General features: G+C 41.0%; 1 protein-coding gene across 9 annotated transcripts; it reads left to right on the top strand.

Annotated features, from left to right (window-relative positions):
* The first annotated feature begins 23381 nt into the window (after positions 1-23381).
* Positions 23382-71386, top strand: ZFAND6 (zinc finger AN1-type containing 6). Of its 9 annotated transcripts, XM_043523545.1 has the most exons (8): positions 23464-23538; positions 25044-25142; positions 55607-55777; positions 58014-58125; positions 60993-61093; positions 67649-67708; positions 69655-69768; positions 70441-71386. In XM_043523545.1, exons 3-8 carry the CDS (start codon positions 55624-55626, stop codon positions 70587-70589), a joined length of 690 nt encoding a protein of 229 aa, XP_043379480.1. In that variant the 5' UTR covers positions 23464-23538; positions 25044-25142; positions 55607-55623; the 3' UTR covers positions 70590-71386. The 9 variants fall into 9 exon arrangements, with proteins under 9 accessions (XP_037766204.1, XP_043379481.1, XP_037766200.1 ...); XM_043523546.1 differs by lacking the exon at positions 25044-25142 and having other exon boundaries at positions 23391-23538; positions 69661-69768; XM_037910272.2 differs by lacking the exon at positions 25044-25142 and having other exon boundaries at positions 23391-23538.
* Positions 71387-72089: the final 703 nt, after the last annotated feature.

Below are 72089 nucleotides of genomic sequence, written 5' to 3'. Positions count from 1 at the left end.
ATCAACCTAGGAAGTGTTGATCAATAACAATTGATTCTGTCTATTATTATACTGGCAATTTGGTTCTATTGTCCCTTTGACATGAAGTCATGTTTTTTTTCTAACTTAATGAACTAGCACAATTTTCTTTAGTGCCAACAATGGGATATCGGGACCACCAGCTCCAAGGTGATAAGAAGACCAGGCAGCCTTACAGCCTGTTTTGTTATAACAATTCTGAAAAGATTAAAGAAACTATTGGAAGGGGGAAAATCTATTAAGGGATATAATTTCAGTGCAGGGGTTAGCCACACATCTCTTGGCAATGTTAATGGGGCTCTCACTACCAAATTCATGTGCACCATGCTAAACACGTTAGCCTAATGATCTTTGTTAAACACAAAGAAACAAACACAATTTAAACTTGAGTCCATACTTGACATTCCCTGATCCAATTATAAAACGAACCTAGGTTAATCATCCGGGGCCAGCTCCTTGGAACAGCCCAAGGGCACACAGCTCGGGTCCAGGTGTGGACCCGAGCTCTGTGAGTTGCACAGGTAGTATAAAATTCACCTTTGCTCTTTCCTATTCCTGGATCTGTGCAGGGCTGGTACCAAGGCAGAACTTAGAGCAGCTCTAAACTACTCAGTAAAATAGTAGCAATAGGCTAATGATGTATCTCAGTCATGACAGTATCACATATTCTACTGTATTTAGGAAACATTAGCTCTGTCTTAGATGTACAATATTTTCTCTACAACTTGAACATCAGCAAGGTGCCCACATTACACTGGCCAAGTACTGCTCTGTTGCTGACTGTCACGCTCATTACAGGTGAAGGTACACTTGGGATTCCCACAGTCTCTGCTTTGTAAAATTTTCTGCAGCCATATCTGATTAAGCTGTGAACTCTTTAGATCTCATAAGCTAATTGGACTTAATTGGGGCTTGGATGGGAGATTCCCAAAGGAAAATACAGGAAGTGGGGCATTTTATTCTGTGAGTGGCACTCCCTCCTCTGAGTCAGAATGGTGTGAAATCAATGCCCTGATCACTGTGCTGGTGAGGAGAATTAAGCTTGTGGAAGTCCCGTCTTTCACATGAGCTATGGAACTTGGTCCATGAATACTTTGTGGCATTTTTTTTTTCAAGAATAAACCTGATAACACTCATGTTCTGGCCAAATCCTAGCCAGGATAATTATACTATAGTCTGCCTATCTAAAATTCCCCATAGTTTCAAATAGCAACGTTGTTCTTTGCTTCCCTTCTTAACTATACTTTTGTAAGATTGCTAGTGCAGAACAGTCACCAGCTTTCCAAGCCACCATCAGTTACTTTTCAGTGGTGGGTAGCATGACCCCATTATCTATCTACACAGAACCTTGGGATCATTCAGGACAGATGGTACCATATAAATGTAAGGGATTATTTAAAAACCTATTGTAAACACTTTTAGTGTATTAGCCATAATAATAGTCTGATTGTTTTATCTGGCAATAATCCCATTCCTTTGTCCATGATACATCACTTGGCTTTTGTCCTCATAGACTAACCACTTGGGAGCTGGATTATTGGGTCATAAAATAGCACAATGGCAAAATTATGAAGGAAAACCATAATATGTTTTATGTCACTGTAATTTATAGATGTATAATAAAGGGGGGAAACGAAATTCCTGAGCCAGTAAGTGTAAAGGTGAGAGTTTTATTGTGGCTGTAAGTTCTGAAATGTGTATTTAATATAGAATGATCTTTAACCACCTGGCATGCTTTTTGTGTACTGGTGTAATGAAAATAAATGTGAACAAGATTTCAGTGGTACTAAGAAAGTATAGCAAGCCAATGTTTTTTAAAGGTCACCAGCCAGAGGAAAGTAATGCAAAACATCCTTAGTTGAAAGCAAAAATCTAAGGGCTGCAAAGAGTGATGTGGGTGCAAATAAAACACTGGCCCAAATTGTTCCCCATTCTAGTTTCTTTGAAGTCAAAGGAGTTGGCCTGGATATTGATTTGGCTCACTATATTTAAGGGGACCCTGCCAAGACAAGTACTTATATATATTGAAATAATAATGATGCCCAGCTCTTATATAGTACATTTCATTAGTAGATCTCAAAGTGTTTTACAACTAAGGTCAGCATCATTGTCTCCATTTTACAGAGTGGGAAACTGAGGCATGGAGCAGTAAAGTGCCTGGTCCAAAAAGTGTATTTATATGTAATACTAATTAAAGCTGGCCAAATTTTTAAAAAATTGATATTCACATGTATTTGTCAAATAATTCCCCTCAGCTGCCTACAGATCTGACTGAATTTAAAAAAATATATTTTGATAAATTGTTTGATTAAAATGGAGACATTTACACAGTAATGCCTTTGTTGAATGACATTCTATAGGCTGCAATAATTAATAATAATATAACACTTGGTGCCTGTGCGATGTGTAGTTCCATTCAAGGCACTCAGAAATCCTTACAAACACTGAGGGTCAGACTGAGGGCTTGGCTACACTTGCGAGTTAGTGCACAATAAAGGAGCCCCGGGCACACTAGTTCACTCCTCGTCCACACTGCCACGGCACGTAGAGTGCTCTGACTCCGCGGCTAGAGCGCTCCTGGTACTCCACCTAGGCGAGAGGAATAACCTTTGCTGCGCCCCTGCTGGAGAGTGAAACGAGGATCTGCCAGCAGAATAAGGAGCGCCGGCCCAAAAGCGCAGTGCTCTGGCAGCAAAGCATAGATCGGCTGATAAGCATAATGGAGTGCCAAGTGGATTCTATCCAGGTACTCATAGCCATGCAGGCGGAGCACTACCACCCCATCCCCCCTTGCAACCCTTGTCCCAAAACTCTTTCCCTTGTGCCCCCATGTCACCTCCAACCCACTTTCCTCAATATCTGGGTTCTTACTGCCACCAGGTGCCTCCAACACCTGTAGCTTCACCACCCAGCCATGAAAACTATGACCCTTACCCTCTGCACTCAACCCCCATCACCATGCAGTATAGCCATCCTGAAGTGCTGCACCCATTGCACAGCACTCCGGACAGGACATACGCAAACCTGTGATTGTACAGTTCCCCACCCCACCCCCTTGCCCTTTCTGATTCCCAAGCAGTTGTGTTTCTTTTCAATAAATGAATTTTCTTTTCAATAAGTGGATTTTTTGGCTTCAAAAACATTCTTTATTTTTGCATAAAGTAAAAGATACCTTAGCCCAGGAAAGAAACAGGCACTGCAAGTCAGCATAGCAAACACAGATTCCTACTAACTTTAGAACCACTGTACTTCACTCCCGTGCAGGGCACCAGACATTACTGGTGGCTTTCAGCCTCAAATTGCTCCCTCAAGGCATCCCTAATCCTTGCAGCTCCGCGCTGGGCCCCTTTAATAGCCCTGCTCTCTGGCTGTTCAAATTCAGCCTCCAGGTATTGAACCTCCGAGTTCCATGCCTGAGTGAATCATTCACCCTTCCCTTCACAAATGTTATGGAGGGTACAGCATGTGGATATAACCGTGGGGATGCTGTCATTGGCCAGGTCCAGCTTCCCATACAGAGAGCGCCAGCGGCCCTTTAAACGGCCAAGAGCACACTCCACAGTCATTCTGCACCGGCTTAGCCTGTTGTTGAATTGCTTCTTGCTGCTGTCAAGGCTCCCTGTGTAGGGTTTCATGAGCCACGGCATTAAAGGGGAAGCGGGGTCTCCAAGAATCACAATGGGCATTTCCACTTCCCCTACAGTGATCTACTTGTCTGGGAAAAAAGTCCCGGCTTGCAGCTTCCTGAACAGGCCAGTGTTCCGAAAGATGCGTGTGTCATGCACCTTTCCGGGCCAGCCTGCGTTAATGTCTGTGAAATGCCCACGGTGATCCACAAGCACCTGGAGAACCATCAATAAATACCCCTTCCGATTAACGTACTCGGAGGCTAGATGTGCTGGTGCCAGAATTGGAATACGTGTGCCATCTATTGCCCCTCCGCAGTTAGGGAAACCCATTTGTGCAAAGCCATCCACTATGTCCTGCACGTTACCCAGAGTCACAGTTCTTCTGAGCAGGATGCGATTAATGGCACTGCAAACCTCCATCAACATGATTCCACTCCAAACTGGTTAGCGACCAATCGGTAGCTGTCTGGAGTTGCCAGCTTCCAGACTGCAATAGCCATCCACTTCTCCACCATCAGGGCAGCTCTCCATCTCGTGTCCTTGCGCCGCAGGATGGGCTGAGCTCCTCGCACAGTCCCATGAAAGTGGCTTTTCTCATCCGAAAGTTCTGCAGCCACAGCTCGTCATCTCAGACTTGCATGACGATGTGATCCCACCACTCAGTGCTTGTTTCCTGAGCCCAAAAGCGGTGTTCCACGGTGCTGAGTATGTCCGTGAATGCCACAAGCAAACTCGTGTTGTATGCGTTACTCGAGTCGATAAAATCGTCGGAGCCCTCACTGTCACTTTGGATCCTAACTGCCAAACGTGACATGCTGGCGAGACTCGTCAGCATTCTCCTCAGCAGTTTGGGCTCCATTCCCGCAGACCAAAAGGGAAGACAGAGCGTGCAGTACAAAACATGTTGAAAGATGGTGCCAAACGTGGACAGAAGCACAGGGAATGCTGAGATGCGAACCGATGCATCACGGGGCATTGGGACAGGACGCACAAGCCACAGCACCAGAACGGGAAGAGGTGCTCTGTGGGATAGCTGCCCATAATGCACCGCTCCAAGTGCCGCAAATGTGGCCACGCCAGTGCGCTTGCAGCTGTCAGTGTGGACAGACTGCGGCGCTTTCCATACTGCGCTCTCCGAAGGCGGGTTTAACTCACAGCGCTCTACATCTGCAAGTGTAGCCATGCCCTGAGCTTTGAGGCTCAGCTCTAAGTCACTGCCCTGACCCAGGATTGCCCTCACAAAGGAATTCACAGTCATTCTCCCCGTTCTCCACTCTTGCTCCTGGGAAGTAAGTTAGGACAAAGGTGCTGCTTACTATGCCCTCCCCCTTGGCCAGCTACTGTGGAGAGCGCACCTCTGAGTGTGCATGTGGAATTAAAGCGCAATCCATTTTCCACCCCATCCCTCCCCAGTTGTTCATAGTGGGGCGCATCCAGAGGGCAAGGGCTGTGTTCTGTACCACACCCAGAGCCGATCCAGAAAGGACAGGGATGGGGGAAGTGAGGGGTTAATCCCTCTCATGCCCCTTCATGGGTTAGTAAAACTAGGACACAGTCTAGGCCTAGTTAATTAAGCCTCAGGACATTTCTGTGTTTATTGTCCTCATTCTATGGATGGGCAAACAGAGCACAAGATCAGCGTTTGGTCACCTTCTATGTACTGAGTAGTACCTTACTCCTCCAGTAGATAGATTGATTTCAGTGGGGCCGTTCATGGAGTAAAGTGCTACTCAACATGAGTAAAGCTGCCACAGAATCTGACCCTAAAAGTCCACTCTAATCTCTGCTGAAGTGAGAGTTGGATCAGGCTTAAGGGGTGAGCCAGTGGCAGGATCAAGACTATCCTGAGAATCCCCGATTACCTGTCCTGTGGTACAATCATTAGAGCACACTCCCTCCCGCTAGCCTAGAATCTCTCCCTCTGTACATTCCCAGTAAGATTTTATCAGCATGGAAGTAATGTTTGGAGAATCTAATTTACTTTTCATCATTCATGCTGCAGTCCTGCCAGCTCCCAGCATTGCAAATATGTCAGCACGCCCTCCCGCAAATCATGAGATTGTTTTAAAGTAATAAAATGTGGATACTTCATATTTGCCTTCTGGTTTCTGAGGCTTTAGAGTGCACTCGCTTCGTGTTTTCAAACTTTTCTCTGCAACCATGGGGCTAGAAGCTTAATAATATATCTAAATGAAAGCTGAAATTCTCAAATAAAAATCCCTTGGTTCCAGCAGTTGGGGCTTGAGGAAAAACACCAAATATTGGGAGATTCATAATAGAATCACAAGACTTGACAACACTGATGCTGTCACTGAATTTAGACGGGTAACTTCCCCTTCCCATTTAAAGTGAGTTTCACTTTCCAGATTTATACATCTGTGCCTCTGTGTTTGGGTTTCTAAAATCATCAAAGGAAGTTTTAATCCAAAAAGATAGACCATTTTCGCTGACGTTTTTTTCAGTTGTGTAAATATTTCTGTTCATGTTGGGTGAAATTCAGAACAATGCAGAGGCCAGCCATAGGCTGGAAGAACTGCCTCAAGGGGACAACACAACGGGTCTGCATCCTGGCCTTGGCTTGGGAGGTAGTGATTTCAACTTTCCAACTGCCCTGCACTCCACCTGCATGCAGCCTGGTTAATTGGGCCTTTTGCCATTAGTCAATTTCACCCATTAAATTTTGGAATTATTCCCTTTAAGTGAGCTGTAGCTCATGAAAGCTTATGCTCAAATAAATTTGTTAGTCTCTAAGGTGCCACAAGTACTCCTTTTCCTTTTCTTCTTTGAACCTCATTTTTGAACCGAACACTATTTACTGAGCAAGGCACTCAATGGCCTGGGCCTAAGATATTTGAATCCAGGATGAAGGCTCTGGTTGACAAGTCTGTTCCTCTGACACAATGGATCTCTTTACAATAAGGATAATGCTTGCCTGTGCAGGAGGCAGAGCTTTGTTGGGGGTCCCTGACTATGGAATGAGCTCTCCCAGGAACTGAGGACCATCACAAACGTCACCACGTTTCATGCCACCTGCAAGGTGCACTTCTTTGACCTGCCTTCCACAATATAAACACAGAGCAGCATATACATTTTAAAAAAAACCCACCAAAACAGTCCACTGCACACACAATTCTTCCCCAGGGGAGAGGATGAGAGAACAAACTACACGTGACAGCTATTAGTCATGCACTACTGGAAGACACCCAGATACTACAGTGATGAGCAACATATAAAAACCTATGCAGAAAAACAGTGTTGCCAACTCTCACCATTTTATTGCCAACTCCTGCTGTGATTTTTTGTTTGTTTGTTTGTTTTTCTTAAAGCTCCTAATTCTGGAATCATACTATCACTCAAGAATCTCAGCTTTAAAAAAAAAAAGTTTCTAGCTTTCATGCTTACAGAAAAAGGTTAGAAAATGTGACTCAAAAAACAGAAGCAAAATAAGGGTAAGGGTCATAGCAAAATAAAAAGACCATCAAACTGTACTATTTTTTAAATAATTTGTAAGCCAATCACATCGTTTTCGGGGCCTGACTCGTTATTTTTGAACCCTTGGTGCCAGCAATCACACAGTTTCCCTTTAATATCTGCATTTATGCTTGTGTAGCTTGGCTTACAACTCTTGCAATAAAACTACCATCATTATTCAGATACATATTAAACTTTGTTTATTTTTCTTTTAGTTCTCTAGTCACTAACTGGAGAGATAGTGCTCTGCAAGGCAATTTCTAAGACAGAGCAGGATTAAAGCCTGGAATATATTTCCTGGAGAAAAAATATTTACATACTATCTACTGCACAAATGAAAAAGGGATGAAAGCTTAAACACAACCTGTTCTGATTCCTTTCTACTCATAAAATAAACTATTTGTTTGGTTTTTCTTCCTTGAAAGCAGAAAAATTGTTGGAAGACAAGGATTCAAAACAGGGGTGGGGAACTCATTGAGTGAGTTGTGGGGAAAATGTTTGTCATCCCTCTACTGTACATAATGTCTCACTTCTATGAGGCTTTTGTACTGCAGGCAAAACATAATAACCTGACGATGAATAAAATATTAAATACTGCTGAGTCTTTTATAGGGACTTTTTTATAGTTCTGGTTGGTATAGCAGCATTCTTCTAAGTACCCTGACACTGAGACAGCTACATGGTAAAGCATTTTAAAGTATACATTTTTGCCATAAAAAAATACACAGTCACTTAGAGTAATTCAGCAGTAACTAAGGACTGTTAGAGCCTGGAGACTCTCTTCGCTCTATATAAATGTTCCTTTTGCTGTCCATCCAGATGTGTCCACAGCTACTACCCTGCCAACTTTCTGGAATACATTTTAAAAGTGGTAAAATCTGTGTGTACATCACATTCCATTCTTTTTTGGGAGATGAGGATGTTGTTGATCTGGTAAACTTGGAAACTGCTGATCAGACTGATGTGACATTCAGACCAGCTGTAGAAAGACACGAATGCCAGCGTGGAACCAGTAGCGCACAACAGGACACATCATCAGAACAACCCACTGACTGCTGAGGTTGTCCAACTAGGGAGAGAAGAGCCCCACAGATACTGACATATGAACAGTTAGGGACACCTATTAATCAGTATCTGAATTTAACTTTTGGACTGGTGGGTTGTCTTCATGTTTGTCCCTTGCTATGTCAAGTGCCTATTCCTGTACTTTACCCTGCATTGTGCCCAAGTCTAAAGTAATATTGGTAAATGAAGGGTTTTATACTTCTGGATAGTTTGTACTTATGTTAATTTAATACGTTTTCTAAATAGCTTTCCGTATGCCCAGTGACTTGGAGTTTCATAGTTATAACATTGATCATATAGGAAATTTTATTTCATAAGATATGAATGATTATCTTTGGGGATTTAAGGTGTTCAGACCTGACTCTTTAGCTGGATAGTGGAACTAAAACTGCCACAGAAACTTTCAGCTTAATATGAAATAAGCTGAAGAGAGACGTAGAAGCTTCCACCATCAGTAAATTCTGACAGAGGAGAGACCCAAAGACTTGAGGACCACTCTTATGAGCTGTGGAACTCATGGATGACTGCTAATAAGTCAAATAGATGAGCTGTGTGTTATATTTTGTTAATAGAAATTTCAGGATAACATTACATTTATGAGCAGGGAGCATACAACTCATAACGGAATGTCAGAGTTAGATTGACCTGTGCCCTGTCTCTTCAAGAATTGAAAGTCTGCTGAAAGGCTCAAAAGAGGTAGCTCTGGTTTCAGCAACAGACTTGTGTGTATTCTAAAAGGACTAAGCAGCATGGGGCTTGTGCAAGATGTAGTTGTTTGGGTTTTATGCTAATTTAATAACACTCCAGTTTTAAAACTGTCCTTGGTCTGGGAGGGAACGCTAATATAACTTATTTACTTTAATTTATTGGATTGTGTGTGCCACTCACCATCTCACAACACACCTGTGAGGTAGGGAAGTATTATTACCTCTGTGGCAAAGAGAAATTAAGTGATTTGCCCAAGTTCACAAGGAAAGTCTGCACCAGAGCTGGAGGGAAAAACTCAGGATATCTTAGGTTCCAGTCTTTTGCCTAAATTGCAAGACCATCCTTTCTCTATACCAGTGGGAAAGAGTTTATACAGGTTGTATTGTATGTGTATTTCAAGTGTTCTGGGGGAACATTAGTACATATTCTATATAGAGGGGACATAATTCTTCTTAGATCTAATTAAACTTAGACATGGACTAGTACAAGGACCATCAGTTTTTATGGTTCTCTCTGATATAACATGACTAAATATTGATTTTTTTTTACTACACAAAGCCGTACTCCTAATGCACAGCTTGCTATGTTATGGGTTTATATGACTCCCCACTCCTTTCTTCCAAGACCCAATATGTGCAACTGTATAATTAGGTACTTCAGCAAATTAACAGCAATGATATCAATCACTATAGATATACAGAATTTCTGGGTTTTTTACAGTCTCACAGTGTGTGTAGATATCTATCTAATCTGTCTATCTATCTACCTCTATATATACACATACACACACACACACGCTACTCTGCACAGGTAGTGAGTGAAAAATAGGGAAGATGAGCACTACTATGCAGTTCTGAGAGGAAAGTATTACAGAGGAGAGTGATGTATACTGCAAAGTGTATTTTATGAAATAATACTAGGGATCTAGAAGTTCCAAAAAACTGGATATACCTAGATATCCCAAAGTTCCTTCTGACTGAATGGGATAGATACACTGGAATCTATGATCTCTTCATTTAAGGTACACTGACTCCTAGTAGTAAAGAGATGTAGCTTTCAGAAAAATTGAAGTGACCATTGGCCAAGAAAATGACAACCACTGCGTGAAGGTGTGTGCATGAACTGTGTGCCTGATAACTACTCTCATGCTACAAAATTTGTCACTTACAATTGTCACTCTACTAATTGGCAGTTTCCCAAAGCAGGGAAACTTTAGTAAGCCCATAAAATGTGCTCAGGGTTAGATCAAATGGCTCCTACTATGCAAATCACAAACCCTTAGAACAGTACATTCATTTTGAAGATTGCCAGCCAAATGAAGGATTGGGAGGACATAATTATACATCCACAGTCTCCAAAGATTTTTAAATGAAGGGATAAAGATGTGACCCTATATTAGTAAAGATAAACCTAATAAATAAAGAAAAAAGGAAAGAAAGAGGAAAAAATGGTCAGTGCAAACTGTGGAGGAGCAAATATGCACTTGCAAAATGACTTCTGATTGAGCAAATCAGGACACAACGTATGCTGTTTAACACATGTGGGTTGTATTACGATTTTGTTTGTGTTCATATCCCTGTTTATATGGCACACATTTCAACAAATAGATCTGCAGAATGCAAATAACTGAAGGAGAATGAAGCAGAAGTAACAATAGGAGAGAAGTAAGGAAGATGTGGCTTATTGCTAATGTCACAGTCCCTCTCATCCTCTTGAGTAGAGGAGAAGATGAAAAGAGGTAGAGGGAGGAAAGTTGGGAGAGAGGATTGACTTGTCTCTCTGATGTCATAGTGCGATTGCTTATCGGTTATGTCACAATCCCGCTGCTCAACAGTGAGTAGTTCACAGGGCAGCAGAAGAAAGGAGAGGAATGTGAAAAGTGGAGAGGGAGGAACGATGAAGAGGGGGAGGGAAAGAGGGGAAGGAAGGAGGGGCCAAAAAGGTCTGGCGTTCTAAGATGACTGACACACCTTATGAATCACTAGCTGTGCTATTTAGTGGTGGAGTTAAAACGTTTCATTGAGTGTGATGTTACGGAGAAGCCTATCTTCTACCATACAGTCTTCAGTAATCATAATCCTCTTCCACAGACTTCCTCAACAGTTACTTATGAAGCCCAGCTTGGCATGTATTGTGGTGTAAGACTGGTAAGTGTTGCTGATATATATTATTATATTTTTGCATATTGGATGAAATTTTCAAAGGCACCTAGGAGAGTTAGGCAGTTAACTCAGTGCTGCATTAGGATGTAGCTAACACTCATGCGGGGCCTGATTCTCTGTTGGACCAAATTTCCACAAGGTGTAGCAGAGACAGGATGGGTACGAGTGTGCTCAGGGAGCCACTTATAGTTCCCTGATTCTCTGCCAGGTCATGGCCCTAGCACAGGTTAGAGTAGCTTGGGGGCTGTTCTCATGTGCACCAGCTGGCAATGGTCCTCAAGTGACTGGCCGCCGGCAGAGAATAAGCCATCCTCATCCCTATTGTCCCTCTGCTTTCCCCACCCTCTGCCTTCTGCACTGGAGACTGCAGGTAGGGTGGTGTAGGATCTATTATCCACCGACAGAGGTGACAGGGCCAGATTCTGTGCCTCTTGCATTATGGCTGGAGCACAGAGGTCCGTGTTGGTGGTAGAGTTAATGAATGGTTGTAAGCCTTTGCGATCGTTGGATGAAATGTGCTAGCCACATACACATACTGTTATTAATTTTAAAAATCCATGAATTTCTTTTCTGAGCCAGACAGTCAGTGCAGCATTCCCCTCTGTCAGATCAACTATACACTTAAGGTATGTATAAGAAAACCCAAAACAGAAGGGATGTGGCAAAATAGATGGCAATTGATGGGAAAAAATACACCATCATCAGGGTATATTATAAGGCTTTCCTCCAGACTTACTAATGAGCACTCAGAAGGTCTCAAAAGCATTATAAATATCCATGGACCCATAGATATGTTCTGTTTTATGATTTTTCTCTAGTAATTTACTTTAACTACCCCCCAGCCTTCCCCCATCCCTCTCCCCCCCCCCAAAAAAAACCGGATAAATTGTTCATAGTGAAGATTAATTGGATCACTTATGGAAACACTGATCAGATCTATTTTGCTGTAAAACTTTTTATTAATTGTTGTACATTTCAAGTCACTTCAACCCTTAATATTTTCTTATGGGGAGGAATTCAGGCAGTATAATTCACAAAAAGTAGATAACCGCTTGGAGATTTTGGAAGAACAAATAGTTTACTTTGTGAGCAATCAGAGGGACATTTTCGCCTGCCTAATGACCCAGTTCCATCATGAAGCTGGAGATTCTGACACAAGATATTCCCTCTGTAGCTGCAGCAGACTCTTCTGTCATTGACAAATAGCATTTTTGAAACAGCAAGCTTAGAGGGACAGTCACAGAACAAATGAGGGACACAGACTTCCTGTGTGCCCTTGGGCAAGTCATGTAGTCTCTTTGTGCTTCATTTCCCCATCTGTAAAATGGGCATAATAGCAGTGCCCTGGCTCACAGGGTTGAGGGAGGATAAATACATTAGAGATTGTGAGATGCTCAGATAGTACCATGATGGGGGCCAGATAAGTACCTAGATAAGTGAGTAAGCACTGACATTGCACACACAGAACCTTTCCCTTACATGTTTCAAGTGCATATGGTACTCACGGTAGATGCCAATTTGACAGTCCCAGAGACTGAAATCTTCCATGCACAAAGCAGGATTGATAACATGGGCAGCAGCAGTACAACCTCCCTGCATGCCCTGTTAATGTACTTCCAACCTAGCTTGAGGGCAGGGGCTAACTTTATATAGAATCTGAATCAGCTCCACTGAAGTCAGTAAGAGTCCTTCCATTGACTTTCAATGGGAGTTGGATCAGGCCTCTAATGAAAGGATAGTTCAGTATCGTTCCCCTTTAATCCTTGGACTCTCCGGCCCAGTTTGTTCCCTTCTATGTTCAAAGCTATGGGGAAAGAATTTTTGTGAGGAAAACTCAGCAAGGAATTCCTCACAGATATTCTCCCACCCCGTCCTGTTGGGGATGAGGTTTGCCTCTCTTGCTCTTGTGGAAAAGCTGCCTCCAAATCTGGCAGATCCCTCAGGATCCACAGGAGGCCAAAGCTATCCATGAGGAGGCCCTGCAGCTCCAAACCTGACAGCTTCCCCACCCTCAACTCTGTTGCCTGACTGTAAATGCTCCTGTGGACACTGGAGGGAGGTGGGGAATCCTCAAGATAATTCATACAGTCTAGGACTGTATTAAATGTTTCCAGAACATCTTTCCTGCCTTAAGTCCACCCTTTCCCCTTACACAGACACCATATTGTGTAGAGAGAGCTCAGTCACATATGGGAGTGCAGACAGTGTCATGGACCCCCAAGCCTCTTTTCAGGACAGAGAAAGGCAGATCTGAGTGAAGGACCCCACCACGTGCCAATCTATGGGGCACAATCCTGGCCTCTGTTGTGACTGCCAACAAGGGTGCCAATTAATGCCAATTATGGTGGTGGAGGTGGTTTTCCTGCTCTGAATATTGGTCCACTAATAAGTGATCAAAGATCACCAACTTGCTTCACACTGCAGATTAGTATGAGGATGGTGGCAATTGCCATTGACGGCTGCCAACTTGTGCTAAACATGAACTAGAGACTTAATGGGGAAAGGCTCCATATTACATGTCTAGAATCATCCAGTCCCCTAGAACATACAATGAACATTTATTAGTGGTCATAAAAGCATTCTTATTTTCTTTTCTGGATATCTTGAGGAAATATCACAAAATTACTCATGAAAAATTCTTCTCTTTTCCTTTAGCTTGCTATTGTAAGAGATTTCCAAAAGTATGACATATTGCCATTGCATTGGTGATGTCCAGCTTTAGATTTTATGTATGGTAGTAGATTGCTATGGTGGTTTGAGAATTAAAATATGGAAGGTGCGTTCTAGTCAGCTTCCTCTGACAGTAACAATAATATGATAAACCAGTGACACATTTCATCTGCTAATATGATTTTTTAAAATTATACCAGTAACTAATGAAAAGAAAGTTAAACAGTATGGGTCAAATCCTCAGCTGACTTCAGTGTAGCTATGCCAATATATGCCAGCTGAGGATCTGGACCATAAACTTGTACCTCCAATTCTCACTAGTAAGGGTTTCATGTCATTTTCTTTTACAACACTTTTTCATTTGGATGTACTATTCCTGAATGGCAGCAAATTGACAGCCCCTAGGACTGAAATCCTCTATTTAATCATCAAATAGCAGCATTGATGGCTTCCTGGCATTGACCTGCAAATGTGCCTGATTATAACATATCACTTTGTAATTTATTAAATAGTGTTTGATAGCTGCTGGTGCAATCTCATACCATAAGTAGTACAGTAAAACGGCATGTGAAATCAGCAATATAGTAACTTTCTATTACAAACAAAAAGTCCTATCTTATTTTAAAAAATCACAATGCATATGTGCATTTTAAATCTGTTAACAATTCTCACTCTTCAACCTCCCAGGATACACTTGGACCTGGGAGTGTGATTCCTGGCTCAAGGACACAAACCCATGCTAGATCTCATCTAGCTAGCGTGATAAAAATGGAACATAACCACAGCAGCATGAGAGGCTAGCCGTTCCAAGTATATAGGCATATGAGATGTTAGGCATGTCTCAGGGTGGCTAGCTGCTCGCGCTGCCATGGCTGCCCTCTAGTTTTAGCATGCTAGCTCTGATCAAGCTAGCACAGGAATGTCTCTTCAAGATGGGAATTACACTCCTAGTTCCAAGTGTAGACATACAGTCACACACAACATAAGCAGTTCTTTTGTGTTATATATTAGCCTCTCTCTCATCTTACATTAGCAACTATATCTAGCTCTTGAAGAGATTTCTCAAGTATTCTGTTGCACTGGAATAAATAAAATTGATTCTAGGCCATAGGATATGGTTAGGTGGCAGGATTGCTTCCGTGGACAGTCCATCCATTTCCTTACTTCTAACTCTGAAAGTGTAGATCCAGAACCTCAGCTATGCCAGAACTCTGCTCGTTGCTGCAGAGTTGGCCTTTAAGCCACCTGTGCTCCCCTGATTCCCAAGGGCCAACTTGGCCCTAAGCAACATATTGGCCCAGAGCAGCCTCAGGGCTGCTCTAAATTCTACTGGCTTAGAAAGGTACCTTGGGGACTAGTGAGCTGTCCCAGGATCACCAAAATGAGCTGTACTCTGGCCAGAACCCTTCCTGCCCCGTAAACTGAGGGGACTAGGAGGAGGTAGCATAGAGCTGGCTCTGCGACATCTGGGACTTCCCCCATGCCAGGGGAGTACTTAGCAGTCCTGTTAAGTCAGCTTTCCAGCCCCTTTGCACTGCCAGAGTATGGGGCCAGAGCAGGAGCCAGGATCTGAACTCTCTGTGTTTTGATCTCTTTGTGAATAAGGGTTTGCACAAGCATCATAGATTGGCATTTTAGTGTTCCAATATTAAGGGCTTCCAGATTTTAGTTTAAACTGATAGTTAATAGTAAAATCTGTTTCAACATGACGGTAAAATTAAAAACCAGTAGCAGCATTACAGTAGTACCCAGAGGCCCCCACTGAGATCAGGGATCCATTGTGCTAAATACTGTACATCATAAGAGAAAGTCCCTGCCCCAAAAGAGCTTACAGTCTATGTAGACAAGACAGACAAAGGGAATGGAAGCAAAGGAACAGAGGCCTTGTCTACACAGAGGTTTAATCCACAGCTTTTATACTAGTGTCAGGTAACACACACGATGCATGCTTCGCTATTACCCTGCACACAGCATGGTGTGCCCTCTTTCAGTGTGCATCATTGTGTACACGCAGTAGTGGCTTGTAATGTACTAAGGGCATGGTGTTCCTATGATGGTCCTTTGCTACAGAACAGTGTACATTCTGGGATTTTTCTCACTGTGGGATGTACAGAGAAAGCAAGGTGAGTTCAATTTTTTTTAAAATCCCATGATTCCTCTGTCTCCACCCCAGACTTCCTTTCTGTTTGGGCTAGCACCATTTTTTAATTGCTGTTGGCGAGCATGGACCTAACGATGCTCCACGATACTAAAGCTGGCCGCCTCAAACATGTAGAGGCTGCTTGGGCTCTATTTCAGCACTCAAAGTCAGATGTAAAGAGACTGACTTCCCCAACGTTGCTCAGCAGCCAGGAATAGAACTCGGGTCTCCAGAATGCCAGTGCCCTAAAACACTTAATCCACATATTAAGATCTTAAATAGGGATTCATTAGTGCTTAAAGATGCTCATACCAACATTTCCAAAAAGGGAGCCAAATGTTATGTACTCAAAATCCACATTAAAGCACATAAATAACTGGCTTGATTTTCAAAGGTGCTGAGCACCCATCAGCTCTGATTGAAGTCAGCGGTCTTAATGGGTGCTTGGATCTTTTGAAAAGCAAACTACTGTAATTATCTAGGTGCCTAAATAAGGATTTGGGTGCTTAAATTTATGGTTTAAAAAAGTTGGCCACTGATACTATGGCAATGAAGGCCATGACAGATGGACAGACAGATTTGTGTAGGTCCTCTTCACCCATGAAGAACAGGAAGATAGTAAAATATTTGTTTGTACCAAGGTTCCCTCCCCAGCTCAGAAAAAATACTAGTAAATTCCTGGTCCTTGCACCATGGTATTTAATCTTCACACATTTCTAGTCCTTTTAGTTCTGATCATTTTCACAATAGGAAACAGCATGGGACTGACCCCTATGAGTAGATGTGTAAATCTCCAGAATGGCATATATAAATGCAAAGAAATGGAATTTTCATCTTTACATTTCTTTGATGAAAAAATACTCCTTGAGATGTTTTGGAAAATAAATGCTGAAAACTGGAAGCCCTAATGCTAATTAATGAGTGTTTCTTCATTTCCATATGTGTAGCTTATATCGCAAAGTAAATGACATCTGCACAATACATTTCCTCAGTGTAATTTAAATGTGGAATACAGCATGAACCATGCTGTTACCCCTTATGATAACAGCATATAAACAGTAACATAAGAGAATCTCAAGAATCCTGGGTCCATTTCTGCTCTAGGTTACAAATATGCAACCCCATTGAAATCAATGGAGTTGCATGCTTGCAAATGAGAGCAGAATTTGGACAATTTTTACAAGTTGTTGAATGTGGGTATTGTAACAGAAATTTGGCTACCCTGCTCATGAAACACCACTGCCAACCAACTCATGAGCCACATCTGTAGTAATTATGGGGCAGTCAAGACTCTTATTCTTGAAGCTAGAGAATAGCATAGGAGGCAAAGTAGAGACCTAGGACTGGGTACATGGAAAAAAATCAGAATCAAATGAAATAAATAAAAATTTTAAACTTTATTGCATGGGAAAGTCCTGCACTTATTTCTGTTGGGAGTGGACAGCCTGTTCATATGTATATAGGACTTTGAGGGCCCAATTCTATTCTCACTGAAGTCAACTTCAAAACTCCCGCGGGCTGCAGAGGTGCAGGATCAAGCCCTAAGAAAATTAGACTAAAAGAACTGGAAGCCATATAGTGCATTATGGGCCTGATCCAGAACCCACTGAAGTCAATGGGAGTATTTCAATTTCCTTCAGTGCGTGCTGGATCTGTCCCTAAATGAATATGTTTCTAATATTTTAGAAGAGAATTCTAGCCCTACTTTAGCAAAAGAATGGAAATTAGCAAGATTCTGTATCAGAAACAAAAATAAGGGGATAGTTTAGATAGTTTAACCAGATTTTCTGGGTGGAGATTAGAGGAATCTCTTTCATAAAATTGTGTATGCATCTTTTCTAAAAAGTTATATGAGCAGATGGCCCTTAAGACAAGAGTGTGAGAATATGTTATATTGAGATACCAGGGTGATAGGAGCCTTAGAATATGGCAGAATGTAAACAAATGTAGATAATACAGGTCAGGGAGATTAACAATTATTTTGGTTGATGTACTACAAACATGCCAGCACCTTTCACCAGTTGTTCTGTTTTGCCAGGATATTGTCAACTTGCCAGTAAATTGGTGAAAATGTTCTCCCTTCTCTTGTGGTTTGAATTTCCACTGAGGCCCACTCTTAGTGGGTTGAGTCTTTTTGTTAACAAACGCGAGGCAAAATGTCAGGCCTACTAAAGTGAAATTATGTGTAACGATAACTACCCCAATGTGTGCCAAGCTCCAACTGCCCCTATTGCTCTTGTGTCCTGCTGAGCTGCAATCTCAGAGACTGTCCAACCTGTTATATACAGCAAGTAGAGATGGCAAGCACTGAATAGACAATGACATGACTGCACATTCTGATAGCAGTATTGAATAGACCAGTGTTTCTCAACCACCAGTCTGTGGACTGGCACTGGTCCCTGAGGTCTCTCTGACACAGTTTAGGACAGCAGCAAATTGGTCCCTGGTATCAAAAAGGCTGAGAAAACTCTGGAGTACACAATGTTATGTATGGTAGATTACTCCATTTCATGGTAGCATTATCTGGCTACATGAAGCAGGTCCAGAGACTGCTTTATGCTTACCAGATTTAGTAATGAGCCGATTGTCTATATGTGACATAAGCTAAATAAATAGACATGCTAGCATTTTCAGGAAAACAATCAATGCTTTATATTCATATGACATAAAAGTCTCCCTTTCTAGTTAATAATAGTTTTGGAATTAAAACGGTTTGGGGAAAAGAAAAGAGCAGAAATGGACGAGGCAAACGAGGAAGATGATAGCATGCAACAGGCTGGGGCTGCAAATGAGTATAATAGAAAAGCGAAACAGAAAGATCACTCAGTTGGAGCGAGTGAATGACAGGGACGGAAAAGCGTGACACGAAAGTCACACAGCAGTGATTCAGGGAATCTAGAGAGAAAGCTACTAGCTGATGATGCCCAGGGAAAGAATTACATCAGGGGCAGAGGGAAAGAAATCTAGTAAAGGCTCCATCTACCCTACAGAAAAAGCCATGTTTAAGCAACAAGACTCCAACATGCTCATCTCACATTCTTCTATGTGTCCACATAACATCATTTATCCTGGTATATTTTTGTGCCAGTTTTGTTGGCCAGTCCACACCTACCATGCTGCACACTGTGTTAGTGCATCCTGGGAAAGTCTGTGCAAGTATCCCATAATGCCTCAGCTACTAGTGTCAGAGGGCACAGGATTTTAGATATTCATGATATAGTGCAATCCATTTTGGGATAGCTTCCCATGCAGAGTTGGAAAGTAAAAGAACTGGTTAACCCAACTACACAATCACAGTTGTATGGTTCTGTATGCTGATCAGAAGAAACATGTTGCAACCCAGTTTCAGCCTAATTGTGTTACAACCCCAGATAATGAACAGGTTCAAAATACAGTACAACCACACAGCTAGGAATCATGGATTAATATTTTGTGAGTAGACACAAACCATGGGGGGAATCAATTGTATCACAACCTAGTTGAAAAATCAGTTAAAATGTGCAGTGTAAAGTCTCATCTATATGTTAACTCCTCCCATGTTCAGGAAGGTTACAATACAGTAGTCTTCCGACAATGCTGAAATACAGTTGTGTCTTGCAGGGTAGATGTGACAGCACTGTATTTTAACTGTGTTCCCAAATAGTGCTACAGCTCTTCAAAAGTTTGGGATTTCAGTCAATAGATGTTAATACTGCAAGAGCAAATCATGTTTTAACCATGCCAATGGGCTACTGTTTTTGTAACGAGCTCAGCTCTGGAAAACAAGGAACAGTTGGCTCCTTAGGGCCAGATCCTGCTAGGTTCTAAACTCCTGCCAGGCGTTGGACTTTTTAGTTCCATTTAAATTAATGAGAGACGGGGCACTCATCACCCAGCAGCAGGTGCTTAGTGCCTCACAGGATCATGACTCCTAGTCCTAATTCACTAATGGTATTAGTTCCTTTACTGCTTGTTCTAAAATCCAGACTGTGACTAAATCCTTACCATGTCCTCAACACTTCTCCCGCTTTTGCTTTCTCCACAGAGCCTGTGGAGGAGCATGCTACACTCTTCCTTTTGAAAATCAAACTTGCTACTTTACCTCACTCTTGGGAAAAATAATAAAACAAAAAAACAAACTACTCACTTGATATTTACCATTTCATCTTCAGTCTCTTGCTCCTCCTCAGCAATGTTTTAGAGAAAATAAATTTATCTTTCCACCAGCTGTTTCAGTTCAGCCGTTGACCTTTTGCATCTTCATTCGCTGATTTCTGACCCTTTCTCAGTATTGAGAATAGAGGGCCCTTCTCTCAGTGTTTAGCAGTTTATTCTTTCCTCTGATCACAGATCCATCTCTTTTCTCCTCCTACTTGACTTCAGGGCAGTTTTTTATACTATGGATGGTGCTATCCTTCTTTAGTTCCTCCAGTGAGAAAAATGGGGTTTCCTCTCTTGCTTTGAATCTTCTTTCTTTAATCAAAGCTTTCCCATTTGTAGTGGACCAAGATTTTACACCTACCCTCTATCTCCTCCGTTACTGTAAGATGCTCTCCTTGGGCCTCTTCTCCATATAACTTCTCCCTTGGGGACAATTCACTGCTAGCTTCAAATGTAGGTACTATCTATGAAGATGACACACAACTGTGCTTCTCCTATTCTCTCTCTCTATTTTCCATTTTGCTGCCTTTCTTGGCTCTGTTAGCTACATGATAACGTCCTGAATCTAAATATTTCAAGGAGGAAAGTCTATGAGTCTTTGTCTCATGTTTCTGGCTCCACTATCAGTCCTTAACTGACACATTTCTCTACTGTCAAAGCAGTTCTCATTTTGGTGCGTGTGCACTGAATGGTTGGGGGAAAACTTGGTACACAACTTCAGGAATGTGGCCTTCCATACCCAAAAGTTCTGCATCATTCCAGGTTTCAGTGAATACTTACAGCAGCTGTCCAGTTTCATTCACTGCTGCCTGCATCACCTACTCCTCCTCAGTATTCTCATTTTCCCTGCTGCGTGGCCAGCTACTGTGGTGGTTCTGCAAATGCAAAAGAATCAGTCATCCTGTTTCTGAAATAGACACAAGAGCTCCACTAATCTGTTCAGCATCCATATTTCTGATGGCGAGATGGTGAAAAGATTGAAAACCTACACGAAGGAGGGTAGACTATGGGATGGACCAGAGAGAAACATGGGAATTTTAAAAACGGTTTGAAAAAGAGAAGGTTATAGGATGGAACAGAAGAAATGGTGGGAACTTGACCCAAACTCCCACAGTTCCCTAAGAAGTGTGCCGGTATCCCACAATACACTACAAAATTTTCCCACAAAGTAGTGTGCCAGACAGTTGTTCAGGGGACACGGTGATGCCAACCCACAATACCACATATCTTTTGCCAGTACAACCTGGCACTGTGAGGCAGCACTGCACTAGCAAAAGCCAACAAATGTGAATGCACTCTACAGCTATTTTTGGCAGATGCTTGCCAGCAGACATTTTACCAATAAAACTTTCTAGTATAGACATGGTTTCAGATACCATGGCCAGAAACCTAGAAATTATCATTCATAAATCATCTTCATGCTGAACCTTTTCACTCTTTGAATCTTCTCTGTCTATAAGTCTATTACTGGATCATCCATACCTTGATTTTATCTCTTGTGAAATCTTGATCTATGTCCTGTTGCAATCCTCTCTTCATGGTGTTCCCAAATTTCTATGATCTAAACTCAGAGATTCTAAAATGCAGCAATCTGGCTAAACTTTCCCTCCAAGAACTGGAAACATGTCCTATCCATGATCACCTTCCCTGGCTTCCGCTCCATTTCTGAATCTACTTCAAAACTGTTCTTCTTCCCTAAAAAAACTCCCGGTGGGCTCACTTTACCTAACTTCTCTGACCCATCATCCAGCTATTATCCTGTGTGTACCTCCAATCTTGACCTCTTCCCCTCAATTCTCAATAGCTGAGGTTGCTTTTTTGCTTGTGCTGTTTCATCTAACTGGAATTCTCACCTCTCCTATCTGCCTTCAAGCCATTGAGTCATTCATGCTCTTTAAATCTCATTTTAAAACCTTCCTTTATGCTTTAATTTACAGCTGACTGTGTGGTTATGTGATACTGTGAACTGAAGACGCTATATAAAAATCACTATATAAAAATAAGATGTGGTATATTGTCTCAGCTCTCCATGGGAAAATAAAACTGGTGTGACATATTGCATAGAACTACAAGATATTCAAAATCTGGAGTTGACTTTTTATAGGGGAAATAAAGTAGCTAAACTAAACTAAAAGCAAATGACCATGGATGTATTTGATTAACTGACTGACATGACTATATACTTCTAATGTCCACAGAACAATAAAAAAGGCTACACGGTAAAATTTATCTCAGTTTAGTAAGCCAGAATCATTCTTGTTTTCTCCATAAACTCCAAACATCTTCCTATACAGAAGTGGGTAGAGTGGAGAGCTGAAAAGATGAAACTGTAAAATCTTCGTAGCAGCAGTCAAATAAATAAATAATTAAAGGAAAAAATACTAACAGATCATGCTGGTTTCAGTGAGCAAAATCTTTTAATTAGGCTCACTTCAAAGGGGATGCCACAGGAATTCTCCTCCCTCTCCATACAGCACTCAGCTGCAAAGTTTTTTGAATATAAGGTAGCGTGCGACAATGATTTAGTCGTGAAATATTCCTGGAATGGAAAGAAGCCACACAAAGGTCTTGAAGCTCTGGTCCGAGGTAAATAATACGTCAGGAAACTTGTAACAAACAATGACACAAACCACAGAAACAGACGTGCCAAGTCTAATTTATTTGGAAGGTGGTTCCATCCCTTATTCCGGACCAAGGCAGCTTCTGAAGGTAGCTTTTAAAGAGTATGATTCTGCAATATGTAAGGTCCCTGACACATTTTAAAATAGAATCGCTTGTTTTTAGCTCTCCCCATTTAGATCGTCACTGTTGGAGGCACAGCTCTGCAGAGCAATATATAGAGGAGGGAGCATTGGTGCCCTGGCTGGGGAGTTACTGAACATTTAATGCATGGGGATGGGGGGGGGGGGGGGGGGTGGAAGAAGGGGGGCATTTCCCTGACCTAACAATACATTTTTGTCTCGTGTTATGATTCATGTTACAGTTGCCACAAAACTGCTTCCTATTTGGCACTTTGCCCCTTGCCTTCTTCTTCCTCCTTATCCCTCCTCCCTCCATCTCCCCTTTCTCCTTCCTACCCATCAGCCCTACCCCCTGCCACCCTTTCCACATCCCCGCTCTCCTTCCCAATCTCCTAGCCCACACTTGCCGCTCGCCTCCCCACCCCCCACAGCCTCTGCCACGCTCCCGCCCTTACCTCACCTACTGCCCACCCCCCTCTGCGCTGCACCCCATCCCCCCTCTTTTGCTCCCCCGGCTGGCTCAGGCGGCTGCTGCGCACCGAGGCGCTGTCCCTTTAAATCCCTCTCTGTCCAGCTCTGTGGTTCACGTCGCCGCCGTCCCCTGTAATAATTAGTTGCGGGAGCCGGTGCTACCCTCCCGCCCGCCCTCCCGGCTCCGCCAATCAGCGCCCGCCCGCGTCACTCTCAGGGCAACGAAACAGGAAAAAAAAAAAAAAAGTTTCGTAAAGAGCGAGCGAGCGGGGCCAGCGGCGGCGGCCAGGCGGGGTGGGGGCTTCAGCGGGCCCCGGAGCCAGGTAAGAGCGGGTGCCAGGCTACGGGGGCCCGCTGGGCGGCTGCCTCGGAGGGGCGGCTCCCCCGCATGGTGATGGGGGGCAAGCTGTTCTCCCCCCTCCCCAGCCCCGGGCGTAAAGGGGCTAGCGGCCCCGGCGTGAGGGGGGCGCCCTGGCCGCAGCGGGGCCCTGGAGTGAGGAGAGGGGCCAGGAGGGGTGAGGGGGGCCCCACAGCAAGGGGACCTCGGGAAGAGTAAAGGGAGGCGAGGGGGTGGCTAAGGAGCCCCCCCCCATAGGGGAGTACGGTGGGGCGCACCTCTCCCACACACAAACATAGGAAGTGAGTCTCCCCCAAGGAAGCTGCTGTTGCCCCCACCCCAGTCCTTGGGTGTTTGTGTGGATGAGTCAGGTGAGCGTCCAGGAAGGAGCACCTGGCTGTGTGGCTCAATCTCTAGGACTTCCTGTAATTTGTGGGGCACGGGGGGAGGGGGAATATATGGGGCTTGGACTCAGCGTGTCAGATACAGAGGGTTGAAAGAATCAAAATTGAGTTCCACACTGTGTGTTGTATTTAATTGGTGGTTTCTCCCTTTTTTGAGTTGTTTCTTCTCTTCCCCCCCCCCCCATAACCCCCAACACTAATAGCATGAAAGCCCAAGGGCAACTTTATAAGGGCAAAAACAATGAGTAGTCCTTGTGGCACCTTAGAGATGAACAAATTTATATGGGCATAAGCTTTCGTGGGCTAGAACCTACTTCATCAGGTGCATGGAGTGGAAAATACAGGAGCAGGTATAAATACATGAAAAGATGGGAGTTGCTTTACCCAGTGTGAGGTCAGTCTAACAAGACAATTCCATTAAGAGCAGGATACCAACGGAGGAAAAATAATAAATTTTGTAGTGGTAATGAGAGAGTCCCATTTCAAACAGTTGACAAGAAGGTGTGAGTAACAGTAGGGGGAAAATTAGGTTTAGGTTTTGTAATGACCCAACCACTCCCAGTCTTTATTCAGACCTAATGTGATCGTGTCCAGTCTGCAAATTAATTCCAGTTCTGAAGTTTCATGTTAGTCTGTTTTTGAAGTTTTTTTGTTGAAGAATTGCCACTTTTAGGGTAGGATTTCTACTAGTGTCTTTCAGTGACAGTTCCCCTTCCCTTGTTGTTACTAAACTTGTTTGCAGGTATGTTGGCTTCTACCGTAGGGATGGCTGAATTTCAGAGGTGATGTGATTCATCTGTTTTGTAGAGTGTTATATGATCTTTCTGAACAAAAGGTGCTATATAGAGGTGGCCAGAATAGAGTGTCTTGATTTATTTAACCAATCCAAAATTATTTTTGAGAGAATTTTCATAAATTGTTTTTTCAACCAGCTCTACTGCCATGTAAACATAGGGGGACTGCTGCTTCTGTTGTAAGGGTAAGGATTGAGTTTGTATGTCTGTGGTTTTTATACAGCAACCAGCACTCCATGGAGGGGAGGGTTAGGGCCTTAGGACAGTACTATAATATAAATATTGATTACTAGGATGGCTTCAATCCAGAACATCTGGCTGTTTGGGAGCATGTGGATGAATTTTGCTTCCTGAACAATCTAAATTGTGGTACTAAGCTCCTAGTCGAACCAGTGAGTATGATTGACTTAGGATTTCATTTTAAAATATTGCATTTTTTCTAGTCCTTACAATTGTGAAAATAACCTTCCAAATGTAACCTTGATGCAGTGCTCTCTTTCCAGTCTCTGAAAAGCCTGAAATGCTAGGTTTGAGTGGTGTGAGCATCCCCTTTTGTCTCAGTGGGTTGTTAACTCTGAAAGAATGACTTCTCACTGATCTTTTTTTACACAAGCGTGCAGCAAATGTATTTATGTAGTGGCAGATACTCCCCAGGAATGGTGGTGGCAGAAGCGGCTGCACCTCTTTTTCCCAGGGTTTATAAACGTGTACTACTAGGTATGTCTCGCACGGTTGCACTGCTTTCCCTGACTCTTTGTCTGCACTTGTTCTGTGACTGAAATCCGTGCCCAAAAGGCTTGGGGGGAGTGGGTAGAGAAATTAGTTGGTGGGTTTTTTCTATTCTGCTGCGGGTATATAATCTACTTTTAGTTATTGTCAAACTTCTATTAACATTTAGTGTATTGAGGGTAGTATATATCCCTAACTTTGTAGCCTTCACCTTTAAAACTGAAGTTCAGTCCTCTCCCTTTCATCCAATTATTCCTTGTGATATCCTTCTGGTTCAACCTTAAATAATTCCTTTCTTGGTGTGTTTACACTCTCTTTGAATTGTAGATGGTTAATCATAATCTCATTCCCTTAGATGATTAGCAGAGTTATATGTATCTAGTCCTAAACTTTCTTTAATTTGTTATCCATTTCCTTCAGGCTCCTTGATGATTTTTATTGCTGCTCTTTGAATTCTCTCTAATCTATTGATATCTTTCTGGTATTGAGGTACATAGAAATGTATTTTGCACTAGAAATGGTCTCCAATGTGTCCTTTAGAAGGGGATGGTCTCCTTCTATCTAGTCCAGGGGTTCTCAAACTTCATTGCACTGCGACCCCCTTCTGACTACAAAAATTACTACATGATCCTGGGGAGGGGGAGAAGCCTAAGCCTGCCTGAGCCCTGCTGCCCTGGGTGGGGGAGGAGCGTGGGGCCAAAGCCTGAGCCCTGCTGCCCTGTGTGGGTGGGTGGGGGGAGGGGTGTTGGGCCAAAGTCTGAGCCCTGCCGCCCCTGGCAGGGAGCCAAAGCTGAAGGCAATGGGCTTCAGCCCCAGGCAGGGGCCCTGTAACCTGAGCCCTGCCACACAGGGCTTGGGCTTTGGCCACTGGCGGTGACGCTTAGGCTTCGGTTTTGGCCCTGGGCCCCAGCAGGTCTTAAGTCAAACCTGGTGACCCCATTAAAATGGGCTCGTGACCCACTTTGGGGTTCCAACCCACAGTTTGAGAACCCCTGATCTAGTCCATAATATGCCTTTTTGTTCTGTCCAAAGTATCATTGTGTGGTGTGTGTATAGTGTTTTTGTTTGTTTGCTATATATCACTGCAAGCTTGTATCTGATTTGATATTCACTACTGCCCCTCTGTCACTTTTGGTGTGACTGCTTTTCAGGTGTCTCCTTCACCACTGAATAGTTGTGACTTTTTTTTTCTCCAACTTTCATTACTTTTTTTTTTTTTTTTAAAGAAATCCCAAACTATTTCCTGCATGTGTTTATGTCTTCAGGTCCCTTTGTATTATTTTTTTGTCTTCATAAGCAATTAGTTTGGTATATTATACATATGGAAAGTGGCTTCTAGTTTGTCATAGTTTTGCTCTCATAACTCAAGTGGTGTATATTAGAAAATGTAAGAACTTACAGTGTTTATAAATTCAACATCTGACTACCTTAAACTCAAACTGTCTCCACAAAACCCCATACAGATAACTTACCACTCTTTTTAAAGTTATCAGTAGAGGACAGAAATATTAACACAAGCTACTGAGAAGTTACTATGGTTACTGATTAGGATACCTCCTGTTCCTGTGAAAATGTGTGCTTTTTTGTAGCAACTATATTAATCACTTCTCTTTAAAGAATCGTAAGTACACTTGGCAGCTAATTGGGATAAAGTTATATGCACCTGGATCTTGAGTAGCCTTTCTGAATCAGGTGTTGAACAAATTTTGGCTTGTTCTATATAGGCTTACGGGACATGCTTATTTCAGTTTAGAGAAAAGGGCATACATTGATACTGTACATACATATTCTTAGGCCATTGAATTCAGCATGCTCAACCATACTGTAGGATACTGCTGTTCCACCTGAGCAAGATGGCTGATGTCAAGGGAATGGTCTGGATCCTTCCACAGGGGCTGTAGCCAAAGGGCATGATGTATGATGTCTACCACCAGAACTTTCACCTATATAGTTCTATAATAGTCACTACTCTTTCCTGGTCCTATTGAATATCATAACCCTTGGGAGTGAATGAGATTTCTTGAAGCTACAGTTGTCAGAAAGATGTAACCAATACTCAACTGTTTATCCTTCGTGAAATCTCTCTGTCACCCAGGTATCCCAGCATCTGGGTTTGGAACTGCCTGCAGCTACTCTGTCCTGTTTTATGCTTCTAGGCAGAAGGAAGCACTGTGAGGTGCTTTCTGTCACACTGACAATTATGGACTATTGGAGACTTCAGGGTATTTAATGTATAGGGTCTTTCAGGATATTTTGTCAGACTTTTCTATAGCATCAGTCACAAAAACACATTTGACCTTCTATGGCTAGCCAGGCATCTAAGGGCTGGACTTGGTCATGTGCACTTTTGTTATTTCCAGACTTGATTGTAGCATTGCAATATATCTTGGGTTGAAAACATCAAGACAAGCACTAGACTGCGATGTTACCAAGAGCACATCTATATACTGCTCATTCTGCTGGCTTCCTGTTGAACACATAGTCAGCTTCAAGGTCTTGGTCCTAATCCTCTGGGTTTACCCTAGAATACCTGAAATACTGCTTAACTATCCAGGCGCTTGACTGCCATTGACGGTTTTGCTCCTTTTGAATAATGGAATTGTATATCACTAAGGAGAAGCTCATCTGCACAGGGGAGAGTTTGTTCTTGGTGGTGGAATTCACACCCACAGGATCAAAGGATGAACACTAACTTCAAAACTTTCAGCTGAAAATGCAAATCTCCATTCTTTGATCTTTCCACACAGCTTCTCATAACCTACTAGCATATCTGAAAAATGCAATCTCATGCAACTAACTCATGGAGGAGCAGGTATAAATAGAATACATCAGTGATGTAAATGACACTCTCTTTTGAGGATGATGCCCAGATACTATGCCCATCACCATGGTATAAGAAAGTGAACAGAATAGTGTTTGGAATATACTTTTGAAACAATTATTTGTATGTTCATGTAGTCATTGCACTAGTGTACAAGTAAGTCATCTGTTGAGAGAGTGGCTATTTTAATAGAATAATTTAAAGTATTCAGAGATAATCTGGTGATCAATAGGTATACTATTTTCAAAATGATAAAGAATAGTAAACTTTTTGTATATAGTAACTTCAAAAGAATAATTACTGTTTGTGTAAATATTCATAAATTTTGCAATTTGCCTGGGGTGGGAAAGTAAAATATCTGCCTTTTAATTTTAAGTTATGGTAATAGTTAACAGTGGAAAACAGGTTAAAAGTTAGAGCTGCATTTCTTAAAATAACACACCCAAGAATGAACCCCATAAGAGTACTGGCATATTGACAGCCCTGGAGGCTGAGGACCTTTTTCCACAGTGCAGATACAGCACATGAAGTCTGTAGTTCCCTACATTGCTTTGCAATTAGAAACCTAGAGGTAAGTGTTATGTGTTTCCTAAGACTCCTTCACAAATGGTACCAATTTCTGGCAGGCTTTTGTGATTCACACATGTCCATAGGGACCTGGACTGTGACTGACATGTTTTTACATAGATCACTGAACAGCCATCAGATGAAAGCTTTTGATCACTACCATTCTGTTCTGTTTGAACTGGAGACTTAAATGTAACCGGCTCAGTTCTTCTTTTCCTGAGCTATCTAGTCTCACTAACTTGCTGTATCTTTTATGTATCTTAATATTGCAGCAGAAATAGACTTCTGGGTTTTCTACAATTAAAATAATCAAATGAGACTTAGGCACCTTCTTTTCTTACTCCTGTCCCCAGTGCAAGTTACAGTAGCAGCTAAAATTTGAATTTGTCTTCAAGGCTGCTCATGCTCAGAGCTTCCCTAATTAAGTAGCAGATTGCAACTATGATGATCACACCAGTTTCTGCTGTCTCTGACGATGTTAAAGAGCAGCAGAGGCTTAACTTCCCTTCTGAGTTTGAAATACAGTGAATTTCTTCAGACTCTGATCCAGACGAATATAGGATGTGTGCAGAAATTAAACCTATGAAATTGGTGTCCTTCATGCTCATTTTCAACAGTCCTGATTGTGGTCGTCTTTGAGGCTGGACAGGGATTTGAGCAACAAAATTCCAACCTGGATGTCTAACCCCTAAATTCAGCTGTATTCACACATGAACTTTGATATGTAATAGTTAGGAATCCAAGCCAGTTGTGTCCTTATCTCACTTCTCTGATTTTTGGGGGGGAGGGTTGGTTTACTTCACAAGGGCAGCAGACTATTCCCTGCCCACTTAGTAAAAGTAGGGTATCCCTGGACAAAATTTTCTCCCCTTTCACTACTATGCAGTGTGCTATTTGTTTGGATGTTGCAGATTGCCTGATGGTGGCTGCATTTCTGTGGTGATGGATAGGTATGGATTTTTAAAACACTCTGGGATTCTTCAGGAGGAAAGGTACTATGTAAATATATACAACCTTATATGGTGTAAGCGACAGAACTTGTTTTTAGGGCAGAAGATGTTGCCTTTCCAGAGTAGGGTGGTTTTGATCATAAGATTTTTGTGACTGCAGCTATTTTTCTCACAGACGTGCAACTTCATGAACTCCAAACCGAAAGTTAGAAGTTTGTCCTGGGTATCGTTGTGACCCTTTACAATTCTTAGTCATGTTGCTTTATTTGCCTAAACTATGTTCTTGTCATCGATTGCTTAGATTGCATTGCACTTTTATGATTTAATGCTGTCTTTTGCAATACAGCTGTGAAACTGTATGAAGAGGATCTGAGTAACTTTATTCTTAATGTTCTGTGCGTTCAAAGTACAGAATTCTCACAAAGCATCTTGCGATTAGGCCTCTGAATTGACTTTTTCAGTTAGTATATGAGACACAATAATACATTGTGCACATGTAGAGCCTTCTTAAAGTTAGACCTTTTATAGTGTTTTTTTTAAAGAAGCTTTTTTTAGAAAGTGGTGCATGCATTAAAATGCAGCCTAGTACTTTGCTGTAAATATTTCCCTCGAATGTGGGTAATAATTTAGTCATAGCAAAATACTATATTATCTTGGACTTTTAATCTATAATAGCAAAATAGTGTAGAAGGGCCCATTGCTCTACAAATACAATCTTGGAGACCCTATTTAAAACAGTTATCCCTCAACACTGTTGAAATTGGCATCCATTTTGCAGTATAGCCTAGACCTTAATTATTTCAGAAGGAAAGCTGCTGCAATGGAGTCTTGAGAAAAGAGGGGTGAAAGAGGGCTGGGAATTGGCTGTTCTCCCTGGAGATCTGTTTCCTCCTCCTCCTCTCTCCCTCCCTCTAACTTTTCCCTTGTATTAAAAAAACAAAATTAACCCCCCCCCTCCCCCCCACACACAAACAAACAAAAAAACCACGACAAAAAGTACAAATGTTCAGATAATTCACAGCTTGTACCATCCTGGATATAGTTTGAAACTGATGAAATATTAAACCCATGAAAATTTTGCATGTAATATAACACTAACTGGGCACACTGTGGTGGCACTAAGAGGGGGAGGTATCCTGTTCATCTGTCAGTCTCCAGATTACAACATTTTCTGGGTTGAGTCAGGGAGAGGTCTTCCTGAAGTGATCTGTGCATTTGTGAGACATGATGTGAGATGCCTCTTTATTCTGTGTAACTTTTTCCCCCTGAATGTCAGGCTTGTCAGTTAGGTAGACTTTTTTGGCTGGTGGGGAGAGAACTGTTTAGATTTTTTTTTTTTTCAATGATGCCTAAGATCTTGATAATACAAACATAGTATTTTGTATTATACAGTTATGAAGCATAAAGATCAGATTAATGGAATATTTAGTCATAATCTAATTATCAGATCTAATTATTAGAATTCTCTTTTAAAAATAGCTTTAAAATACTGTTAAAGACTGGATCATCAAAAAATAAAAACCACGGACTGTCTGACACAGAAACATACATAGACCCTGGTAAGATCTAGATATTGGCTTCCACACTATGGAAACGCTTTTGCTGAGTCATGTCTTAAATTAGCAGAAGAAAGCAGGTTGAAACAAGTGACTGACTATTCATATTTTCAAGTTTAGATTACTAAATCATACCTGGAAAGTTACGTATAGTGTGCCTAATTTTTCAGTTAGTTTATTCTGTGATTTTTAAATAGTGAATTTGTTCCTGAAGCTTGAATTAAATTTTATCCTATATTAAAAAGCAAGCAGCAAAGCTTTATATAGATAGAATTCTTTCAATTTCACTTCATGAAGTTTTACAGTACATCTAGTTCTTTAATAATAGACTGATCAGATATGTCAAAAGTATGTATTCTTTAACATCACTTTTATATTTCTAGATAAAACCCTGTGAATCCATATGGTTTTGAGTGCTATGTTCAAGATTTGGAGTGGCAAAGTCTAGGCTTTCACTGTTCAGTTTTATGTAATGTTAATTGGTATGAAGCTGGTCAAAATAATGTAATAAAATGCTGTAGTTTGGCACAACTGAAGGCTTGTGTGCTGTTTCTTTAAGAAACCAGCTAGTCCAGGGTGTTTTAACCAGCTTAACCTAACCTGCTAGCAAGGAAAAGTTCTTTAAATAATGGATATTAAGTTTTACCAATGAGAGATACTAGTTTTACTGAAAGGGTGGAGTTTTTTCCATTTCAGCCACTAGAACTGAAGAAGGTGGGGCTTTCTGTTCAGGTTAGGTTGCTCAGGAGTACAGCTTCCAGTGAAGTTAATCTGGGGTGAAGCAAACAGAAAATTGTGCAGATTTTCTTGGTAGGATTTTTTTTTTGTTCTAATCTTGTTGTATTTCTTCATTTTACCCTTTAAGGCACTTATGCTTATGTGTGTGCCAAATTTCATGATTGTTTTGTTTTCCAGTGCTGGCAGAATATTAAAATGTATGCGGGGAAGCAGAACAAAAGGGCTCTTTGGGCAGGAAATAAGCTGTTGAGAGATGCAAACTTGATTGAGTTTCTTTTATCATTTATTGCTAGTTTAAAGTTTGGTATTTTTATTTGGAAAAAGTCGAGTTGTACAACAATATCTTACCTAGTTGTGTTAATTGTAAAAAAATTGAGGATCATGCTGCTGTTTTCTATAATGTTGTGTAACTCCAAAAGAGCTTTATTTTTAACTCTAACTTCTCTGGTTCTGATGAGACTTGAATTAACTGAATGTGACAGTTGCTACTAGATTATACAATGATAACATTTGTTTAAAGTCATCTGCCTTTGTTTTAAGTCATGTCCATGATTATATCACTTAAGATTGATACTGTTTATTTTTTGTGTTGTACTTAAAAAGGAGAAGAACACTTTGTATAGATTTTGGTGTATTAGGAACAGTGTATGCAAAGAGGTTTAAAAGCTAGATTTAATGTATTCTAAGTCCTCTCCTGGCCCCCCTTCTCTTAATACAACTTCCTGGAATATCAAGGACCATCAGAGCTCTGATTTTAAAAAAACAAAACAAAAGGGGGCCAGGGGAGGAAATTAATTCCTCTTGTGTTTGTTGCAGCCGCTGTCCTTCCAGCTGAAGATGGGGCTTCCTTCAAAAGTAATCAATACCCTACCACCCTGAATCTTATGTGTTGAGCATAGTGTGGTGGTTACTTGTTGTTTGGGAGCGGGGTGAGGGTTATCTTCAGTTTCTACACCATTTTTTTTTTTTCTTTCGGCTTTCATATTTAGGGATGAGTTTTTAGTAATACCTTTTCTCAGTGTCCCAAGGGTCTTCAGGCTTGGAACATGCTATAAATTAGTATTATGGAGAGGAGTTTCTGTTGAGTATTGCAAAGTGTTTACTGTGATCCCTTTTTTATTCCTAGACAGAGAGATCAGATAGTGCCCAAGTCTGGGTATTTGGTTCAAATGCAAGGCATCCTTTTTATTTTTTTAAAAGCCGTCCCTAATTTCCCCCCCTTCCTTCACAAAAGTGTCTGTATACGCATGTGTGCATGCACACACAGTTGTATTCATGCACACCTGATCCTTGGGATCAAAGAAATACTATGTTATGTTCTCTGACATTGATTAACTTTAATGCTTAGATACCAAGTTGATGGATGCATTACAAATAGCTAAGATGTGGCAGTACCTGGAAGTTTGGGGAATACAAGAACAGACATGAAAATCAAACCAGGATCTTCCAAGTGACCACGCAGAGCATTTCACAAGATAGTTAGAGATGGTCAACATAGTACACTTCACACATTTTCAATTTTCCATTAGTTAATTTTCTTTTAAAAAAAAATTGGATTATAAATTGGTTTCATTTTTGTCTAAGTACATCCTAATACAGTGGCATCTCAGGCTTGGTTTGGTATTTTATAGGCTTACGCACACTTATTACATATTCTGATTTTATTATAGCATAATTTTATTCACTTTCTAAATTTTGTTGGGAATGTGTTTTTCTACTAGTAAGTATTATTACAAAATGTATGACATCAAACTATGGAATTATTTTTAATACTCCTCAGTAGCTCTCTACTGGCCATTCTAACGGCCTTTGGGCCAGATGCCTCTTATTTAAATGGCTACTCCTTAATTAGAGGAGAAAGGGAGTACTTAGACAAAAGTTGACTTTAAGTGCAAAGTATCACAAAGATCTTTCAGCTGAAGTTAGGACTTAATTGAGTGACCAGAGTTCATGTTTCAAATGAAAGCAAAAAGAAAAAATAAATGACAGGCTTATATTTGTGCAAACTAAGCATGTATTATATGTATGTATATTTAATGTACACAAGCAAAATCATACAGATTTGTGTAATTTTAGATACTAATTATGCAGAATGCTGCTTTTACTTAGCTGACATTTTCAGCAGACTTTTCCAGTTTAACTTATTTCAAACCAGTCAGTGGTTGAAGCAACCATTCTTTAATTTTTCTTCTATATGATCTACCTAGCTAGTAAAGATGGGACCAGTAATTTTCCTGATGCATTAAACTTTCAGAAGTGACCTGTTCAAGTTTTCACCTCACGTATATAATTCTGATTGGCCCTAAAGGATAAACGTACCACTTTGCTGGCATGGCTGGAGAACTTCTGTATCAAGATACAGCAGGCATCCTTGCCTGTATTCAGAATTGCAGATAAGCAATCTGAATACATTTGCTAGTTATTCCAGCAATTTATACTAGTAAAACATTATCTTACACAGACAAGTCTTCTACACACTGAGGGGTGTATCTTCTGTGTTCGGAGATTCATGTACATACTACTTACGTCAAGATGGAAATTTACACATCTGATGTAACTGAAGTTTACATTCTCTTTAAGATTAAACTCCTAACAGACACTTAGGGCTAGATCATGCTTTCTTCATCCATTCATGGAAAAGAGGGCAAAGGCATCGGTGACCTCATGGACCCATTCTTCCTCCCACCTACCTGCTGAAGTCACTCCATGGAGTAGTGATTGGATGGCCCTGCATTGAGTATGGGTGTAGCTGAAGCACACTGCCCCCCTTCCCCCCCGCCCCTTCAGCCCTGTGTAAACTGCTTGGGAAAGTTAGTACAATTTGAGGCTGTATTGTATTTCCCGTGGAACTCCCTTCATGGTGAGGATACTGCTTTAAGGTTGTCCAAACTAGGAAAAGTGGTGTAGTATTAATAGATTTGTAAAAACTGCCTTGTCCATACTAGAATGTTTACCATGTTAGTTACCATCTATTTTCCTAGTGAAGACAGGGCCTAAATGGGGATCCAAGGGGCAGCTTTGGTTGTTGGTGCTGTGCTGCCAGCAGGTGGATTAGGGATAGGATACTGGAGGTACCGAGCTCATACATAAGAACAGGGACTTCAAGTAGATATCCTTGGCTTCCCATGGTGTGGAATTTTGCTGAGGAAGAAGTTGAGTATTTTCACACAACTTTGTTACAGTATAATCAATCAATAAAATGACCTGTAAAACAATAAAAAATAGCTTTTGCTCATTTTAGCTGCATTAAGATTTATATAACAGAGCCTTGAAAAGTTTCTTCAACATAACGTGGGTTTTTTTTCCTGCTTGTTTTTTTACTTTAGAAATATCAGAAATGTTAAGTCCTTCCCTGATTTTGTTGGATGTGTGAGGGTGTGTGGACACTTTGAGCTGAGGGGGTAAACTTCAGCTCAAGGAGACATACCCCTGGCGTGCTAAAAATAGTGTATAGCAGCATGAGCAGTGGGAGGGACTAGCCACCCTGACTATGTACCCATCCAAGACCGCAGTACGTACTCAGGCAGCTAACCTCTTGTGCTGCTGAGGCTATATTCTGTTCTTATTGAGCTAGCATGAGTGTGTCTCCTTGAGCTGGAATTTATACCTCCAACTCAAAGTGTAGACGTACCCTCAGATATACGTGGTAACCTCTCAACCCTTAATTGAAGGGTGGGGGACAGGTGATCTATTATTTCAACTGTGTTTATAGGGCTTTTGAGTTAAATAGGGATTAGCAAAAACCATGCTTTATACAGTCTAAATGAAAAGCATTTCCCTCCCTCAATCAGGCCTCACTTTCTTATGTTCCTAGTTCTCTAGTTGTTCATAATCTTTCAGATAAAATGGGGTAAACAAGACACGAACTTTTAACGTTACATACAGAGAACTTTTTAAAAAAGGTTTTATTCATCATGAAGAAACAAAATGAGTTAAAACCTAATTTCTTCCCCCACCCCTTTAAGACCGCTTCAGGCAACTTCTTGAGGCTCTTTGCTAAATAACTGAAGCCTTGAACTTAAGGGCGCATCTTCACTAGCAATGTTAAAGCACTGAGCTCTCCCAGTGCTCTAAAAAAACCACCTCCACAATGGGAATAGCTCCCAGCGCTGGGAGCACAGTCTACACTGGCGCTTTACAGCGCTGAAACTTGCAGCGCTCGGGGGTGTTTTTTCATACCCCTGGGTGAGAATGTTGTAGCGCTGTAAAGTGCTCGTGTCGACAAGCCCTTACATGCTAAACAAGCTGTAGGGATTGAAAGCTTCATATTTGCCAGAAGGTGGTGATGAGGGGGATAAGAGGGTGAATATTTACTTCCCATACAGTAGTTTTTAAATGGGAAATCCATAGAAGTTACCCCTTCTGCTGTTAACCTGTCAAGATTTGCAGAACCTGAACTTGTCTCTACATTCAGAGTTTGGGCTTCCTGTGCACAGGGTGATTCCTGGCCAGCCATCTTATGTTGTGCCATGACACATTTGTATCGTAACACTGACAAATAGCACATCCTGAAGGATAGCCTAATATGTAGTAATACCATGTTTGCTGGACCAAACTCTGAACAGCATGGCTGGCCTGGCGGGCTCTGACAACCACCCAAACAGTTTAAGTAGCCCATGTTTTAAGACAGTAATGCTATGGTGTGCCTTCTGTGATTCATAGTGCTAATTTGTGTAGCCACATGAGGTGTTGGGGAGAGAGATAAATACAAATTCAAAGCCATGTTACAGTAGGAGCTTAACATTAGTATTTTTTAGGCCAAAAATTAGCTATTGCCAGCATACTTGAATGTGCTGTATTGGACTTCTGAAATTCTTTTACTAATAACTATTTTCAGCCACAAATGTGTGTCTGCGCTACACTTAACTTTGGCAAAGAAAATAGACTAGACACTCACTTTCTGGCTGTTGAGTACTAACACAACTTTGGACTATTGTAATTGAAATAAAGATGTTTAAAGTTTCTCCCATAAAAATCCTATTTTTACAGGCATTTGGAACTAAATCAAGCTGGCAGTAGTAGTTTTTCAAACTAAGGAGTAATTTATATATCTTTGACCTAAATGTATTTAGAAATATGTAGATACATTTAACCAGTTGTTGGTCATGTTGTGTATCTGGTGGCAAAAGAAATAAGGCTAAGTATCAGATTGCAAAAAAGTAACCAAGTTTGTATTAAACTGTTGTAGGAGGTGGAGTGAATGAAGTTGCTTTCAGAAGTACAGTCTCATGGAATTATGTCCTTAATGTTGTAGTACTTCTGTTGTCCAGTAGAACATTATTTAAAGCAGCTTAGGAGGACAGGTGTGGCAATACAGTGAACATTTCTTAACAAGAGATCTGCAGCTTTTTGGTAAATTGGTATGTCTGTTAAAGGGTGAGAATGCAAAATGAGAAGTTGAAGGTGGTTTTTCCTGTCTAGCTTCTCTGAATTCAAGTAAGCAGCTTACCAAGGTAGCTTTTGTTGTCGGTGCAGGGGAGTTTATATGATTAAAATTTTCTAAGAACTGCATTAGGCTTTTTATGTTGGGATAGTTCCAACAATAATTGCATGATACCGTGGGATATTGGTGTTAAATCTTGGAATAAAATTGATTTGCAGTTATATTTATGGTAATCCATTAACAGTTCAACAACTTTGGCTGAGTAAAATTCAAAGATAAGTGGTCATGTAATCACTACACAGTATCAAAAATCCCACTTTATTAAGAGTTAAGGTTTCCAGGTGTCCAGTTTTTGACTGGAACACCCGGTCAAAAAGGGAACCTGGTGACTCCAGTCAGCACCACTGACTGGGCTGTTAAAAGTCCGGTTGGCATGGGGCTGGCAGGCTCCCTACCCAGCTCTGTGTGGCTCCCGGGAAATAACAACATATCCTTCTGGTCCCTATGCATGGGGCGGTCATGGGGGCTCCATGCACTGCCCCTGCCCTGAGCGCTGGCTTCGCAGCTCCCATTGGTCAGGAACTGCGGCCACTGGGAGCTGTGGGGGCTGCACCTGCAAGCAGGGGTTGCGTGCAAAGCCTCCTGGCCATGTCTCTGCCTAGGAACCTGAGGGACATGCCAGCCGATTCCTGGGAGCCGCCTGAGGTAAGCACCCCCCACAGCCTGCACCCCTCACACACTCCTGCACCTCAACCCCCAGCCCAGAGCCCCCTTCTGTACCCCAAACTCCTCATCCTTGGCCCCACCCCAGAGCCTACACCTGCAGCTAGAGCCCTCATTCCCTCCTGCACCCCAACCCCCTGCTCCAGTCCAGAACCCCCTCACACACTCTGAAACCCTCAGCCCTGGCCTGGAGCCCCTTCTTGCACCACAATTCCCCCATCCCTGGCCCAACCGCAGAGCTTGCATTCCCAGCCAGAGCCCTCACCCAGTTTTGCACCCCAACCCCCTGCCTCAGTCCAGAGCCCCCTCCCCACAGGCTGAACCTCTCATTTCTGGCCCCATGCTGGAGCCCTCACCCCCGCCAGCTCTCCAAGCCACTGGCCCAGCCCAGTGAAAACGAGTGAGCGAGCGTGGAGGGAGGGAGCGTGGGGGAGAACGAGCGATGGAGAGAGAGGCCTCAGGGCAGGGGTGGGGCAAGGGTGTTCGGTTTTCTGTGGTTAGAAAGTTGGCAACCCTATTAAGAGGTGGTGAAACACAAAATGAAACACGACAGTCCAAAATGAGACTTATGTCCACCTCGGTAGAGCAGCAGGGATTTTAAAGAGGGGGATCGTGAATTATTTTACAGAACACATAAGCAACTGTTTTTAAACAGTAGACTTCTATTAAAAACACACTTTGCTTGGGCTTTGCTGTTAATGTTACAAAGACCCTCTTTTATTTCTAAAAATGAGCAGTCAACTAATTTACAACAAATCAGTTTCCCAATAAGATTTAGAGGTCAGAATAGAAAGGATGAAAGCTTTCATCTCACTATATTTAAGTAATTCTTGTGGTTTGGCCCAACTTTCAAATATTGAAGCCTTTTCGTAGGTGTAGTCCAGATTGTAAGTTTGATTTAAAACTAGGTGTTATGTACCATATTGTTAACAGTCAACTAAATTTCTTATCTTTTGCATTTTAAAAAATAACTTGCTTCTGTTCTATCCTTTTTATTATCCTTAATGTCACACCGTTCTCTTAACTAATCACAACGTATCTTCCTTCATTTTCATCTGTGTGCTCTCTCTCTCCATTGCTATACTTCCACCCTATGTTTTTTTCCTATATATCTAAGTAGAATTGCTCAGTATACTTTTCTAACTTGCCAGAAAGAGTGACTTGTACATATTGTCTACAAAACTACATTTTAGAGGTTTCAAACTGACATGGCTAATGCTTAGTTTGATTTTACTACAGCAATTAGCTTGCCATTCTGCAAAGTCACAGTGTGACCTATGGCCTCAGTTTTGTATGCATAGTACGTAAACCAGTCCTTGCATGCTGCTGTTGCCCATTTATCCCTATATCTTTCTAAATTTTACATCAATTCTTCATTGCACAATCACAAATTCCAGAAGTGATATCAGTCTGTCCCGTATATTGGAGAGTTCCTGACTCAGCCTTGATGACAGTTTAATTTCTCACTGTCAAGACCCTAGAATGCTGTTTATCCAGTCATAATAATTGACTGAAACTCTTTGGTAAGCTTTAATTGACCAGAAGGCTCCTTCCCGCAGCTCGCATTGGCCGGGAACAGCGATCCGCGGCCACTGGGAGCTGCGGGCGACCATGCAAATGTAAACAAACAGTCTAGTGGCCCGCTAGTGGATTACCCTGATGGGCCGCGTGCAGGCTACAGGTTGCCCACCGCTGGTCTAAACACACAAAACAGAGGGGAAGGAATTATATAACATGCAAGCAAAATGACTGAGTTGATATTTGGCATGCATATTGTTAGTTCCACAGATTTTCTTTTTCCTCCATCCCCTTCATCTGCTCCCTCTTGCCATATGGCCATATATATTTTTTTCTATGTAGTGTTACGGAAAGAACTCTGTACAAAGGTGCCATCGTATTAAGAGGAGAAACAGTGGCATCCAGCAATATTGTTTTTAGACCATTGTGATCTTAACTTGCTCATCTAAATATTCTGGATGGTAAATGAGTAGGGGGATGGTGGGAGGGGGAAAGGCAATTAACCTGGAGTTGCATATCTGAGGGCTTGTCTTCACTAACGTGCTTCATTGGCACAGCTGGATGTCATTACTCCACCTCAACAAGAGGTGGAAGCTCTGTCGGCGGGAGAGCGTCTCCCGGCAACATTGCATGGTGTAGACACCGCTTTAAGTCTGTGTAACTTGTATCACTTGAGGGTGGCTTTTTCACACGTCTGAATGACATAAGTTACATCAACTTAAGCGATAGTGTCAACAAGCCCTAAATCTTGTCCAAAAACCATGTGTATTATATTTGGTTGTCCAAAAAAGGTGGTTGACAACTTTTTGTACCCAAACCGAGTACTTATATTGTGTTCTGGATAGAAAGGTTGATTTAGTGACTAAAGCACTAGGTTTGGTATGTAGACTTTTATTCAAGTCCTGACAGTCAACTCTCTTTCATCCTTTTGAGGTTGCGAAATTGAAATCCATGCAGTTTATTCTATATGGGCTTTAGGAAGAGATGTTAAAAATGTGTCTGTTCCATGCTGATCTTTAAAAACACACAGTACCCTGGGCCTCTTCCGAAGACTGGAGGATTTGTCTGAGGTCTGATGTACACCTAAAAATTACGTTGACCTAGTTACGGCATTCAGGAGCATGAAAAACTCACACCTCTGAGAAATGTAGTTAAGCCAACCTAAACCCTAGTATAGTCACATTAGATCGATGGAAGAATTATTCCATTGACCTAGCTGCTGCCTCTCAAGGAGGTGAATTTACTACTGCAACAAAAAAAAACGCTTCTGGTGTTGTAGTGTCTGCACTACAGTGTTACAGTGGCATAGCTGGGGTTCACTACTGGGGTAAGTCAACTTAAGTTATGCTACTCCAGCTATGTGAATAATGTAGCTGGAGTCGACGTAGCTTAGGTCGACTTACCCTGGTGTCTGTGCTGCGTTGATGGGAGACGCTCTCCAATCGATTTCCCTTACTCTTCTCAGAGAGCTGGAGTACTGGGGTCGACTAGAGCAGTGGTCTCCTAACTTTGTGGATCGTGCACCCCCAGGGCCAGCTCTAGGGAAGCAAAAAAAAAAAAAAAGAAAAAGAGCAGCTACTGCCGGCGTGCCGCTGAAGATGGAGCGGGGAAGAGCCCAGCTGCCGTCGGCGTGCCGCCCAAAGAATCAGAGGTCCAGGAGCGCTGCTGCTGTGCCGGCGGCGCTCCTCCTGCCGCGCACCCCCAGGGATGGTCTTGCGCATCCCCTGCGGTGCGCGCACCCCACTTTGGAGACCACTGTACTAGAGAGCGCTCTGCTGTCAGTTTAGCAGGTCTTCACTAGACCAGCTAAATCGACAGCTGCTGCATCAATTTCAGCAGCATGGATCTTCCAGGTGGTGAAGACCAGCCCATAGCCTTAGTGTCCTTGGCTAAATGGGCTTTCCTACACCACTGTTGTATGATTTCAGTTAGCTGCCCCAGCAGTGCCCATATTTTAGCAGAGTGGTGTGTATTGGGAACCTTCAAAAGGCAAGTCACTACATAAACACAAACTGTTGTAGATTCAGTATAGTGAAATAAACACCCCTCCCTCTGAGACAAGGTGCTGATTTGACATGACATAAATCCTGGATGGACAAGACTGAAACCTGAGGCTGATAATGAAATCTGACCTGCCTGAGTATTTCTTGTAAATGATCCCCAAGCTATACTTCAGGGAGACTATATACATATTCAGCTTTGTGCTCCCTGTCTAATGTGTGGCGGTTGGCCTCCTTCCTCAGTTTCCTTGTAGATGTCGAAAATGCCAACTTTCATTTCCAGTGTGACTTTGGATGTGCCAATCAGTCAGTGCCCAAGTGCTTAAGTGCAAGTTGGCAGCTTGTGTTACGGGCAATGAATAATTAAACTTCACTTGTGCAGATGGGGTTCTGGCGAACTAAACTGCACGAGACAGTGAGTGAGGTAATATATTTTATTGGACCAACTTCTGTTGGTGAAAGACAACCTTTCAAGCTACGCAGAGCACAAGACTTTCTTAGCCGGCATGCAAAATCAGTACTTTTGTCCTATGGTTACGCTCACTTTTTACAATCATTGGAGAACAGGCTTTTAAAATGTACCGCATAAGTTACTGGATGGCCAAATACAAAAACAGAGGAGCACCCTCTGAGTCAATGGATAAATTTAAGTGCATTGTGCATGGAAAAGTGATTCTTGCCGCAGGGAACTGAATACTTATATTTCTCACTATGCTGAAAATGTGTACCTACATATCCTCTCTACAGTTGGCAAGGCAGTAACTTTCAGCTGAGTGCCCCATGTAGCATGTGATCATAGTGAGAATATTGTATATTCTGTACACTTAAATTAGACATGGTGCACAACTCCAGATGGAAGCAACATAGCACGCTATTGTGAGTGGTAATAGCAGTAACCCCGGAAGTTAACCACATCCCCAGGTCTTGAATTGCTATCTTAAATTATATAATTTGTATTGGAGTAGCACCGAGGAGCCCCAGTTAGGGACCAGGATTCCATTGTGCTAGTTGTACAACTGCAATTCTATAAACTGACTTTCAAATTCTACACTGTACTGTTTATGCAGCAATTGCTCTTAGTTTCTGTTCTTGCTGTCAAAATTCTCTGCGACAGGTATCTTTTGAGAACTTGTGTTAAAACAGCTTTTGTAACTGCCTCTTTCCTCTAGGTTTAAATAACTGTTTAAAATAAGTGAGACCCTGGCTGCTTCAGGAGAGTATGTGTATGCTGCAATTAAACAGCCATATCTGGCCCATGTCAGCTGCTTCAGGCCTGCAGGGTTTGGGCAGTGGATTGTAAAATTGCAGTGTAGATGTTCGAGGTGGGACCCTCCCTCCTCATAGGCTCTCAGAGCTTGGGCTCCAGCCTGAGCTCGAACATCTGCAGTGCAGTTTTACAGCCCTGCAGCCCAAGTCCCACAAGACTGACTCAGTTGACATGTGCCAGCTGCGAGTAGTCTAACTGCAGTGTAATCATACCTTTATGGGATGTCTACACTGTGATTTTAAAAAACCTGCAGCATTGAGTCTGAGAGCTTAGATTAGCTGACTGTGGCTGCTGGGCTAAAAATAGCAGTGTAGACATTTGGACTGCAGCCCAGACTGAGACTCTCCACCCTTGCAAGGGCCAAAAAACAGGGTTCTAGTTTGAGCCTAAATATCTACGTTGCAATTTTATAGCCCTGCAGCTTGAGGCCAAGTCAGCTGACACAGGCCAGCCGCAGGTGTTCTATTGCAGTGTAGATATACTCCCACCCCCAGGGTTTCTGGGACCTTGGATCAGCATGATTTGTGTGTAGACAGAAGAGGGGTTAGGCTTGATCCAGAGTTCAAATCCTGGCTTACATTGTAGTGTAGATAGAATAATCAATTCACTGAGGCTCAAAATAAACTAAAGCTATAACAATTCTCCCAGCAATTACTTGAATAATTTTGTAAATGTTTGAATTTACTTTGCAGATTGTCATCTTGCAAAGCTAGAACGGTTTTCAGACACCGGATCCAAGACAGCTTTTGGAGTTGTGCTACTCTGCTTTACATTTTATAAATGATATTCAAAACATACCTGGTCTTATCCTTAAAATCCTAAACTAATCTAGATAGGTACCCCTTTGGTTAGCTAAACCGAATAGCAAAATTTTACATTATGAGAACACATCCTCTCTGCTTCAGCTTCCCCTGCCCCCTGACACTTCAGTAGGACAGTGTGTCCCGGACAGTCTCTGATATCCGGTATCTTTTTCCTCCCTACCATCCCCTTTGCATCCCTGGTGTCCCTCAGTTATACCTCTCAAGTTTCCTTTATCATTCCATCGTTCCTCATGACCTCCCCTAGAAAGATATTCACACAAGTCCCTTCAGAGATGGATAAGACAATCTCATATGTAATGTCCATATTTATGAGTCTGAAATTTATTCAGAATTAGTCTTTGCTTGTACAAACAACTTTGGTTCCTGTATTACTATTTAGTTTATACCAGTGTTCCAGCCACCTCTGCCTTCGCATTTTATTGCAAAATAAGCATGCTTACTCTAAGCATTGTTTGCTATTTGTTTAACCTAATAGACATTATTTTTCATTTTTATTTCCTGTTTTGGGGAAGTCAGCCTGAATCCAGCTCTAGTGACAAAGCTCTTATTTTCCTGTGATTTGTAGCTTTATAAATGTGGATTGGCAGTTTAACACTCCTCTGTCAAGGGGGTAAAAGTAATTTAAAATGTTACAGCAGTGCCCTTTAGTCTTAAATTCTGAACATGTCCTGATGACGCTCTCGGTAGCACACTCACCTTTGGGCCACAATGTTATGGCTTCATCAGGACTTGTGTATAGTACTAATGCTGTACTTCAGTATTGGAAAATAGAGGTGTGTTGCTATTGGTACTATGACTTCAGTCAGATGATAAACAGCAATGTTTCTTGCCATTTCTGGGAACTAAAAATTTCCTGGTTTTGCTTTAAGATTAATTCTCCCACACTGCTTTGACAAGTTCACTCTAGGCTCTTTGGCCTTGTCTTTATTAGCTTTTTCTCATAAAATGTCCCACCAGTAGGACAAGGCAAACTGACTTGGAAAAACGTGATTTAAGTTTTTGAGATTTTACGGCCCTAACTCTGCAAAGTTATTTCTGAAGAACTTGGAAACCAGAAATATACACAATTTAAACACATTAACGATGTTATAATAGACATCTGAAACACATCTTGTGATTTTTATTTCACTACTTTGAACTGAGTATGTATAAACTGGGAAAGAACTCTGAGATTGTATAGTTGGACTGGGGCATTTGGTTTCCTATGCAGTGCAACAGGTATGTCAGATGCTTCAGTATAAAGAAGTGGTACTATGTAAAACCAATAGCTCTGTGTAACAGCCTATAGCTTCTGGAATTCTAACGTTTTCATGAAACACTTTTTTTTGTTCATGCTCTGCTTCTTTTAAATCTCTGGTGTAAACAAAATGTGATTTCTCTTAGTATTCAATAAAGCTGAGTGTGTGTGTGTTATTATGCTGATATTCCTAATACTTACACATCTTTCAGTAGATTTTCTCTGTCTTGATATGCTAGAGCAGCTTGACTAGAGCAGTGAAACTTTATGGAACCACCACTTCATTTTGTTCAATGCAGCTTGATATGAATACATTTTGTACAAAAAGTGATTTTGCTTACCACTTATATCCTCTGAGTGGTCATTTTTCAGAGTAGCAGCTGTGTTAGTCTGTATTCGCAAAAAGAAAAGGAGTACTTGTGGCACCTTAGAGACTAACAAATTTATTTGAGCATAAGCTTTCGTGAGCTACAGCTCACTTCACCTTAAGTGATCACTCTGGTTATGGTGTGTATGGTAACACCCATTGTTTCATGTTCTCTATGTATATAAATCTCCCCATTGTATTTTCCACTGAATGCATCCGATGAAGTGAGCTGTTGCTCACGAAAGCTTATGCTCAAATAAATTGGTTAGTCTCTAAGGTGCCACAAGTACTCCTTTTCTTTCTGAGTGGTCATTGTATGTAATTTGCTCTACCGGTATGAGATGAACCGGAGTTCCTGAAGTGCCTTATTTTCAGCAGCTAGGATCTTTGATCCTTAAAACAGTTTTTTGCTAATCTGTCTTATGTGAATGTTGAGTGTGGCTGTAAGTAGTAATTACTGTTTCAAAGTAACAGCTATTCATGGTGCAGTGTATGCAAAGACATTTGCTGAAAGCTAAATCTTCATAATCAGTGATTCTCTTAGTATTGATATAGAGAGTTTGCTTTTCTTGTAACTTTCTTTATTTTGTGTAGGAGTAGTAATGAAATATATGTTCAGCCAGTCCTGATGCAATCAAATTTTGAAGAGCACATCAGATTATGGTAGTAAGTAATATAGGGGCAGGGAGCGATATCTTGTTAGCTGTTGGTACAGCGCCTAGCTCAGTGGTCTACTATGACTAGGTGTGTTATATGGTAATACTACTAATTATAGTAACTTGTGTCCTAGCCCAGATCAGACATAATCATTGCTGATCTTTCTCCTCTTTCCTGCTGTCCTGTGGCCAGCTCATTGCTGGGATTGTGAGATCAGAGGTAAACCACCACTTGCATCCTTTTCCCTCCTTCTACCTACTGTCCCTACCCAGTTCTTTACCTGCTGACCTTCCACCTTCATCCTTACCTCCCTGCTTGTTGCTGTTTTCCCCTCCTTTTTGCAGTGTGACTGTGAACCAGGTAAGTAAGCCATTCATCTCCTCCCCTCCCATGAACAAGATCAGTGTGGAGATTTACTATGTTACTGGATTTTTGGGGGGTTCCAAATATGGACTGTATCAAAAAAACAGTCCTTATTGCATATTTGCTGGTTGCTGACTTTCAAATTCCAGTAAAATTACAGGAATTGGAGATTAAGGGGAAAACCAATTAGGATTGTCCTTTCCATCCTCTGCAGAGCTCCAACTAGGATAGGTCTGATATAAAACTTGATTTTAGCTGAAAGGCCACATGTATGAAACACGGAAGAAACACATCTTTCACCAGAAATTGACTGCATGATAGGAAATCATAAATGAATATCAGGTAGCTGACTTATTAAAAAGTGATTTAATAGAATACATTTTTATATAGTTTGTGGGCATTAATATGGAACATGAAATAGTATTGTGATTATCCAAACTAAGGCAATATGACTGCTTCAGTGGTTCAACATAATATTAAAAATTTATAAATCAATTACATTAAATATTACAGGAAGAAAACTGAAGATTATTGGAGTAAACAAGATTTTAAAATGTACTTTAAGTAGATAGGGAAGTCAGGAAGCTAGTGTGCATGTGTTAAGCTGTTTGTTCCTCCCCAACTGTGTGAGTAAATATTTTAAAATGTTGTCCTGCTAACCTGGATATTGAGAATTGACTTCAATGAAACTAGGTTTAAAACTTACTAAACCAGCATGGTTAATCTTTAAATTCTACAAAATTTATTTTGATGATTTTGTTTTAACTTTTTCACATAAAGCAAGCTCTCTCTACCAATATAGTTATCTGATTTGTAAGAACTAATTTACACACATCCATATTTGCCATATTTCCTGTATTGAAATTAACAAGATGGATCAAGGTCTAGGATCTAAATATCTAGTATTTCACTTAAAAAGCATGGCTTTGCCCAAGTTTCTTTCAAAAGTGTACGTGAAATTCTGATTTTACCAGAGTTTAGAATTGGTCTAAGGAAAAAACCTGACTGCTGTCTTTTGTGGGATCACCCCAAAATTAAGTGTTTTTGTTTTTTAAAATGTACAAGTTCTCTCCTGCTGTTTAGTCATGGGCCTATACAGTACTTCTGAGGTAACCTGTTCTCGGAGACTGATATAAACTCATAGCTGTTTTGTCTAAACTTGCAGCATTTGTGACTTCTGTGTATGTAGTCACTGTTTCCAGCTTTGGTCTCTTTCCCTTCGCAAGCAAAGGAGTTTGCATCTCTTGAATGTCAAAGTAGTAACATTTTATTCTGGTTCTCTTCATGAACGCTTATTGTTTTTTAATGTTTTTCTTTCAGTAGATGTGGTTAAGTCAATTACGTTCTTGGCCCTCAGTAGACTTGGCAGTTGCCTCTTACACCAGTTAGTTTCTCCTTCTCTAGAAGACTGGGTTTTATGTAGCAACTTTACATGTAACTCCTTCCCATGAAGTCTATCAACAAAAAATGGAAAGAGCTACTACACTTATAACTCCCATGTTTCCTAGATGAGAAAATCCAATACGATGTTTAGCTCAAAAGAGATTAATTTGTTCTAAAGTCGTGATAAAGAAGTCCTGTGTACAGTTGCTTAGATGTCTTGAAGGCAGTGATATTGCTCATGTGATACATGTAGTGAAAACAGTGTAATGTAATATAAAATATACACTTATTGTGTGTGTGTGTGTGTGTGTATATATATATATATATATATATATATATATATTATACATATATAAACAAACAGGATTTCTGTCCTACATATGAGAGAAATCCTTTTTACTTCCTTCTCTCCTCCTTACTTTTTTCTAACACCCCTTCACCTTTTGAAAATGCTGCACAAGTATGTGATGGGTTCTTATCCCCGCCCCCTGCTTTTCAGCGTGCCACCTGGGACTGTGGCACCACTGAGCCTGCCTGACCCACCAGCTTGAGTTCCCTTTACACTGTATTGCTGAGGCAAGCCAGCCAAACCCTCCCTCCCTCAGGCTTCAGACTGCTCTTAACCAGCACACATACAGGTAGGAACAGCTATACACACAGATGCTGAGATCAGCCCTGCATGGGAAGGCTCAACTAAGGAACTGCCCGGTACTCAAGTGCACACCCCCCTCTGGAGTGTAAACCCAAAATTATACCGTCTTGTGCTGCACAGAGAACTGTACAGTGTAAGCTTATGATATTCGCCCCCCCTCCCTCCAATGTGGAGAGGGGTATACACCACTTTCTGCCCCCAGGTAGGATTTATACACAAAATAATTTTAGACCAAACAAAAGCAAATTTATTAACTACAAAAGATAGATTTTAAATGATAAGGGATAGCAAACAGAAGCAGATGGCATATTTGTTTTATTTGCTAGGTAATCTAAGTTTAATATACTAAAGAAACTGGTTATAAGCAACAGATTCTCACCCTAACTTTTTTTAGGCAGATTGCAGAGATTCTTGAAGACAAGCCGCACTTGCTTGCGGCTTTAAAACTCCAGATATTCCTTTCACGGGCCAGACCCCCTCGAGTCTGGACTCAGCCCTTCTCTCTCCTCTTCCCCCCCCCCCCCCCAAAAAAAAAAAAAAAAAAAAAAGCTCAGTCTCTGTTTCTCAGGTGTTTCCAGCAGTCTTCTTTCTTGGCTGGGGAGTTAATGACGGATGAGCCATGATGATGTTACTCCCCTGTCTTGAATAGATTTTGGATATGGTGGGAATCCTATGTTTCCCAGTGTGGTTCCCACCCCCATTAGTGGAAAAATACTAGTATTATCATGGAGTCCAGTACCAAGTGACTTGGTCACATGACCCTGCAGCCAGAACTCAGAGGCTGTTTGTAGCATCCCCAGGAAGACTTCTCAGTGGGTGATTAGCATCTTCAAAGAACTATTGTTTTCCCTAATGGCCCTTCCCAACCACCATCCATTCTGTCTAGTGGGCATTCCCCAGATGTAAACACATTTGTAATAGATGCCTAGACAATATTCCTAACTTCAGATACCAAAATGATACATGCATACAAATAGGATAACCATATTCAGTAAATAATAACCTTTCCAGTGATATCTCACATGCCTTATCTAGTATAAAATACATCACAGTTATGCTATAATATCATATAACAATATCTCTATGAAGAATATGGTGGCATAATGCCACAGTATGCATTGCCCCTTTAATGCTTTTCAGACCCTCAGGACTTACCAGATAGTAATACCAATAGGTGCTATAAAGTGAAAATGATTTAATCATGCACATTGTCAAACATTGCTTCTGATGAGAAAATACAATATGAGTGAGCAGCACAAGTACTACCCTCAGCCACTGGGGTGGCTGAATGGGGAAGGATGTGTCTGCAGTTTCTTTTCCTGTTTTATTAGCAAAGGTAGAAGGTTACCATTAGCGGTCCCACAGTGGACCAGTCTAAGTGTGCTTGTGGTGGTGGGGGAATAGTTTAGCTACTTAATTTATTTAAAGTCTGCATTTAATGGTATTCTAGTCAGATTTCATTTCTCAAGTGAAATTTGAAATGGAAGGCTCTAACTAAAGTACTGACAATAGTCTTTGTTAATACAACAGGTATGTAGTTTAATGTAAGCTTTCTCTCCTTCATTCTCCAGTCCAGTAGTGATACTGTAGTATACTGATAACAACATGGTACAAATAGTATTTAGCTTTGTTATTGTAGTTGAGGCACCAGTAAATCATTCTTGTGGTCTGCTCCACTCTAGTGGTTATGGGGGCCAGAATCTCCATAAAATATATGGGGAGCACCTGTACAACTCAAACCTTGCTTTGGAACCTGAAGGACATCTTGGAACTGGAAAACTGTTCATGATTTGTATGTGCTTAAGCAGAGTTAGCTGATCTGCATCTGCATCCTCACTACACTAAATTTTATAATAATAGTAATACAGTAACAGCTGCACATATGATATACACTTACAAGTATGCAAATAAGGAATAGGGGCAAGGAGACATACCTCTGTTCTGGGGAGGAATGCTGGGAGAGTAAAAAGTGGAGGGTTTTTTTTGTTTTTTAAAGTAGATTAAAAACCTGAGGTTTAGACTAATCCTACTAAATGCCGCTGTCCCTGATCCTACTGATTGATGATTGAAGCCTATGAACACTAACAAGTATGGAGTGTTTGAGACCGGTAGTAACTAAAAGACCAAATGCACATACTTTTAAAGTTATCTGGCATCATGATCCATTTTACTCTCCATAACAGGATATACACCATACAACGGTACTAAGAATTATCTTACTGAACATAACCATTATGCTCAGTGCAATGCAGAGCCTTTTTGGAAGATCTAGTCCTTGCCCCCAAAGAACTTACCGTCTAGAAACTTACTCTAGAAACTTAGTCTGTTTTTACTTTCTTCGCTATTTCAAGTTTTTATAAATCAAGTTAGAAGTGTATAAAGATTCATCTGACACCGAGTGCTGTCTGCTACATGATGAAGTGTAAGAAAGGACTTACCCGTGAAAACTTTCTGTGCAGGAGAAGAACGATAGGAATTATAGGGACTGTACAGATACGTAAATTACATGTGATGTTCTACTGTAACTAGGAAGCCTATGAGCTATATTATTCCATTCCGTTATCTTTGTGCTGTGGGAGAGGAACAGATTTAGATGGATTCTTATCTGTCTTTCAGTGCATTTTAGCAGGTGAGAACAGAATGATATAGCACCATGCCACCAGACAGCGCTGCAGACCACTAGTGGTCCACAGACTACAGTTTGAGAACCACAATGTTAGGGGGTTTATCTAGCTGCAGTGACACTATTTGTTAAACGAGCAATGTATGAACAAAAATATCGATAGCAATAATAATCACTGTAAGTGTGTGGAGTGCTCAAGTTAGTTACTGAGGGTATGGCTAGACAGCTCATGGAAGGGAGCCTCCCAGCCCAGGTCGAGTTTTTAGTAGTCTTGCTCTTCTGTCTCTGATCTGTTTTAAAGAAAAGTGGTCACCCTCAACTAAGCCCAAGTTTTAGTTACATGAAGCATGAAACTTTAGACTGGGGTGGCCAAACTGCGGCTCATGAGCCGCATGTGGCTCTTTTAGAGACATTGTAGCTCATGAGCCTGTAGCCCATTGGGGGGAGTGGCTCCTCCCCCTCCGGGTCTGTGGGTGGCCAATCCGCCCCACTACAGCACCGGGGTTCGCTTGACATGGAGAATCAGCGGGCAACGAGAGACGTGAGCTCAGGCCTCTGATCAGGGCCAAACAACAAACAGCTACAGAGCCCCAGCCCCCGGTTGGGGCCGGGCAGTCTGAGGGCTCAGGCCTGCAATCAGGCTGAGCAGCAAACAGTCGGGCCCCCTGGCTCTGGCGGAGGGCTGACAAGTGCAGGCTTCTTGCCGAGGAGAGGGAGAGACTGCCACCCACTCCACTACGTCCCGGACCAGAGCCCTAGCAGTGGCAGAGAGGCCTGAACCTGAGAGTTACGAACATCTTGGGAATGGAAGTTGTTTGTAACTCTGAACAAAATGTTATGATTCTTTCAAAAGTTTACAATTGAACATTGACTTAAAACAGCTTTGAAACTTTACTATGCAGAAGCTTTCCCTTTATTTTTGTTAGTAGTTTGTTTAACATGGTACTGTACCGTATTTGCCTTTTTTGGTCTCTGCTGCTGCCTGGTTGTATACTTCTAGTTCCAAATGAAGCGTGTGGTTGACTGGTCAGTTCGTAACTCTGGTGTTCGTAACTCTGAGGTTGTACTGTATACAAAAAGTCCGGCGGCTTTCTCATGATAAAAATGTTGGAGACTTTATATATCTGAACTTGTAAGTTTTCCTCTGCTTCTTTAGTATCTACACAAAGTTTCCATGCATTCTAGAGCACTGGTAGTACTCCTATAGTAAATTGCCTGTATAAAATTGGTGAAAAAAGCATTGACTTTATTCTCTAGTTTCAAAGCACCTGCTGTTAGTGGTAAAATTATTTTATTAGTATATATTGACATTTCCTTGCTTGGAAAATGACTAGGATTGCTGAAACAGGCCTTTGGTCTCATGTTTACTATATTGCCTTGATCACTTCAAACCCATTCTGACATATCCACTGTTCATTTTATTTATAGTTTGACTATGCCTGTGATGAGGAAAACTTAGGAACATGGATTTGTCTTCCATACAGTCAATATCTGCTTTCCCCAAATGTCCATAGGTCTAAACCTATTGAATCATTCTTACTCGAATTCAACTGTCAAGTCTTGATAAGCTTCCAGTGTGCAACAGTATCACCTTTTGGGGTGGTGTATATTGTATACATTTTGAATGGACCATTGCAATGACTAGGCAATTGGTGATCCTGAGATTTGTTTATGCTAAATTTGTTTTTTGTTAGCTCATCCTGTTATACCAATAAAATAAAAACCAGCAGGATCTTATTAAAGGGGAAAAGGCAAAATACCACATTTATTGTGAATACAGAAAGAATCATAGTAAGCAGTTAGTTATAGCTATAACATTCCATTCAATCTCATATTTATTCACACAATCATTCATACAAACACACACAGAGAGGTTCTGCAAGGTTGTTATCATAGTTACCAGCCTTAGAGTTGCTCATGCCAAGCCACTGGCCAGGTGGCCTGGACATGAGGAGGGAGCTGGGCCTTGTCAGATGCTCATCTGATGCTCCCGGAAGTTGGTTTGCAGAATCAGACCCCAAAGTTCTCACTTTCTAGAGTCCATTTTTTTAGGAATTTGTTCCTATGCCAGTCTATGGGAATTGCTTCATCATGCTGTTGCTGAATCAGTCAGCAGATAGCACATTCCTGATGGCTCTGTGCTGCTAGATGTTATCTTGTTCTTTGGTTCTCCCATTCTTGAGGCTGTTGGGTGGATGCCCTCCAGGGGTCCTGTGGTTATTTCCACTTGACACCTTCTTCAGCCGATAGACACTGGATTCTTAGGTTGGCACCTCCCTGATCATTCAGTTATTATCCACACCAAGCATCCATCCCCATACATCCTCTATCTCTATTTTAATCACAATTGTTAATACAGCAAAAGGGCGGGGAGTCTCTGGGTGCTGTTTCTGTTGTTACAGAGTATTGCTTTGAGTCCTTCTCTCTCTCTCTGCGAATTGCTTTGAAAACAGACTCTGTCTTAGAATGTACTAACGCAGTTAGCAGCTTGCAAGTTTCACACATAGAGGGAGAGAAACAGTACCAAAAACCAAGAGACCTCTTAATTAGTAATACCCTGGAATTTAAACTATGGGGAATCAAACTCATTTGTGATTTTAATACAGAACTTCTTTAATATGATCCAACAATCCTTCCATCCCCAGCTATGTCTGTCTGTTTCATATTTGTGCCCTGTCACAAACCCAGATTTTTATGCTCCTGGGGGCACAGAGTAACTCGCTTGCATAATGCCTTGCACAAGGGGCATTTTGTTGAGTGGGGTCTCTAGGTACTATATTAGTACAAACAGTAATGGTCTGAAAACTTCTTAAATATTAATTCATAACATCTCCTTAGATTCGGAAGGTTGGATTCACATTACTTTAGACTCCTAATGAAAGGGCAGTCTCCCTACACTGATATACTTGTGAAAACTAAGCTGTAGAAGAAAGATGTTGTTCAGAAATTTCTACCATTGAAAATTTGTAAGGCAGTATTTGAAGACCTGTGACCATGAGGGGAAAACATTTGAGCATTTGCCAGATGTTTAAGAAGCTGAAGTTAAAAGATAAATTTGACTGACTCTGCTATAAGAGTATTTTTCCTTTCTTCTCTAGCTGAATAAATTGTACAGTGAGAGCATTTTATGAACCAAGCTTAAGCAACCTGATATCTGCCTAACAATTCTGTGGTATTTTGTACTTTACAGTCAGCTTGGCATTCTTTAAGGTAATGGCACATTGATATGATCTATTTGAAACTGACAGTGTAGTATTGACTAACCTTGAACTATATACTATGGTCAGTTTTGGAGGTTTGATTGAGGGTGAAGAAGACAAAGTGATTGTATTGAATTCATGTGTTACGGTCTGGATTCCAATAGCAAAAAGAAAAGGAGTGCTTGTGGCATCTTAGAGACTAACCAATTTATTTGAGCATAAGCTTTCGTGAGCTACAGCTCACTTCATCGGATGCATACTGTGGAAAGTGTAGAAGATCGATCACGAAAGCTCATGCTCAAATAAATTGGTTAGTCTCTAAGGTGCCACAAGTACTCCTTTTCTTTTTGCGAATACAGACTAACACGGCTGTTACTCTGAAACAGATTCCAATAGCTTAATCTAAGACTTGGGTCACTTGAGAACTGCTAAGGCAACTCATCACAAAAGTTCATGATAGAGAAGGCCACCTGAGCTTTTTAGCTTGCAAGACAAATGTTCCTTGTTAATGAGGAGAGAAATACAAATAAGAGACAGGGTAACTTGCAAAGCAACCCTTACCAAATTGACTACCACATACGATTTAAATTGTATGAAAGAATATTCTAAAAATGCAAAAATCTTGTTGGAGTTGAGGTATGGAGGAATGTATCTGTTCAAATGCTAGTCTTGACCAAAATGGTAACTTCTGAATATGAAAATCTAAATATGAATTTATAATGTAACAGATTCCTAAATTCAGAGAAATAGCCTGAAAATTTTTGTAGTTGCTGTTCATGATTAAATGTTGTGAAGTAAGCAGGAATATTTCTCTTCTTTAGTCTTCAGTTTATACTTTCAGAGTTTGAGTAGTGTCATGAGTACAAGCTTCAAAAAGTGTGCTTTCAGGGTGTAGGCTAGGAATTAATATAGTCTCTCTGAAAGTGATAAATTACTGAATGTTCCACACGAAAGTAAAAAACTGTTTGCTTATGAAAATGTACACCCTGCTGCACATTCATTTAAGATGGCTCAGTCCTGCACAGTCTTTACCACCAAAGTCAATGGAAGACACTCATTCTTCTGCAACTTTTGTTTTTAACCAGGGTCTTGAAATTTGGTGGTGGTTTTATTTTTTAAAGACACTGATTTCCATGAAACAATTGTAGAGAATTTGACCCAAAGATCCTTTTTTCTAAAGCAGACTTTTGTGCCTGGAATAGATGATGCCAAAGCAGTAGGAACCTTTGTATTTTAAAATGCAACAGTTGAAAATCGTCTGAGTTCATTAGATAATTGGCTGTGTGTGTGAATTTCAGGTTTACAGAAGAGGAAAATGGCTCAAGAAACTAACCATAGCCAAGTGCCTATGCTTTGTTCCACTGGATGCGGATTTTATGGAAACCCTCGTACAAATGGAATGTGTTCAATTTGCTATAAAGAACACCTTCAAAGGCAGAATAGTAGTAATGGTAGAATTAGCCCTCCTGGTAAGTAATACTAATAAGTATTAGATTAATATCTAACATCTTGATTCCCATTTGAGCAAACCTTGTGTGCTACATTTAGATTGAGATTCTATTCCTGTCCCTGCCTCATCCATTTTTTGAAGTGGGGATTTGATTGATTTTTTTTCAGCAGCCGATGATAAAGAATGAGAGAGAGGGCAATCCACTTACTGCTGCCAAAAAGTCTCTACTGTTTTACAGAATTTTTGAATCCGCTTTAAAATGAAATAAACATACTGTGGATAATCTTTTTATAAGTGTAATTGTAGTTTATATTTTTGTGCCTTGCATTTATTTCTGGCAAGATATAATAAGCACTAGGTGTCTAATATCACTATAAAAATGCTAGAAATTCTTTTCAGAGAAGATTTATCAGGAATTACTGACTCTACAGAGAACAACCTGTCTTGGGCAGATGAAAAATATTTAGAACAAAATCTAAATTCTGGAAGTAATTGGTGCAGTATTAAGATTGACACTTCAAACACAACTCAGGAAGCACTGGTTTTTAGAAAGAAAGGTTCCCATAGCCGTCTTTACGCTCACCTGGATTAAGACAACCCAAAGCTTTAGGCACGCTTCATGTGGGCTTCCTGCACTTCAGCCCTGCTCCAGGTCAGCAGCAGAGGCCCTTTGTTCCCTGACCACTTGGAATGGGCAACAGTTATGACCAGGGGCCTCTCCTTCCTCACGCTCAGCTGCCTAGAGGAGCTAGGAGACTCCTTCCCCTCTGAACCATTGGTAGTGTCCCCCTCATTCCAAGCAGTGGTGAAAGCAGCCGCAGGGTCCCACTAGCCCCATGATATGGTGGTCTTTCATGGTGTAGCTAAACCCTGGCCTGCTCTTGTGGTGAGTGTGGGGCCAGACTGGTTTTTTCATGACTAATGGCAGCTGCTTCTTCTGCTGGAAACTGCGTGCAGGCTCTGGTAAACTTCATGGTATGGATTACATTCAGGTCACATTTTTAAGCTTTTTCACAACCACCAGGGCTAGAGCCTCATTTAAACGGAAAGCTCTCGTTCTGATATCCCATGACTCTGGGATCTGGGCCCCTAGATGTGGACCTGTTCAAAGAGTTTTTCAATGGAATCTTTGTATGTTACTGCAATTTTATATTGACGAATGTTCCCTCTTGTAGTAGTGTGTGTTGCTTATTTCTGTGTGTGGCTTTTTGTGTTTTTGTTGTTTTGTTTTACAAAACCCAGGAGATCCTTCAGGAGTATAGTATTTGGCCTTAGAGAAGGTGGTTCTTCCATTTCAAAATTATTTCTTTTGGCCAGACAGCGAAAGTGTGGCAAGAATTGTACCTCTTTCAGTGGAGATGTCATGATTCGCTACACTAAGTGATCCTGGACGCAGTGCTTCTGGTAGTATGACTCAATGAGCTACTTGCCAGTTAGCTCAATAATAAGTTGGGTGAACACAGAGATTCGTCCATAGTGTTCCCATGGCCTAAGTCTCTCTTTACAATTGAATAAACAAATGAAGAAATTTGCCTTCTAGTACAGGCAGTCTGTTACAGACTTCTTTGGATGTAGACACAGTACAATATCTTCACAGAGATACTTGTATAGTTCTTTGTTGTATGTATAGCTGTGTCGTATGTTATGTACTTTTAACTACTTGTTGACTGGAAGTAGACCATGCAGAAAGCATAACTTGTGCTACTAAATGTCATTTCATGTAGGCCCTAACATTCTGTTCAGTTCAATGGCATGTTATTGCCTGATGCATTTCCAAAAGTGCAGTGGTGGATCCATAGTGAAAAGGGTTAAGTAAAATGATACCTGGATGAAAGATGTCTGGGCATACAGGGGAAGTTGGATACTGGTCCCAAATATCCTAAAATATCTTCTGTGGTATTGGTCTCTTACAAAAATGTGAAGTTGAAATACCAGTTATTCATAGAAGCTTTTGAGTAATTTAAAACAGTCATGCTTTCCTTTGTTTAATGCTGCTTTTTTGAAATATATGCAGTGTGGGCTTTCGTTGGACAAGGGTGGGAAGTGGGCAAATGTGACCAGACATAATTAATTTAAGTAATTACAGTACAATATAAATCCATTAAAATGTAGGCTCCGATTCAGCAAGGAATTTCACCATATGTTAAAATAGTACGCTGAATTGTGACCAGAGTGCAGAAGAATCTTTGTTATGGATAAATTCTGTAACTCCAGAAGGCAGTGAAACCCGTTTTACATAAGTGTTTTTCTTCCAGCAACTTCTGTCAGTAGTATAACCGAGTCTTTACCAGTACAGCACACAGAAGGCAGTGTCCCAGAAACTCCGTCAACATTAGACTCTACATCTACCCAGTCTACACAGCCAAGGTAAATTAGCTTGTCTATGCTTGTTAGTCAACATTTTACATACAAAATGATATAAACATGACTGTTTCAACTATGTCCTGAGGCTGAGTAATTAGGTATTAAAAATTGGGGATGAGAAATGAGCAATTTGATCTTGCATGCTTAAAGATGAGATTTCTTTAAGTAATTACCAATTACTATTATACAAACAAGATCATCTTATAAATATATTTGAAAACAAACAAAATTCTGATTTTTAATTCAAAGTCTCAAATACCAAAATCTCTGCAGTGACACCTCTCTGCTCATAGAGACATCATATCTGCACTAAAACAGTCTGTGAAGCCTCGTCACTCCACAACATGCAATTTGGCGGTTGATTTTCTGAGGGGAAACTATCTTAGAAATAGGAGTTATTAATTATATATACTTAAACTGGACAGGAAAGCTCTTCTAATTGCAGTTCTCTTTACTGACCCGCAATGTTCCATATTGAACTGCTTGCTTCAGTTCATCTCATCATTTCATCTAGAGGATAGGTTATTCAGAATAGGATACAGGAGAGTTGAGTTCTATTCTTAGCTCTGCTACGCAACTGCTGTCTCCTTCACCTCTGTCAGAATTAGTAAAGGATATACGTCTTTTTGTAAATCATTCCAATATCTACAAATGAAAAGCAGTATGTAAGAGCTAAATATTTACTTATTTATTTTGGTAGCTGCATTTCAGTGTTGAATGACATGAACCCAACAGCCGTTTAATTTTTTCAAGGACATTGGGATCTTTTGGCATGAAAGACGTTAGACAAGCAGATTATATTAAAATTTTAAGTAAATTGGCTTGCAATTTCTAACTTCATCAACCAAGCTTCTCCTTTTTAAAAATGTCATAATATAGACTACAGTTAGGTAAGACTAGAATCATTCGTTTATAGTCGTCTGAACACAACCAGTCCTAGTTTACAGCTTCTCAGTCAATATTTATGAAAGCTGTTAACTTGATAACTCATACTTGTAAACTTGAGTATGAGCTGAATACCATCTGCAGTGCTAGCTGATCTAGGAGCCTTTTATCCTTCTATTTCCAGCTTGGGTGGAAGGTTTGTACTTCATACTAATACTGCCTTTCTATCCAGTCAAACTGCACAAAGTTCATGCCAGGTCTGGAAAAGCGTCAAAGTATTATAGGCCCAGGGGCAGAGGAAAACCCTCTGAAGTGATGCAAGGCGCCTTTACCCTTCCCCCCTCCCCCACATCCTGGCTAGTATCCAGAGCCAGCCTCTTTCCTTCAGTCAGTTCTCTGATAATCTCTGGCTTGGTTGGCAGATTAGGTACTGGGCCAACGGGGCCCATGTCCAGGGTCACCAACCAAATGCAGGGTCCTGGAAAAATAATCACCTCGGTGCCCCCACACGCTCACCCGGTGCTTCTGCCGGGGTCTGGGCATGGGGCTTGCCCGGCTCCGCCTGCTCGCCCAGCACTCCTGCCAGGGTTGAGATGCAGTGGCTTGCCCCGTTTGCCTTGCGCTCCTGCCAGGGAGCGGAGTTGTGGCATGGGGGCTTGCCCTGCTCTACCTGCTCACCTGGCGCTCCTGCTGGGGAGCAGGGGAAGCCCCCGCAGCCCAACCCTGCTCCCTGACAGGAGGGGCAAGCCCCTGTGCCCTGACCCCATTCCCTGGCAGGAGTGCTGGGGGGGGGGACTGCAGGCGAAAGGGGAGGGGAGGGGCCCCCTGCTTGCTCTGGCCCAGAGCCCCACAAAATTGTAATCCACCTCTGGGTTAGTGGATTCCTAAAAGGGAAGTGGACTTGTCACCCTCAATGACTTCAGTAAGTTTCAACTTCAGTTTTATTTAGAAAAGTATTAAATTGAAAATAAAATTGAAAATCTAACCCCTGCCCTGTCCTCTAACAGCACCTGGGATTTTTGATATTTTCTAAGTAGTGCATAATTAGTGTGGCTGAAGGCTCAAGTCACAAAGTCTTATAGGCTTCTTTATGCAACAGGGGATGATAGGATGGAAGAGAAGAATGCAAGATGTTCTGTGGAAGTCCTAAGTATTTGAGTAGATTCCCCTATCTTCCTGGATTCAGGCTACAGCCTAATGACCACTCACAGGGACAAGCTGCAATTTTCTTACTCACGTTAAACACACCAGTATACGAATCTGAGGTTTAGTAGCCACTACGGTTACTTCAGCTAGTTGTTGGCATTACTCTTAACTAGGCTTGGAAGTATTAGATTATCTGTGAATTTTGATAAACATTGGTTTCACTACACGCGCGCGTGCGCGCGCGCACACACACACACTCTCTCTCTCTCTCTCTCTCTCTCTCTCTGACAAAATATTTCTATCAATAATAATCAAAATTTACAGATAGGCAAAGTAAGAAAAATCTGCTTGAGAATTTATTAGGGTTTGATTTAAGTATACATACTTTGTTTATTTTGATTTGGTTGACAATTTATGCTTTAAAGGTTATAAAGCTTTAACTATTTGAATCTCAATTCCTAGTGTCATTAAATAATAATTGTCTAATCCCCACCATAATTTCCTGAAACTATGAAAATTCAAATGGGTAAAAATAAAATACTTAAAAATAAACATCAGTATTATCAGTTAAAACTATAAGAAAATAAAAATTGAATTCTGCCAAGCCTACTCCTAACTCAAGTGTGTGCTACAATGGAAGCTGAAAATATTTGGCTTCTCATCAGTTTTTGTTTTTGTTTAAACACTAACTAGTGCTGTAATTTGCCACTGAAGTCCTTAACTTGTAAATTAAAAGATTTGGTACACTGCATTGTTGTCCTATGATAATATCTGAGCAATGTTTGTGAAAATAAAGCCTGTACCTGGCTCTTACGAATTCTCAACTGTTTTCTTCCTAGTCCTGTGTCAAACCAGTCACTTTTAACAGAATCTGTAGCATCATCCCAAGCAGAAATTACAGCTGTGGACAAAACAGTACCTGAAACAGAAGATTTGCAAGGTTAGTGTCTGAATTTGCATAATTAAAGCATGTATGAAATATATATGCTGTTTTTACACATTGACTAGTTTTATAATAAATTCTAACGTGCTTCATTCTGAGCAATGTAAAGACAATGTTGCATAAAGCTGAAAGAAAATGAAACATGGTATGCATGTGCTTTTAATGTGGAAATACTACACGTATCGAAACTTCAAATAAGGTTGACAAAAATGTTCACATTTCAGTTGACTTTGAATTCTAACTATATACAATGCGCTTAAAATCAGTGTGTGCCTTAGTGCTGGGTTTTTAACTGGGGTTGGGGAAATATGCATTTAGCTAACATTCTGAGTGGATTGATTAATTTTTACTAAAACATTATTAAAATCAGATTTTCACTGTGGAGTGATGAAAGAACTTGGTGCTGTTAAAAATATATATAATGGACAATGGTCTTTTAAAAAAAAAAAAAAAAATCTGCCCAAACTAGATGGTGAACTTTTTGACATAGTTTGGATATCAGTTGTAAATGCTCTAGCATTCTGTTTGCTCTGGAATATAGAGCTGGTAATCAGCTGATAAGAGCTTTCTCCTCCTGCCTCCAAGGCTTGCTCCTCTGGATACACTGACAGATGACCCTGCTTCCTCCTCTTCCCCTCCTCACCCAAAAGAGTGAAAAGTGTATTGTTGGTTGTTGTTTTTTCACCAGAGGTCAGGCTCACATAAATTAGAAACCCTGATACAGTAACTCGTCGCTTAATGTTGTAGTTACATTATTGAAAAATGCGACTTTAAGCGAAACAATGTTAAGCAAATCCAATTTCTCCATAAGAATTAATGTAAATAGGGGGTTAGGTTCCAGGGAAATTATTTTTGCCAGACAAAAGACATTATATACATATACAGTATACGTTTTAAACAATTTAATACTGTACTCAGTAATGATGACTGTGAAGCTTGGTTGAGGTGCTGGAGACAGGGTGAAAGAGGGTGGATCATCCTGCTGCTCCTCTTTCCAAAGTGCTGGGGGGTGCTCAATCCTGGCTCTGCCCTAGGCTTGCCCCCACTCCACCCCTTCCCTCAAGGCCCTACCCCCACCCCGCCACTTCCTGCCTCTGCTCCACCCCCTTTCCCCTTGAGCGCGCCGCGTCCTCACTCCTCCCACCTCCCTTCAGCCTCCTGAATGCCGCAAAACAGCTGATTGCTGTGGGTGGGAGGCACAGGGAGGGAAGGGGAGGTTGCGTGCCGCGTCCTCGCTCCTCCCCACCCCCATAGCCTCCTGAATGCTGCAAAACAGCTGATTGCCGCAAGCAAGCGGCATGGGGAGGGAGGGGGGAGTTGCTGACCTGCAGGGCCGCCGGCAGTTGGAGGTACTGGGGTGGGGAGGTGGATGGGAGCTGATAGGGGGGCTGCTAGCCCACCCTGGTTCCGAGCCCCCACAGTCAAACAACATTATAAGCAAACATTGTGCAACTTTAAATGAATATGTTCTCTAATAGATCAGTTATGTAACAATGAAACAAAGTTAACCGGGACTACGTTACGTGAGGAGTTACTGTAATGGGAATTTTCCTGTGCCCAGTGCTTGAGGAACTCTGGACCTTGTGGTCTCCTACCTCATTTTACTGCCTGTTTCACTGTAAGGATCACCAGCACCTAGTAACTACAGATCTAAACCATGAGGACCCAGACATGGAATTCCCTGTCACAAGCAAATTCATAAGTGCTCTCCAGTGGTGGCAGTCAGCCCTCTCTCTCTTTTGAAGGGAGTTCCTGTGCAGACCCTTAGACTGTACACTGCAAACACAAAGTTGTCTGTTCACTTCCAGGTTTTGCAGGTAACAGTTAATTTTTTTGTTTAGATGCTTAGCAAATAAAATAATTTTTGCTGGGAGCTAGCTATACTCTACACAAACATGTTTTCAAGCTAGTGTAACAATTTTGTGAGGTAAGATAATGTAAAAACATTTTTTTGAATGAAATTCACATTCATGCCAGTAGTTGGAGGATCTATTAGAATCTCTTGGGGAATACAAGGTAATATTAAATTCAAAAAACTGTTTGTTTGATCTATAGTAGCACAGTGCAATTTACCCATTTTACTCACCCCAGCTTTCTAAAATTCCTACTTCTAAGAAGGAATTCTTGCTTTGTGCATCAGAAAGTTGTACCTGTTCACCTTAGATTAAGAAAGCTTCATGTTTTGGTAGCTGCTTCAATAGATACCATAAAAATAGCTTGTAATTTCTGATCAAAGCAGTGTGGGGAATTAGTGCCAGATTGAAGCATTAGTTCATTATTGCATAGAACACTGCATCAGCTGAGAATTCAAAATGAAAATATACTGCACAATATAATCAACATAACCCAAATATAACCATACCTCAGTCAAATAAATCATTTGACGTTTTTGAGTATGTTCCATACTGGTCATTTAATAAAGGTTAAGGTACACACTGTTTTTTGTAGGAATCTAAATTGGTTACTATTAGATTTGTATAACAGAACACACAAGGCTGCGTTAATGGGTAGGTCTGCACTTAAGGCAGTGTGCAGAGTACAGACATTGCATACCCAGCTAGCACAGGTATAAATAGCAGTGTAGACACTGAGGCACTGCTTAGGCGAGTAAAGAGATGCCAGAACCCTAGGATGTATACCCTGCATGGGTCTCTACATGCCCAAGCTGAGCCTCTACATCTACACTTTGTTTTTAGCAGTGTACTGCCCCACTGCAAGAGCCTTTCACTGTCACATGTAGCTACACACAGCATTGTGGCTGCAGCCTGCCTTTCCCTGTGGCATGTGGCTACGCATATGCTATAGGCAGCTGCAAGCGTAAATGAGAGCCTGGACAAATCACACTTACTTAGACACTCCTAGAAGTTAAAAAAACAAACTAGCAAACAGACACATGGAGTATTATTTGTATTTGTGCAGATGATATGTAACATGTCAGGCAACCTAGGTAAAACTGCAAGGTTACAAATCCCTCAGATGGCTCTGAGTTGATCTGGTCTGTGTGGCTTTGCCCTTTATACACCCAAGTTTGTGTTATGTCTTGCAAAACAGATCAAGGAAGAGGTAGGAAATTTGAGCGAACCTGGCTTTCAAATAGTCAGCATGTTCTACAGTTTGTTTACTCAAACTGTTTGCAAATATTAAATACTGTAGCAAAGCCAAAAACATTAAATAACTCTAAAAGCAATTAATTGTGAACATTCTCAAATCTTATGAACATTATCCCTAATATGACAAGATAAAATGCATTAAGATAAAACCTAACTTTTTTTTCCCTCATGAGGTTTTTGCCCTAGAAATGTTCAGGTAATAGTCAGACTTTGTTTTCAGATTGCTGAACAAATATTTACTAGAATTTTTACCTTGCTTAGTTTTCAGAGTCTTTCCTCATCTGTAAAATGGAGATTAATATCTGCCTACCACTTTGCAAGTTATAGTGCTACAAACCATTCATTATTGTCATGTATGCTCCCTGCTAAATGCAGGGTAACACAGTAATACTTTTGTTCGTGTGCAGTTAAACTCTCCAATATTCTTTGACTTCTTCTGACTATAATGTAAAGGTCACTTAAGGGCATACATAGCATAGTTGGTCTACCTTTTTTCTTGCTCTGTGGCAATATATGCATAACTTTTAGGATGGGAGTGGGTTTCAACAAGTGGTAGGGTTGAGAGCTTTTTTGATACGTGCACTCAACGTTATGGTAGATACATTGGCCCAGAACGGCAAAAGATTGAGACCAAAAAAACAGGTGCTCAGGCCTCCTCTGTAGATAGCTAGGAAGTAGAAATAGTTTGATTTAAGTCACTGGGCATTGTGTACCATCATGAAACTTGACTGAGCTCAATGAAAATGAACTTGGCAAAATGTATGAAAGGTCTGTCTGTCTCGTCTGACCACTGGAAGGTGCCCACTTTTGACGCATGTCTTGGTCTGTCCAGTCCATAGGTAAATAAGCTTTTGAGCTGGACTATTAATTAAAATAAAAATGGACTAACTACATGGAACACGTTGTATGCAGAATATCTTAGATAAATGGTATGGTGCTCACAATATCTGCTGGTGTGACTGAAAGCACATGTAAGTCAATGGAAACATTTCCATAGACTTCAAAGGGCTTTGGATCAGAGCTGTGACAGAACTGCTCATATTCAGTTTGCATATATTGCCCTTACTGCTTAAAAGAGCACTTATATTGCAAAAGGCAACATGGAGCAAAATTAGGGAAGCACCCTAGTGGCTCCACAGTTATGAATATTTTGTGTGTTCCATTTAGAGTTGTGCTAAAATCCCTTAAACAGAAAACCTGACATTGATCATTCTAAAAATAGATTATTTCAATAAGGAGTACAAACCTGAAATTTCTAGGCCACTGTCAGACTCCTAGGAGGCTTGCTTCAACCAATATAAGATGACAACTGTCCTTTCAGGCTTTCTTGAACTCCTGTAGTTTAACAATGATAACAGTTATGAACTTCAAATTTCACACAACATTTTATGTTTCAGACCCAGCATTACATCACCTGGGAAGACTTAAAGTATCCAAAGATAACACTACTCCATCCTGTGCTTTTTGTTTTCCTCTCTGCAGTGGAAACTGATAGAACAATCTTTGCAGTCTACTTCCATTTTACTTTGTCTGGCTCCATGTCTTCTGCACCCTTCCCCAGTTAGTCTCTCCAGCAAAGCTCAGATTCCCAGCAGAGCTGCCCAGTGTATCTCCATAAGTATATTCTCCAGCGAGCTCCTCCCTGTCGCTTCCGAAACATGTATCATAGTACACTGTGCCCTCCACCCCAAGTCTCCTTTGGACCTGCTACAGTTAGCTAGTGAGACTCTCAATCTGTTGAGCTAGCCAGTGGGTTCATTGGATTAGGGCTTCTCCTTGGCAAACTGTAGGAGAATCAGATGGTGAAGTTGTGTTTGTACTGTTGTACAATCTCTGCATCTTAAGCAAAGCCTCAGGTAGATCTGCACATTGAGATGACCCTTTACCTTGCAGATTTAGGATGTACAACCGGTCCTATAGAAATTGAAAGTGGAAGAGACCTTTTTGGTCATTGGAAGTGTTCTTTTCAATATATTATACTTCTAGCCTCATGTTTTTGAACGTTAACTATCAAAACTGTTTGAGTTTCTGGGAGGGAGCATTGGAGGCTCTTGATTTCTCTGTGTATTAATCAGGTAAAGACATTATCTGGTTACTGCATGACCCTTCTGGGCTTTGCAGTCTAAATACTTAGTACTGCACCAGCCATTTTCACTCCTTGCTCAGGTGGGTCCCCAGCCTTGTTGCATTAATATGGGATTCTCTTGTTGGACAGGCCCAATTAGGCATACAAAAGCTCTCCTTTGCAACTTGCTCTAATACAGGCAGCAAGCCCTGCTATGCCTCCAAATCTCTGGTTTATGTAATTAAGATTAATAGTCATGACTCCTAGGCAAGTCAGAGATCATTTACTTTATAGTGGGGCTGTTTTACACAAACTCAGTGCCACAGTTCAGCGTATTCTTGCAAGAGTTGGGTTCAGGAGGGTAGTCTAGAGGTGTTACTTTGCTACTGCAACTATAGTGCAAGGAGGTGTTACAGGCCAGTAGGGCTAGAGTTCAAATTAGAGGTTTAAAGGTGTCTGAAACACACATTATAAGGGGGCTGCTGACTTTCATGTATAATGTAGCTACATGAAACTTTGAAACCCAAGAATAGGGAGGATGTAACAGGGAAGACGTGCTAGCAGAGTGTTGCTATGCTGCTTTCCCATTAGTAGTGTTTTTTGTTTTGCTTTTTAAATAAGGGTTGTGTTTGCTTCCACTGTTTCCCAAGCTTTTTGCTACTTAGGAATCCACCCTCCCTCTAAGAAGACTGGATTACGCTGGGGAGGGAAGTGTAAGTGGCTTTAACGCTATCTTTCCAATACCCCCCCGATATTGGGAGCTACTAGGGCCTCAGTAGCCTTAGTGCTGCTGTAACACAAGTGGAAGCTAGATCAGCTTTAGTGCTTAAGAAGTACGGAATGGAATGAGGAGGGGCAGAGGATTAGGCTCAATATTCTTGCATGAAGGAAAACTTTGGCAGTGCCACTTTAAATAACTGGTAAGTGGCAAAGTACGTTGCCTCTCGCTTATTTCTCGCCTTCCCCTGCTTCACGCTCCTCTGACCTTTCTTGTGCTACTGTTGCTGCAGCCAAAGAATATTTTAAGATGTCCCTTTAGCCCATCCACTGCTGAACAAGCAATATAAAATGTAGTGTTTGCAGCGATCATAGACTACCCGTCATAACTCCTGAAATGCAAGTAGTTAAAACTAAATAGAAAGTGCAAACAAGTAATTTAAAATGAGCACAGATTATTAGGACATGTAAATAAAATGGATCTAAAATGTCCCATCCCAGTCAACGTCGGTGGACCTCACCTAGAGTATTTCAGTAGGCCATATGGGAGAGGACTTGCTGATGGATATTTTAGATTTACTTGATACTACAAGGGGCTCAGAAACAGAGTACACTTTGATACAAGCATAGAAAATAATGTAGATGATCCTGACTTCCTAGATGAAGGCTCCAGAGAGAGAGGAAAGATGTATGATACAGATTTTAAACTATGTACTATAGGTAAGTGAAAGTTTTACTTAAATACTATACATTTGGTGACACACACATTAGGTTATATAAAATTCTTTGGTACAAATGTGTCATGATGGTAATATTGCTTTATAATGGAATGAATGTCTTCATGGATATGTTTCATTTATATATTTATCCTCACTAGGTTAACCTTTCAACCAAATTGATGTATTTATTTGCATTAGTCTTTGCTGTAACAAATCTTTATTTTGCAGCTCGCTAATTTTCCTTAAATAGTAACTTTTAGATAACTCACTAAAATGAGGTTTTTCCTCTCTTGCGCACACCTTGCTGCTATTGTACATGCTGTTGCATGTCCTGCTTTGTCCCAAGTCTCTTTGAGTAGATCCGTGGAGTTGGTTACTTTAGAATTTCATCCTGTTTAGTCCTAAAAGACTTAGATTCTTCTGTTTTGCATCCAAACTTATTTTCCTGCCTCTTGTAACCTTTGATTTTATTAGTTTTCAACATGTCAGATTGCCATTCTACAAAGTGGTCTTCTAGTTAACAAACACTTGACAGTTATAGTTGGACCACTGATAATTTCAAAGTTGTATGTACATAGTAAAGACACCCCAAACATTCAGATACTATTGAGGGTGAAAAAGTATGAACTGTCAGGTGAGTCTTTAGGAGTAGTAGTGAAATTGGTAGAGAGCTGTTAAGTGATACTTCACCGTATCTCTGACAGATTCTGCCTGGTAAGCATGCAGCTGTGTGTGTATTGTCAGAAAAAGTAGCCAAGTTGCAGACAAACGTTTAGGACTACTGCTGTATCCCTTCTTTAGTAATTCATGTGATTAGCCCTGTTTTTGCTGGCACTCACCCAGTTGCGGCCTCCTTTCATTCTTTCTCTGTCCCTTCCTTTACACACCCTATTTCTTCTGTTCACTTTCCTACACCGTAGGCAGTGAAAGCTTGTCCTGTTGTGACCTAGCAGATAGCTGGTAGGTAGTGTTTGTCTTACAGACCCATTTAAAACCAGGTTAATTTCCCTTGCTGTCAGTTTTGTAAGTTTCTGATACACCAAGGTGTAGAGAAAAGGGCAGCAACTGAACAAAATACCACTCCTGTTTTTCTTGGGTCAGGCAATTTGTTCAGTTGTATGTTCTCTACTCGGATTCTCCCATATGCAGCCCAAGTCTCTTTCAGATGTGAGAGAAGATTAGAATTGCCTGGAAACATTACAGCTCCACCTTCCCAAAAGGATGTAGTTTTCATTTCGGGTAATTCCTTTTCCCTCAGATTTCATAGTTAAATTCTTTTCTCCATTGGCAATGGATGTCTTCAGCCTTCAGTAGCATAAATCTGACATACTGAAAGTTGTTTGATCCAATATTGTTATCCTCCATAAGATAGCATTGTGAGGCAGCATTGCGGAAGGGAGAAGTGTTTTATTGAACTCTGGTAAATTATCTGTGCTTCTCACTTGACTTGAATCAGCTTTGAATACTGCTAATTGTAACAGTTTTATGGAACTGTTAAACCTTACACTTGCATCTTGCCAAACTTGGTAACTTCACAGCCATTTTTAAATCTTGGTTTTTGAGATTTAAAAGGAACAATGCGTGTATATTTAAACCTTGGTCTTTCTTTATCTTACTAGTCCTTACAGTAGTTTGTAGGTTATGAATTGTATATAAAACATTTAGCACTGTCAACTGACTTCTCTCTTGGATGAGTCAGATTGGATAATTAAATTTAGAAAGAGGGAGCTCAAGTGCACTTGTTGTTGTGTGATGCAGAAATATTGCTAAAGCAGAGTTCCACACATGACTGGATTGTAGATTATGGACGGAAAAATTGATTACAACAAGGTTACAAGTCCCAGAGCTTGAATTTACAAAATAGGCTTCAGATTTCTCTTGTGGCTCAAACAAATCTCTTGCAATTTTTTCCACTCTTTTTTCAGTGTTTTATCTCTTTTATATTAGCTTTAGTGTCAGAGAGTGCAGAGTCTACATCTGAAGAACAAGACAAGTCACTTGACAAACCAAAACAGAAAAAGAATCGCTGTTTCATGTGCCGGAAGAAGGTGGGACTTACTGGTAAGAAATATTTCATTTTCTTTCTTAGTCCAAGACTAAGTTATGCAATTAATATCAAAGGACCAAATTCTGCCTTCAGATTCACATGTGGGTTAGTCTGTTGACTTTGATGGATTTGAAGTAAAAGTTGGCCCTAAGGTGTTTTCAACCAGTAGCTCTTATTAAAGAGGACTTTTCATATGTCCTTGTGTTTAACTGTTTCATTTATTAAGCAAAATGCTCTTCATTACAAATGCTCCTGTTTGGGAGCTCTTATATAATGGCCTGGAGAGTTGAGGTAAATGTAATAGTCTGCTAATTAATCAGCCTTCATAATGAAGTGGTATGATTCAGTTTAAGTATTTGAAAATCGCTTGAGTCGTTCCATTGCTTGGTGACTGAAAAAATGTCTGCAGTAAGTCTTGAGGGACTGTATTTTTGTAGTGCTGTATAGCAATGCATATTTGAAGTGAGGGCTCTTTATAATAATCACTACAACAAAGATTTATAACTTTGGTGCTTTATATGTCAGCAATTTTGGCAGCAGAAACTGGCTTTGACTGACTGACGCTGGTAACTGAGATTAGTTGATACCGAATGTGAATGTAGTATTTAGGATATTAAAAAGGCCAAACCTGTAGAATTAAGTCATCTTTAGTGTCTGTCTTAATAGATCAATATTTCTGTTTACAGGGTTTGAATGCCGGTGTGGAAACGTTTACTGTGGTGTGCACCGTTATTCAGATGTACACAGTTGCTCTTACAATTACAAAGCTGATGCTGCTGAGAAAATCAGGAAAGAAAATCCTGTAGTTGTTGGGGAGAAGATTCAGAAGATCTGAACTGCTACTTCTGCTGGAATATAAAATCCCCTGACCATCTGCAGATTAAATTGACTTGAGCTTTTTCCTTAGTCATCAGGAATGTAGAGCAGTGTATCTTGCCTAGACCTTTTAATCATGCATGTCATCAGAAGAATAGATTTTTGTTTTTGTTTTTTGTTTTGAAAATGACTCTGAACATTTATTTTCATTGCAGTTTTCTGTGGCTGAAGACTTAAGTAAACTTTACAAGTATTATCCTTTAAGATCATTTTAATTTTAGTTGAGTGCAGAGGGCTTTTATAACAAACATGGAGAAAACATGGGAGGGCTGTGCTTTTCCAGTACAAAACATGCATGCATTAACTTTGCAGTTTATTTTCTTGTTGTATATAGCTTTTCTCTGCAGCACGATTTCTTTTTTGGTAATGCCTCATGGCACAACTAGTTATCAGTAACTGAATGTATTTTAATCATTATGGCTGCTTCTGGTTTTCATTAACAAGAAAGGTTATACATGTTAGCATATTAGCTTGTTTGCACCCACTACCTATTTATGTATGAATCATTTGTAATGAGTGAGTGTGTGCTGAGATTATAAGTTTGTGTGGTTTTTAAAAAAAAATTAGATTTTGTTTCTGTGTGTGTGTGGGGTCGGGGTAGGCTAGTATGCACTTCATTGCTGACTGAAGATTTCACTGGGATTACATTCATCAGTCTGTATGTACACAAATATGAAGAATGATCTGAAGTAACTGTGCTGTATTTATGTTTATCCACGTCTTAACTTTGATTAAATAAAATTTTAAAAAATTGGGGTATTTTGTGTTGATCACTGGTATCTGTCACGCTGATTGCTTTTCAGCCCTTTATTTTGATTTGGACCTCTTGTCTCTGGTTTCTCCAGGTACAATGCATTCTGATACCCTTGTAGATCTGAATGGCAATTAAATCAACTTTTATCTGAATTTATTTTACCTACTGTTACAAGTAACACCTACCTATTGAAAGACTGGAGGGAATAAAGTCATTATCGGCATTCTTAACTTGTCCATTTGAAAACACTTTTTGTATACAGTCAGTGATTTTTTTTTCTCCCCGCTTGTCTTTTGCACAGCAACAAGATATATAAAAATGCGCTTTAAAATAGGTAAATGTGATCATAAAAGGTGACAGGGAACTCCTGGGGCAAGTGAGGCACGTGAAATTGTTTTTCATCTAGCCTCGTGAAATTGACTGGATCAGAGGTTCCAACATTGCAGTTGGTGGGAGCCACTTCTGGCTTGGAGAACCAGGCAGTCACAGGATGATGGCTCCTCATGATTTCAGTCTGCTAAATTGCATTCAAAGTAGCCAAACATATATTGTTATTTTTCCATGTAAATAGTTGCTGTAGCTGTTGTTAATTTGTGATGATTTAACATAGGGGATTTGGTCTGTGCAGTTCTGTTTGGGAGAGCTGGCCCTTGAGACAACTTCTTCATTAAGATGTGATCTACGCTATACAAAGGTTAGAAACCC

This window comes from Chelonia mydas, chromosome 10 (assembly GCF_015237465.2).
Source record: "Chelonia mydas isolate rCheMyd1 chromosome 10, rCheMyd1.pri.v2, whole genome shotgun sequence".
In the NCBI taxonomy this organism is placed as follows: domain Eukaryota; kingdom Metazoa; phylum Chordata; order Testudines; family Cheloniidae; genus Chelonia; species Chelonia mydas.
Note: the sequence above shows the minus strand (reverse complement) of the source record. Positions and strands in the feature narration are given on the sequence as shown.

Bases quoted from the DNA above. Each gene is read 5' to 3' on its own strand.
- ZFAND6 (XM_037910272.2), top strand. From the start codon at position 55,624: ATGGCTCAAGAAACTAACCATAGCCAAGTGCCTATGCTTTGTTCCACT. The intron at 67,709-69,654 runs GTAAGTGAAAGT...CTTTTATATTAG, and splicing joins TTTTAAACTATGTACTATAG to CTTTAGTGTCAGAGAGTGCA. The intron at 69,769-70,440 runs GTAAGAAATATT...TTCTGTTTACAG, and splicing joins GAAGAAGGTGGGACTTACTG to GGTTTGAATGCCGGTGTGGA.